Consider the following 60948-nt stretch of genomic DNA (forward strand, 5'->3'; position numbering starts at 1 on the left):
TCTCTTCCTTAGTCAAAGGTACCTGTGGGGATCCTGGCTAAAAAAAAAAAAAACCCACCTCCAATTGTCCACATCATGTCAAGGTTGGCCTCATTGTGTCTTCATCAATACAATTCTTTCAAATCTCCTCTTGCTGCCAGGCTTCATACACCCTGCACATATATTTTGAGTTAAAGTCGTGAAAATCCATTTTTTTAGGGTTGAGTTGCTTCCAAAATAGCAAAGCTAATAAATTACCAATATTATGACAATCTTGGACACTTACTATTCATATCCCATCATGCAACTGACTCTACTCTCAGCCACCAATTGCATGTATTTTTATCCAACCATGCAAACTGTTTAGTTAATCTAAAGTAGGGATAGTTTGAGTGGATATCCAACTGTCAGGAATATATACCTTTGAGCACATATATTTTGAGTTATCTTTATGGAAATCCAACATTTTTACCTATGAGTTACTTCCCAAATAGTAGGGCTGATAAATGACCAATATCATGCCAATCTTTGATGCTTATTAACTACCTATCCCATCATTCAAGTGACTATACTCTCAGCCACCAATTGCTTATATTTTGATTCAATCATGCAAATTATTTATTTAATCTAAAGTAAGGAGAGTTTGAGTGAATATCCAAATTCACCATAAATGAGCATATGATAGTGTTAAATGGGGGAAAAAAAGTGAATTAAGACTCAATCAGCAATATTAACCTCTAGAAGAGTGTGAAAATTGCATACCTAACTTAAGGTTTTCTGCACCAACATGGCAGCAAGTACTGCCATTGTTAACCTCTATAAGACTGACTGTTAAAAGAGACAAACTTCTAAACTGTCGCCATATCCATACAGGTGCACAGTTAAAATTACCAAAATATATTACTCCTTATCACACCTTACTTGTTTCTTCAACCAGAACTTTCCAAAAAGTAAAAGTTGGGCAACCAAAAAACCAAATACCCACGATGCCTAGGCATCCATGTGAGTCTCCTGATGAGACTTTTTTTGATTGCATTCCAGGTTAGTTACACGATTGTTCATTGATTTCTCATAGTCTTTAAATAGATTCTTGAAATCCAATAACTCAGCTCTTAGTAACTCTAACCCACTCTTGTACAAATTTGTTTCATTCTTGTTCCTCTTATTCTCTTCAACAATGTGAAGATAGTTCATATTTTTGCGCAATGCAATCGAAGGTTTAGGTATAATTGAGTGGCCAAGACCTATTGCATAGCCTGATCTATCTTCTAAAACCTCCTTAAAAGCTGCTTTGCACTTCTCATTGACCTTTATTATATTCACCTCAGTCTCATCCAATCGCTCAAGCATTAGTTTCTACATTCATGGAGTGTTGAACACCATTAATGCAAGCATGTGAAGGCTTTTAACAATTCAAAATACACTCAACATATACTAAGTTCGACTTACGTAGTTGTGTTTTGCTGTGTCAGTGATAAAGCAACCTTTCTTTCTTGACCAATGCACTTCTTTGTAATACTGTATCAAGTTCGGGGTCTTGTTCGTTTTGGACCATTGACACATTTATTAGTTAACAAGAATCACATTCATAAGAAAGTATATGTAGATGAATGGGAAAAACAAGGTAAACTAACTATTTCCTCCAAAATTCTAACGAATGGCTTTCTCCCTCCTGTATGGTTCACCTTTTGTTTCTGCCTATTTCTCTGGTTCTTCTTTGACATTTTCTGTGGATATTGACAAGCAAAGTTTAATTATATATATATAAGATCAAACTATACATTGAAAGCAGTAGCAAGCAAGAATCTACACAGATTTTAGTTTATATATAAAGCACATAGTATTTTACTTAGTTGACTTTATTCATGCAATTTTAATTAAGGATGGGTATAACTTATAACGCATTAATAATATGTCATGATTACACTACTGTCAACTACAATAGTAAGCAAAAATCTGAAACCTAATAGTTTGCTTCTACATGTCAAAAGTATTCAATTCCCAACAATTTACACTATTTTTAACACAAAAAAAAAAGGATAATTTGTACCACTTGCCATATTACACAAGATTAACCTATACACATACCAACAAGAAGTCAAAAATCCCTTCTGTCTGAGTGCAAGTTGCATGCCAAATGTATTACTATGTAGAACACACACTTTGTTTTTATTTTGTTTTAAGAGCTATGCAACTTGTAACACATTAATATTATAAGTGATTAAACTTCACACACCCACGCTCTAGGATGCAAAAATTTGGTATGACTGTGTTTTGTACCATGCCAACAGTATTAACTTATCACATGCTGTACTATTTTAACACAGTTGTATGCAACTTCAACACTTGTCATATCCAGTAAATCAAATTAAACACCAAATAATTGTACTAGCACCCAAAATCAAGTCATTTGATTTTGAATCATGCCAAAAGTATTTAACTTAGAATACTTTTCCATTTCTTTAATCATTCAAGGGGGTGTAAGTTATAACACATTATAGGATATACCTTGAAGCTTTCGCTTGACCTCATTGCACATAAGTGTTCCCATATGGGCTTCTCCACCCATGATGTCTCACCAGAAAGTGTTACTTCGTGCGACGCATACCCCAGGTATTGCTTTCGTAGTAAATAGTGAAATGCATTATATTTTTGGCAACTACGTTTGTCACACATTCACGATGGAAACTTTGTGACCAATCTAATATAAAGTCAGCTTACGATAACAAATTCTCAAAGCATTTAACTTAAACTCACATTGTGTTGACAAGACAGTTGATAGGATGAGAAAAAAAAAATTACAAAAAAAAGGGCTCAAACACAGTACTATACATTGTCTTATCTTAACACGATCAAAGAGCTTTTCTTTCTCCTCTTTTGGCACAACTTTCCAGCTTGCATGGCTCATGTTTGCATGAAATCTCAAAATCATGGTCACCCATCCAAAAAATATGTTGTAATTTTTGCACGATGGACCTCTTTGTCCATTCTTAATATTCAGGGGTATGAGACCAAATTTTCTAACTCTCTCAAACAATGTATCTTTTGCTAGCCCTTGACCGCATTTTCGGGGAGGTGCATCAGTAACTTTTATCCACCAATAATTTTATATCAATTATTAATTTGTATTATAAGTAAAACAAACACTACAAAGAAGTTTAGTGAAAATACTCAACTTACGTGCTTTGCTAACAATCTTTGAATCAGGATTTGCTTCATCCTTAGCCTCCTCTATACCCGCATTTGGAGGTTGAGTGGAATCATTTGATATTGTGTCCTGTTCCGTATCACGCAACCATAGTGGCCCATGATGTACCCTTCTTGGAACTAGAGCTGAGACATGCCCTTCGCGTCCATATCGTCTAGGGAGCCTTCCTTTTACCCATCTCACCATTGTCTTAGTTTTTGAAATGTCAATCCTACTAATACACCAAAATATAAGTGAGTTATCAAAATCATTTTCCTGTTTTCATGATTAAGTATAGAGTATAACCCTATACAAATTTCTTAACATGTCTGATATGCATTATAAAAGGATTGAAGTTGAATGCTGCATGAGCTGAACCTGTCAGATTCCCCCCTCACTACAAACTGCTAAAAAAACTGTGTATTCCAGTCTAGATATGTCAATATGAAAAATAATAATGGATACTCTTTAATACTAAGAATAGCCTGAGGCTACCCCATTGAATACATCTTAGTCCAATTATGTAAAAGAAAAATGTAGTACATTTGAGTTGTACCAACGGGGTAAGAGACAATAAATCCATGCATAACCCAGCATATACTTTAACTAAATCTAGGAATTATGTAACTTTGGGTAAAATAGAACACAAGAAAAAAAAATGAGCAACTATGATGCCTCAGCAATTGCCCAAATATTGTATCTCATTTTTGCATGCATTGGTGAATAGGACAACAAATCAAAATTGTCATGTAGCAACTTTTATACACCAACATACTCTCAACCCAATGACTTATGTGAGGAGAAATAGATAGTAACATAATGTTAATCTTTGTCATCAAGCTAGCTCTAAGTAACGCATCAGTTTAAGTGTAGTATGCCCAAAGTGAACAAAAATAATGGGGTGCTCGTCACTGAGATGCCTCAGCAATTGCATCACAGATTTTGAAGCTTGATATAGCCATGTGTTATAAAAATATGTCACAATGTGGAGAAATATCAACATATTCATATGGGAGCCAAACATCAAGCACAATAGATGGGTAAAGAAGTCTACTTTTAAATCCCAGTCATAAAGTAGTAGGTTAAATTATAACCCATGTTTGGAAGGGCACAAGAGTACAGTCCATGCCCAAATAATGCATCACAACTTTGCACGAATGTGTGAGTGTTAAAAAATATATTTTTAACACTACATGATTGAAATTCAACAACATTTATCAGATCAGTAACTTTATTGAAATAGTTGAAATAGAGAGCGACATAATGTGCTCCCTTGCACACAAGTTATCTCTAGGTAAGCCTAGACTTTAAGCAACCCTGCAAAAAAAAAAAAAAAAAACAAAATTGAGTTTAAAAGCTGTGATGCCCTAGCAATTGCATCACAACTTTGGCTGCATGGCTGAGTATTAAAAAAAAAAGACATTTTTAACCCATCTTGGGTTAAATACAGCAACATTTATCAGATCATTGACTTCATTAACGAGAAATAGAGAGTGACATAATGTTAAATCCTAGGTGAGCCAAGACTTGAAGTAACCCTGCAACAAAAAAAAAAAAAAAACAGAATATATGGAGTTCAAGAGATGCGATGCCTCAGCTCTTGCATCATAGCATTGCATGCATGCGTAAGTAGGAAAAAACAAATGAAAAAAAAAATAATCTTTGCTTGAGAGAAATGTGTTGACAATATTAACACTAGTATAACCCTAGAGTAAGAAGTATGCATTACTTACATTCAGAGCAATTAAGAAAAACTCAGAAATAGAAATGAGAGTGAGAATAGTACCCCTAGAACAACTATGTGAGAGAGAGAGAGAGAGAGAGAGAGAGAGAGAGAGAGAGCAAAAGGAGAGAAGGCAAACTGGGTACCCCAAGCTCTTCGTGGATGAAAGTAGAAGAATCTGCTTCTCTATCTGCTTTCTTTATCACAAGTATAGTGGAAACCAGCTTTATTTGTTAGTCGAATCTTAACTTTTCTGACTTGGCTGGCTTCACATTTGGCCTTTCTCCTGTCTCACAAACAGTTAGGTGCCCCCTCTCTCTGCTATGTGAGCAAAGTGATACAAAAGTTAGAACAACTTTTGTGATTTGAAGCAATTGGGTACGGGCTCCTAGGTGTTGGTAGGAGAAAGACAGATTTTGAGTAACCTGATTTTGAATACCTTTTACAAACCTACACTTTGCACCCCCCGCCTGTTTTTGGTCTCTTACCCCACTTTAATTATCATCCATTTTTTAATTCATCATCCCCTATTTGCTTTGGCATATATAACATGAAATATTTAGTTTTTTTTTTCCCATTTAGTGTATAAAAAATAAGTGTTAAGATTGGTCAATATTTGTTTATGTGAAAGTAAAATATTCTGAAACCTATTACCGCATAGAAATCCAATACAAGTGGCAGATTTTTTTTTTTTATAGAGCAATATAGGTGTCATCTTAAAAAGTAGACAGTTATATAATCAGCATTGCAAGAGTCACCATTATGTGAAGTGGGATTCGTTGCAAAGTAACTAAATGTAGTTTTCTTGATATATACTCAAAGCTGCACCATACATATAGAAGCAATAATAATGACAGTCTATTGAATTGCTTAATTTGTATTGATTTATCCGTCTAAACCCCCCTCGATAGGCATTGAAACATCACAAATGTTTTCTTAATTCATTTAGTCATGCGATATTTATGGCAAGATTTGTCTATCAATTTTTAGTCTAATATATGATCACATTTCTTCACTATACATTGTTAAGCTGAATAAGTGATATTAGTCCATATTGGTTTTGTATGGAAGTCAAGTATAGAACATTTATTATTTTTGTATCTGCATATAACTCATATATTCAATCAAATGGAGCCTTTTGTGTAATATAAGTTGTTCTCAAGCCTTCATATATTACGTCGCCCCCATCAATTCAGCCAATTAATTGGTCCACAATTTCAATTATCCCATTTACTTGGATTTGAGTTTATTGAATTGATAAGAAATACCTAATGGCAGTGCATTACTTCATACTTTTTGGAGGATTGACATGGATGTTTGACGGACTTTACGTATATTTTTTGGCAGTATGTTATATTCATTGAGTGTATACGAAGGCCCTGAAAAGTAAGTAACCTGATTGTTGTAAAATGAAGTAGCCGGATTAGTTGAATTTCTTGATACTTGTCAATCCATTTTTAACTTATGAGAATCACGTCAAAGAACAAGGAAGTGAATTTGAAGAGTGAAGATAAACCTGAATCAGCAGATCACGTATGCTAGGGCCCTACCAACAGGATCAACACAAGGTAGTGCCCTAGCTATCTAAACTTGACAAAGAAGCAAATAGGAGTCTTTAGTCTAGAATATTGACTACAAATTAGCCCAAACTACATACATTATTTGATCTTAACTATTGTATTTGATATGAAAACTTCACCATAACTCAATCACATAAGGATCAAATTCACGTGCAAAATTTTAACAAAATCAAACACACTTCAAGTTGGCTTTTTATTGATATGGGCTATCAAAATAGAGAAGTTCTAAGAAGTGAAATACCACTCCAACATATGACATATTGAAGAGCACCTTTATTGACTCTGTAATAGCTATCTTAGCTGTTGGAAGGAGTTCATGTGCAACTCGCAATTCCCAATAAAAATTTTAAAAGTTGGCTTGAATTTCTATTTTATGCTCTGTTTCTGGATATCATAGAGACTAAAGTAAATTTTATAATCAAGCAAGATCAACATATAGTGTAAAAGTATTTATGCTTTGTTTTCATAAAAAAGAAAATTCAAAGTGGCAGTGAATATGTGATCCCGAAGATGCTTTTAGTGATTATTTCCTCCTAGATAATCTTCTTAAATGCATCTCCTCCTCATTGTTGAGCTAGCAATTCACCTAGGAATATATACATTAACAGATTCCTAACATAAGTAAATTTGTAAATTGTGCATACTTGTATGGGGCAAAGCAAATGCAACATTTAACTGATACAATGACTAACAACATAACAAGCAGTCTCCAAAAGGAATCACATTTATCTTAGTTTCTTAATCAAAGAAAGAGGAGTACAATAATATAGCCTAAAGACGCACAAATATTGATACATAAAGATGCATAGATGAGAATTCTTACAGTCCATGAAGGAAAGGTCAAACCTTCGTTCTAATACTTCGATCAACACCCTTCATTTGAGCATAACGAATAAGATTTTCAACATGAGTAATAAGATCTTCACAACAGTAAGGAGGATATGAATACTGCTATCCGATGTCTATGCAAGTCAGACAATGGACATTGACTCAAGTTGGTAGTGGATGACGTTACACTAAAATATCATTATGCAAAAGCCCATTTACCATATTCAACACTCACAATCGTCACAATACATACATATTTATAGTGAAAATAAGTCAATCAATCCTACAATCATGAACTCTGTAAAAGTGATGTGAAAAAAAAAACTTGTATGTCCAAGATATAAATAATCAGGGTTTTGTTGCTTCGCTAACCAAAAGAAATATTATGCCTTATTTTTAGATCTTAAACATAGTGATACCATCATCATCGTGTTATTAATGTATGTACATTAATAAAGAAGTCAACATGTGATGTGAAAAAATCAAATAATAACATGATTAGTTAGGGCATACCATAATCTAAATTTGAAGTAACATCATTGGTGTAAAATGCAATACTGTCTTTCCCACTGGTGTTGTCGCTATTAGCATTTGCATTGTCAATTCTTAGCTCATTATCAATGCCATCATCCTCAAGGTAGGCCTCGTGGTCAGGTAGTTCAGATGTTTGTTGTTCTAATATGGTTGAAGGGTCAATCAGTAATGGTTCTTCATCTATCATGTTCAATAGATTCATCAAGTTTGGGTCACTGCATTGGGCACACGGCACGTTTTTGACAATGTTTTTATCTTCCTGGAAAGTGTTATCTTCAACCGACGACACTAAAAGAATGTTGTATACATTTCTATTCGTTATCTTATGGACCACATACCAACTACCTGCCACACTAATATCTTTTAAGTAAAATACCTGTTGAGCTTGGTAGGTAAGAGCAAAAGGCTCATCTTTATACCATGTTCTAGAAGTGTTTAGGCTAGTTAGATGGTCGCCAATGCGAATCCCTCTTCGCTTATCACCAACATCTTACTAATCAAATTGAAATAAATACACCTTACGCCAACCCATGTATCGTAATCCTATAATATCATTTAACACCCCATAGAAGTCAACGGGATTTGATTGATGTTCATCATGGACAACCACACCTCTATTTTGAGTTTGTCGGTGCCTCTCATGATCTTTTATTTGAAACCTAATTCCATTCATTATGCACCCAACGTACGATGCAACTCACTTATTGGGACCACATGCAAGTGCATATATTTCATCTTGAACACTGGTTGGATCCATCGCATGCTTCTCTCGAATCTATTGTCTAATCAAACAACAAAACCAATCAAATAACAAAAGAGCTAGAACATCTTGCTCTTTTATATATATATATATATTTAGATTTTTATTTTTATTTTTTAGTAAAGTTTCTCTTCTTTTATGTCAGATTCAAATGTCATGTACACCAATCAAAGTACATATTGAAAATATTGTATCAATCAAGAGAAATATGTACACTTTTCTTGAACCACCTAGAGAATTGAGCCTGGTGCCTGGACACAGTGTTGGTTATGACTTCCCTTGTAATCATGTTATAATACTCACTGCAAGACAAAGTCTTATTTTACACGGTGTAAAATGTATTAGATGAGTACTCCAGTAACTAAAAAGATTAACCACTGCTCAAGGTAATACTCAATCTCGCCACAATTATTGAACACATACCAGTGGACTCTTGCAAATAATTTTTTGGCTAACATGCGAATGTTGGCAACTTCGAGCGGACATACCTTTTGTGAGAATACAGATAAAAATTCTTCATTAGGCTGTTATGGAATGTTTGAGTTTCTTTCAACCTGTTGATATCTGGTCTCAATGTCAATGAGATACATGGAGCAAAACGTCAAACACTCTACATGAACATATGCTTTAGTAATTGAGCCTTCGGGGCAGGCTTTGTTCCAGATGTAATGCTTGAACTTCCCCAGGTACCTCTCAAAAGGATACACCCACCTGTACTGCATTGGTCTAGCAAGTAATGCCTCATCCAGTAAATGAATTGTGAGGTGCAGTATTATATCAAAAAATACAGGTAGAAATTTCATCTCAAGTTTACATAGGATGATAGAAATATCTACCTGAAGCCGAAGCAATGATTCATAAGTCAATGTTCGAGCGCACAATTCTTTAAAAAATGTGCTTAACTTGGTCAAAACTAGTCGGATGTCGGGCCGCAGATAACCACCAATCACGATCGAAAGCAACCATTGCAGGAAAATGTGGCAATCATGACTTTTTATTCCTTAAATTTTACCTTCACAAATATTCACACACAGAGCAATATTAGAGGCAAAGTCATCTAGAAATGTAACTTGTGACACTCACTCACAAAAGGATATTCTCTCATTATGGTTTATGGTGTAACATACAAGACTCATCCAGCAACAATCACCATTCGGACGTAAGTGTATTTCTTTCCTCAGTCCAAGATGTTCCAAATCCTTGTGCACACTTGCAGTGTCCTTACTCTTTCCATCAATACTCAACAAGGTACCCAAGGAAGCATGAAGACATCGATATTATTTCCTGGTGATTTAGGACTAGGTATCAAACATGTCAACATAAAGTATGGGTCTTTCATGCAAGACCAAGGTGGCAAGTTGTAAGGCAGAAGTATTACTGACCATTTACTATAGGGCTTGCTCATGTTATTGAATGGGCTGGGCCCGTCACTCGCAAGTCTAAGACAGACATTACAAGCATCTATGGCAAATTAATTATGTTTCCTGTCAAAATCTTTACAAACCTTAGAATCAGCTAGATGCCTCATATAACTCAAATAATTAATACGCCCCTCTTTATGCCATTGCATGGCTTGTGCTGTCTTCTTCGACAGATAAAGGCATTAAAACTTAGGTTTCAATGGAAAATAACGCATCACTTTCTGATGCACTCGGTGTTTACCTGTCATTGAGACCCACCTAGATGCCTTACATTTAGAGCACTTATATTTATCTTCATCATTTTTCCAAAATAAGATACATTCATTTGGGCATACATGGAGTTTAGTTTAACTAAATCCCAACCCATGCTCTAACCAACATGCATCATTATAGTCTTTAGGCAAGAGAGTATTTGGGAATGTAGATTTCAATAGCTTTAACACCATGTTAAATGACTTCACGTTCCAACCCCCCGATTGTGTTGATGTGAAGCAACTTCACCATAAATGATAGCTTTGAGTAGTTTGTACACAATGGATAGAGTGGATGTCATGCATCCTCCACGTATTGTTCAAATGTATGGTGTCTTGAAGTCCCAACGTTGAGTTGTGTATTATCATCTTCACTGCCATCAACATTTAAACTAGTTGTACTATCCACGAAAGATCGCACCTGGATGTCATCTAACATCTCATCAACGTCATCAATGTACTCTCCAAAATCATCTCCATCATCCTCATTGTCTAACCGGTTGGCATGAAAAGGATCATCTTCTCCGTAGAATATCCATTGAGTATAACTTTTATCAATCCCTCATAAGAACATATGGTCCCCCACAACAGTAACTAGTTGGAAAAGATTATTACGACATCTCCGACAAAGACACCTAATGGAGTCACTGGCAGGTGCATTGGATTGAGCCATGGATAAGAAATGATTAACTCATTCAGCATATTCATGGGACAAAAATCTACCTTCAATACGTATCCAAAATTTATCCATTTAATCCTTGGTAACACAAAAGTAGGCTGGAAAAACTTTCAGCCTATAAGTTAATATGAAGTGGACTCCATTCTGCTTTGATATATTTAAATGGATAGGACAGCTTTGAGCAATGTAGTTTGTTTTTCAAATTGCAGAAGAAGTTGCATGGGTGACGACGATCGAGAAGGTAGTTGAAATCAGGTAATTATATTACTGCAAGACACACACTAACCTATGATGCATGAGTAAAAATGGGGAGGTGGGATATGCTTGCGCAAATGATTTTAGCTATTGGCACAACATGATTTATAAAAAGTGTATGACTTATAACTGAAACCAATTAGGCAATCATATTACAACTTCATGCAATATGCATGACAATATGAGAGAGTAATCAGGATATAGGGAGCACAAGAACAATCCCTTACAACAAATTATCCAAACTCTTATTATTTTTTCAATTGCATCACTTAAACAACACGCGTTGAAATCTAGCATTTATTATTTGTATGATTCTTAACTATTGATAATCATTTACTTTGTATGCTATAGGCCCAGGACATAGATATAAAAAAATGGTCATGCCAGTCATCTACGTAGCATAATATCAAATGGGAAGGGCAATGAAAAACACGATAGGATTTAGCTCTATATGTTCTACATGGTCTTAGTAGAATAGGATCATTAGCCTCCTAAAGAGGGATACAGAGTTGCGAGGGAAGATATAGATTTAGCCCTTTGCTTATTTGCATCCAATCATGGACAGTTTGTAAAGCAGCATATGTAGAATGAATTTCCATAAATCCTATTTAGCTGGGGTATGCATATTTCTATGGAAAATTGATATTATTAGAAGCAAGGAAAAAAAAATACAAGTTAAAGTTGCTTGAGTGGCCAACAGAAGAATTCAAGTTGGGTATAAAGAATTCAGGAAAATGTGAGAGCAAGGATTTCTTGCACAAATTGTAAGTGCACTGTCATTGACTTATTTTTATTGGTTCTACATATGAGTATTCTTTATTGTGTAATTTAAAAATCTGCTCCAAAATACTAGAGGAAGGGCAACGACATTAAAGAATTCAGTCCAATCGACTAGTATATGCATGACCCTATAATATCATCTTAAGTTTGTCATGAAAATGATTGAATCATATCATTCATTACACAACTACAAACCCTACGAGATGCGTGGATTATGCAAGCTAGCAAGGAAAAATAGCAGGCAAACACAAAGCTTAAACCACAATAGTATGACATACATGTGCACATACACAAATGAGCATGCTCAAACCAATGGAATCATAAAGCAGCATAGAGATTCATTTGGAAGAGTCACTTAAAATGTCGACAATAAGTTTTAGGAAGAATTATTATTGCATATAATCTTTGTCAATCTTTTACTAGTCATCAGCTCAATGTTTCATATTCATTATTTAATCATTCAAGGGAGACGCTAGAAAGCATCCATATGCTGAGACTTTTCTTCCAAGCTTCACCATTAGTCCCCTTGTTGCTAGTGAGGATGAGAGGTTTATATAAGAATCGGCCTACTAATAGCAGGTAGGCAACTTTTTTTTTTTTTTTAAAGTTGGAGACTGGGAGTCACCTCCATGTTCCCATAATTTCTAATTACTAATCTCATTTTGGGTGTAGGTATTCGAGCTTGAGGAAATGGTTTTACTTAGAACACTAGCCGAATGGGAACATTAGATTAATTTAATACCGCAATAAGATTTGTCTATTCTGCCTTGTATAATTAATGCACCTATGAGAGACAACACTTTTGGTGTTCCAAATATTTCTCTAGTTTGTTATGTAGGTGGGAATGCCATCTTTTTGCACAAAAATGATTATTTACATGGCAAGTTGTGGGCAAGCAAAGATCCTTTCAGACAAGAATAAGAATGTACAAGTACATAGGCAAACCAAAAATAAAAGCTCCCAAAAGAAATTCATATAAAAAATTTCAAAATAAAATAAAACAAAAAACAAGCTAGAGACCAAACAAGACAAAACAAACCCAATGCCACCCAGGAAAAAAAATATAATCACTAAATTGAGATCGAAAAAACAGAAGAATAAAAACAAATAAAGCATCAGGTAAACACTCCATAAGGTAGGAAGACTTGGTTGACTTCATCAAAATATTTTTGATGTTAGAGTACGTTTAAAAAAGTGCTACTTCACTTTGAATTAGTAACAATTGGAACTTTAAACTTACCAAAAGGTTAGAAATTCTGGTCTTTACATAGGAGTGTGCATGATTTCTTATGCATAGACACATTCAACTTAATGGATCCTGCATGCGCACTCCTCACAGAAAATAGGAGAAATATTTCAGTCTAAGTTCATTAGGACAAATTGAAAGGAAGAAAAAAAAATGCAATGGAGCAAATGGGATCCACTCCCACTGATGGGGGTTCAAAATGTTTTAGAGTTCCCTCTCTATTGCATTACATATGTGAAATGTCATTGACCATTCAAAAAGGTGAGCAACTCAACAACAAAACTAATAAGGATTCAATCAATTTGAACACTGAGTCTTTTTAACAATAATAAAAAACAAACTATTTTGTCGAGGAAACTTGCTTGATAATAAGATCTTGAGATTATCATTGCATACATGTCAACAAAAAGAAGTCCAACCAAGAAACCTTTTTAGTGTGGTTATCAATTTGTTAGAAGACTTGCAAGCTATGAATCAAGTATTAGTTTCTACAAATTTTCTCAAAGATTTGATATAAAAGGTAAGAAGCATATCTAATGATAAAATAGTAAGCAAAGCCCACTTTTTGTTCTATATATGAACTGAGTCAAACAACTCAAATCCAATTGTCCAATATTGGATTACAAACATTATTTTCTCGAGAAAGCTTAGCATGAAACCTGACAAATTTGTCCATATCAAAAGTTACTACTTGCTTGTGATTGTTCCATAAATCAGGCTCAGATTTTAGTGATCATTACCTAGATTGAAATGAATCCCTTTGAAAGAAATGCAACCACAAGTAACAAATACAAGCAAAGATAAGTTAGTCGACTAACTTCAATGCTATTATGTTAGAACTTAATTGCATTGTAGTGCACAAAAGCAATCAAACAACATTGTTTGTTGTCATCCTTAAGCATTACGTATGTAAAAGGCTTCTGACACCTTTGTTTCATAATTTTTGCCACCATTTGATTGGCACGTTGAGTTTACACAGGTAGTAAACTTTGGAATGGATTTGACCATTTAACCAATAATAACATATTGATGCGTATGATTCATATCCATTAATGCAAACATAAGACATTTATTTTTATTCAAAAGAGTGAGCAATGTTTCCTTCCCTCATCATGTTATTAAAATCAAGATTTTGTAATTTGGTTTATAATTACAAGGTAAAGGCATGAAAGTCCTGCAGCGCACGATTCCTCGACAAGCTTAGACCGAAGCTATCTAGACCTTTGATCCCCCATAAACCTCAATAGCAAAAATTATATTCCTATAATCCTTGTTCCTATTCATGTCAATATAATCATTTAATTAGAAAAATATCAGTGTGAACCGTATAAACATAAACTGGCTGAGAATTTGTTGATTCATCACAAATTTGATCAGGAAAGTGATAAAAAAAACATGAAGCTGTTTATTTCGCCTAATAATGAGATTTCGTGATCCAAAGGGCCCCAAAGGTTGAAAGCTAAATAACAAAGTAGAGAGACTCAATTCAAGTCTCTCTATGAGGTGTGTATTAAAACATATTAATGGTAGTAATTTCTAGAAGTACTGATATTTCTTGAAAAAAAATTAATGCAAATGACTTGTCAAAAGTGATGTAGTTCAAAAAATATTGTAAGATGATCTGGATGCTTGCAGTAATGATATGAATTTGTTTATTTCAAAATTTATGTAAAATCTTAGAAAAATGCACATGCATGTTTTCTTAGATAGAAATTTCTAGTCAAAACCTAGTCTTAACCCCCCATTACACATCACAGCAAAACTGATAGAAACAGAGGACGATAGCAAAACAAGGGTGACAATGGAAAAGAATGTTGCAAATTTATACCATTTATATCAATTCCAAGTACTCCTCGCGGTGGATCACACACTACAACATTTTGGCCCTTTTCCTACCATTTTTTTTCCAACGAATAAAAACTCGTAACAAATGTACACCAAATATTAGCCTTTATCAGCATCAGTTGTGTTTCTAGAATTTGGCCGCATCTTTGTCAATAATACCCATTATTATCGGCAAAAATAATAAGTTGCATATAGTGTTGTCCTAACTAGTCAGTTGCGGCACAAATGACTTCTGTTATCACCATATATAATTGTCGTAAAATCATTCCACTTTATTTTCAATGGTAATTCTTTTGCTGCAGATGGTTTTTCGCCGTTATAACTGGGCTATATAAATACCCACTTTTTGCAATCTGTGGAACTTTTTCTTCTCTCTTTGGTCGGTTTCACTAGTTAGGGTTGTATCACTTTGGGCGAAACACACAGGGTGCATTTGTTTAAGTCCCTGTCATCTTCAAGCATCATTGCTTCCACTAACACTATTCAAATCAACAACCACAAAATTGTCGGGAACCTAGGGTTTTTGGTACTTTGTGGATTGGAGTTTCTGCATTTATGACATTTTGGGAGATCAAGCTATCCCTATCAATTGCTGCTCAGTCCTTTGATCATTTGGGATTTCCTAAAACGTCCCAAAAATCAAGTCAATTTTAGTTGCTTAAGCTAATTTATATATATGAATTGTAACTCTTTGAAACAAGTGATGATAATTTATCTTAATAATAGATTAGCGTTTCAAATATTAAATCAAAATTTAAACCCACAAATATGTAAGAGGAAATGGCTTCTTTAAAAAAAAAAAAACCGATGTATTAATTACTTAGTCATATACAAATCTCTTACTGTACCAACTTAGTCATATACAAATCTCTTACTGTACCAAATATCTATGAGTTAAAAAACTGAAAACAACTTTACCGGCGATTATTAAATCATTGGGAAAACTTTTACCAGCGATTTAATAATCGCCGCGATTGAGTTAAAAAACCAACAATACCTTTCCTAGCGATTTTATAATCGGTGGGAAAGCTTTTCCCAGCGATTTAATAATCGCTGCCATTGAGTTTACTAACCAAAAAAATTCAATAGCGGCAATTATTAAATCGTTAGGAAAGGTTTTTCGGTTTTATAACTCAATAGCGGCTATTAGAAAATCGCTGGGAAAACTAACCTTTTAGCGGCGATTTTTTACTTCCATCGCAGTATATCAGAAGTAGAAGACTAGTACTGGCGAAGTTGTAGCGAGTTTAAACTCCTTCCTTTAACATTAGTGGTTAAATAATTAAGTAAGCAAACGTGTTGCTATTCATCTCAGATTTTCTAAGCTCTATTTAAGGAGTTGATCATATAAAAATACAGTATTTAAGATATAGAATACTCTAACCACAAAGTAATTATACAAAATTAATTTTACAAATTGATATAGTTTGTCAGATTGTAAAATTATTTTTATTGTAAAACAGATTTGATGGATTACATAAAATCACGTCAATTTGTGGGAGTAATTTTGTATAATCTTTTTATGGTTGCAGCACTCGTCTTTAAGATATGGCATACCAATCAGTATGACTGAGGATTAAAAATTGATCTAAATGAAGAGTAACGACGTTCGTCACTATAAGAAAACTGCTTATTTGTAACCAGTTATTTTTTATGAAAATGATTATTTTTTACTAAAATGAATATATGTTCGTCACAAATACTAATTTTTTTTTTTGTAGTGCATCATTCTTATAATTAACAAAGCTATAGGATAAGGTATTTAATTCATTTGAATGATAATGGAAACAAGAATTATGACAGGGAGAGATAAAAGTGTCAAAGCCTTTTTTTTTTAAAGGTGGGAGAGGAGTAGACCAGAAAAGTAGATGAGAAGATAAGGTGATTGGCGTGGCATTGGCGTCTGCATGTCTCTGTTTGAATATTATCCCATGTGACTCTCTCGACGTTTTCTCTTTGTTGGCTATTCCCTTAATGCCAAAGTACAATCACGTCCAGCCTTCTTATATGTCTCTCTTTTTCCTCATGATCTCTCTTTTTCCTCATGATCACTCAGAAAAAGGCCACGCAAACATATTTAAAGATTCGTCCTCATGCACCTCATTATCTCAAGCTTAATTAGTAATTTCTAACCCCAATATTGTATATATATTTTTAGGCAATTTCGCCAAAAAGGCTATTGTATGAAAATGGACCATATCGGCCTCTACAAGCTGGTAAAATTGATCATGGGCAATGAGTTCATTAATGTCTGAAAAGTGATAAACTCGCATCACTTTTTACAATATTTTACATAATAATGTTATGAGAAGTGATAATTTTCACATACTATTATTTTTTTCTAGTAGAATAGTGGGGAGGGTTGGCCAGTGTAGTTTCTCCCTTTAGACGTGTGACTATAAGGGTCCTCATTCACTGCGGCATATTCGATTTGAGTCATAACTATTGATTCTGGGTGAAGCAACCCATGCCATCATTGCATCCCACCAAAGTGCCAGCATGAAAATTACTCAAAGATTTTAGTTCACAAGTTTTATTAAGACAGCCATTTCGAACCTATAACCTAAGATAAACGAGGAAAGAACGATCCCTTAACCTTTGCCAACTGGACTACCACCTTGTGGTCATAATACCATTACTTGCAAAACTGTAAATAAGTTTTGAAACATCTGGAGCACAAAGATTGTGCATGGTTGCTCTAGCCTAGTTTCATCAATATATACCCTCACCCACATCAAATGCCCCATTATTGTGGAAAGTTTTATACGCAAAGTTGAGAGAGAGAGAGAGAGAGAGAGTCAATACCATCAATTGACATTTCTTATTTTTCTTTTGAGCTAAGGATCGAGAGATACCCCTTCATGTCCATTGGCTTGTTCCTTTTGTGCTTACATGAATCAAGTTAATTTCATTTCCTCCATGCTAGTTTCATTCATAATTGGTTCTTTTTCACTATGTTGCCAAATATAGTGCCTAAATTGGCGTTTTCTTTTTCGCAGTTTTGTTTGTTTGATGCTCTCTTCCTAAATAATACATTATATATAATGTAGCCAATAATGCTTAATTTTTTCTTCGGTTAGCTAGACCCTTCTCACAACTTCGATCCATGCAAAATGGGGTACGGACCGTCTATTTCTGCTAGGCTTATCATGAATTTATTAATCTTTGTAACAGCAACCCTGGTTGCACATTTTTTATTCGCTTCTCTTGATTTTTTTTTACTCATCTCATAATTAAAGCATTTTGGGATCCTCATTGTTAATTAATATTGATTAAGGTTTAAATTTACAGCAACAAATAAATTTTGAAAAACTAAATCCATAAACTGATATAACTTCATAAATATAGTACATTAAATTTACTTTATAATAAAAATAATTTTATAATATAGTATATCGCATTAAACCACATCAGTTCGTAAGTTTATTTTTATTAAATTTCTTTATAGTTAAATCAATTTTATTAAATATTTTTCCATAAATAATATGTTGGATACAAAACAAACTGGGGTCATTCCATTGGAAGTCTATCACCATGAAGAGATAATGCAAATTAACTCCACTTAAAAGATGAAAGTAATATAAGGCAAGTTGACTCAACTACTTCAAAGAAGAGAAGAGACTTCTACGAAGGGAGGGAATCTTTACAGATTTTGTGGGTTTAGACTTCTATAGGCATCTGATCCCCAAGATTTTCTTTGTCTAATGAAGGAGTCTTATTCAATCCCTGAAAACTCTAATTTTTTTTATTATATTGAGAGATATGTAAAGCAATAAGAGAAGGTACAAATAATCAAATATGGTCAATTTCATCTCCAAATGATCCGTAAATATTGACTTATGTCAAATTACATAAATATCTATGTCTATATATTTATATTTTATATGCTTTATATATTGTTTATTTTCTTAGAATATGGTATTGACTTTCAAATCATCATCGTGAGCTGTTAAACCATATTGTCAGGCTGGAATAAACCAAAAAATACATCAACAAAATCCACATACATACATACATACATACATACATTCATACATATGTATATATTTATGATCGATATAAACCAAATAAAGATTAAAAAAAAGCTGGAAATAGATACCAAAGACTGATTGATAGGAAATTAGAAAAGCGTACGTACGAAATGAAAACACAAATCAAGCTCTTGATTTCATTGCCTCAACTAACAGCTAAAAACAGAGCTGAAACCGCAGGCAATTGCAGCCGTTGGATCTAGCAGCGCTGTCACCATCACTACCACCTGTCTTTCTCCCCGATGGGGCAAGATTCATGCAGTTGCATTAGAGCTTCGACCCCTCCCACTAGGCTACTTCTTGTCCTAGGCTCTGTCATTTTGGACCGCCCGTTTCTCACCCACCAAAACGCTCATATTTTATTTTTATTTTAAAAAAGGTTTTATTTACAAGTTTTTATATTACCTATCATTTAAATGATAAAAATTAATATATATAATAAAATCTTATTATTTTATTATATATAAAATTTATATAAAATAAAAAATATTTTTTTATTTAAATAATAAGATTTGATTTGTAAGATTTAAATTTTAAATCAAATTATATTATATAAATACTTTACTATCTGTGTTCTATACATCAATTTGAGAATATAATTTTTTATTTTAATATGTCTTTTGCTTAACTTTTAAATTTTATTATATAAGTATCTACAACTTTATGGGTGTGCAAACATCAATATTTTAGGACATAAATGATATGAGAGTGTAGTGTTAATATCTTGATAGTTTATACCTCAAATGACCATAATAGCCCTCATGAATTCCTTTGGTCATTTTTGTTCATTTTGAATTGAATATCTAAGTATGTTAATTAATGATTAAGGTTGATCATCAGCTCTTGCTTCAAGTTTTCACTTCAGCCTCACGGGAGAACGTTCTTAATACTAGATAATATTTTGGTCATTTTAGTGGAGTTGCCTTTCTATTTGAATTGAATAATTATATATACAAACTTCAAAGGTATAAATTTTGTGCATATTGTTTTTATAAAAAAGTCGATCTTATTATAATAAAAAAATATGAAAAATTCCTTTTTTTAGTAGACTCTATTTTTTATTAAAAAAAAAAACTTTCTACGAAATTTATAACTTGTCCTAATGTTAGTGGTCACTGGTTTCAATTAGATTACCAATCACTAAAACTTCATTATCATTCGATAATTTTTTTTAAGAAGAAGACGGTACCTTAATTTTATTGATAACTCTCATTTATGACGGAGAAAAATCTTGATTACAACAGGATACCTAAAGGTTACAAATAATAATAAAAAAGAATCCAAACCCATGTATGTATCAAAAAAATGCAAGACCCAAAACAAAACTACAAAATATTAAAGGCAAAATTCTAATAAATACAAAACCAAAATAACAAAACATACCTGCATTAAAAAGTCAAGATAAGGAAAAACCTAAAGCATACTTGTTATTGACCGTAAATTACGTGGAAACTGTTGATTCATGCAAATAGCTCTCAGAATGTCTTTAGAAAGATTATTTTTATTATTAAAGAAGAAATCCATACCTTTAGTGCCCATTTTAGCTAATTTGTCAACAACGTAATTTGTTTCCCTAAATGTATGATGAAAAAATCTTTACAACTTCCCAACACCCCAACATCCCACCTTTTTTTTAATTTTTATTATTTTATCTTTTATCAAATATTTAATATATAAATAATGAATAAAATAATTAAATTAATTTAAAAAGAATAAATTCAAAAAAGATATTAAAAAACTGAAAAAATGTGGAATGTTGGAGTGTTGGAAGATTGTGTAACCAAACCCATGTATGATATAGCCTCGACCCTCACCACCCTCGATCGAATTGTAAATCTTGCCTCATTCTAGTACCTCTTACTTAGTCAATGAACTTGTCCATTTTTCTTCTACCAATTAACCATAAGTTTCTAATCAAATTCAAGCTTTATATGGATTGAAAAAAATCTATTAATTATCTATTTTTTATCATATTTTTATCATTTTATAATATGATATTAGATAATAAATTTAAAAATAAAATATAATAAATAATCTCTAATTATTTAATATTACATCATAAAATAATGAGAGAATAATAAAAATTAAAATAGTGAGTAGAATTATTCATATGGTTATAATCATTTAAGTACATAATTTAAGATCGTCTGAAAGGGTTCTAATCTAGTCATACGATAATGAATAATGTTAAATATAAATTTTAAATAGATAAGTTATGTATAGACACTTTGTAAAAAGTGGTTCTTATTAAAAAAAAAAAATCCTATATATTTTCAAAGTGAGATTTATTTCGTTATAAAGTACAGATTTATCTATTAAAAACTTATACAATTCATTTTTACGTCATAATTCATCACGAAAAACCCGAGGTTGCTTCCGTAAGATTAATAAACAAACAACGACAAGCAAACAACCACGACAGTGACGACACAATCTCCCAAAAGGAAAAGAAAACATGATACCTCGTCAGTAATTAAACAGACACGTGTCGCCAAAGCAACGGGAGAGAGTCGGTGATGTTCACGAATTTTAACCAAGGTGCTAGCTGTCTGTATGAACATGTGGCAGTGGCACAAAGAGGGTGGCCATATGGATTCTAGGAGTCCGTGAAAATGGCCGCGCTGGACTCGATTTCTTTCCCCTCCTTGAACGCCCAAACCTTCCCCTCTCCTTTCACTGCTGACTCGGTTAGCTACTCGCCCACCATCCTCCACGACATCCCGTGATTCATCCATAGCCTGACATTTTTCGTTCAAAATAGAAACAGAATAATCACACATTATTTTTTTAATAAAATAATAAAAACTATTTTAACTATAAAATTATTACGTAAAAATGTAGTTCAGTAATATTTATATTATAAATTTTTTTATTATAAAATAAATTTAATGTATTATAAAAATTTTTTTATAAAATAAAAAATTCTAGTAATTTGTGCAGAGTATACCTAGAAGGTCAAAACAGTATTTATATGATATATTTTAATTTTAAAATATATAATAACTCTTTCATCAAATCTCTATGTATCGTACTACTTCTCAATCAAATAATAATATTTGTTACTTTAATACATTTGAGTTTCGACAATCATTGATAAGATTATTTTTATTTTTATTTTTTAAAGAAATGTTTATGAATTTTCTTAAATAAATGTAAGAAATTGTCAAATACGAAAATTTATCATTTTCCCTAAATTTTAACAGGACAAAGCCAAGTCCGATACTTTATAATCCGGCGGATACGGTATACCGTATATAAACAGTATACCCCGCGATATTTTTATTAGAACGGAGACTTTTGGCCTTGCATATAAAAGGACCCCCTCTCAATGGTTGAGAGGAAGCGTTAGTACTTCGCTTTGAGAGTTTCACCGGAAATCTTTGCCGGAGCTTTATCGGGAAAATCCATCCAAGCTTGTCAAAGCTTCGTAAGTAACGTTTGGGAAAATCTTTCCTTCTTGGGGGCCTCACTGTCATAGGTTTTCGTTTACGTGTGAGTTCGTCTTGGTTGGAGATTACCTGATATGATTTTCATGCGAAATTAGTGACCACCCATGGAAAACGAACCCTCTATTAGTTTATTATTATAGGGCAAAAAGATATTGTTTTTTCCAATTTATAATTTCGGTTTTCTTCGAGTTTTTCCGGGAAATTCTGGTGTTCTTGTGGGAAATTGATCTTAGAGTGGGATTTTTGGCGTGGAAATGGGGTAAAGGGTTTGAATTGTAAACTTATTCTGTTGGTTTCGTTGATTTTTCAGGTTAAGAGTGAGGTTGAAGGAAAAAAGGCGAAGAATTTCTTGGATCTGATTAAAAAAAGTTGGAAATTTCTGGTTGGAGGAAGAGAAATTTCTCTTCTCAAAACGAGGTCTTTTTGTCTGGGACTTCGACTCCTTTGAGATTTCTGAATCCCTTGCGACTTTGCTTTTTTTCTTTTTGCCTTTTGCTCTCCTTTGGAGAAATGGGAGCGAAGGTAGCTCCGACCTGTTTGCATTGGTCGCAGCCGATTGTTTCCCATCCTCCCTCCTCATCTCAAACGTTAGCCTCGGTGGTCTCATTTCCGTCAGGACGAAGAAGCCACCGTGGCGATGGCGGAACTCTCGTGTGCCACTACGTGCAGAGGCTGTACCGATCGGCTCTGTTCGGAGCTTCATCGACGGCGCTTTTCCGGTCCCTATCTTGCGAGCAGCCGAAGCCGAGAATTCGAATTCTCAAAAAAGTTTGCAGTGCCAGCTTAGATGAATTTTCGGACGAAGAATTCTCAAAGCAGATTCAGGAATTGGCACTCCAGTTCCAACTTTCGGGCGATGACGATGACAACACTTCCACCATCGCCATGGATGATTCGGAATCACAGATGGTTTACGATTCCAGAGACGTGAATAGCGCAGATAGTTGTAGCAGTTTCAACCGTAGCGTCAACTTTGTACAGACTCAGCACCAGATACCACAAGGTCCAAACCCATCTTCGGAGCTCGAGCCTCCGTGGCCAGAAATGCAGCAAGGGCCACCGGATTGGGTCAGAAGAGACGAGATAATCCCCGCGAGTATCGAGCGCAAGGCGAACAGCGTGGATCTTCCGCTTTCGCTTCGAATGATTAAGCGAAAGATGCAATGGCAGGAGGGGTACTTCAGAGAAGTAGGAGAATCGGCTTACTGCTCGGTAAAGAAGGCCTTCTCGTCAATGGTGTTCATAATCAGAGAACTCCAAAGCTACACGTTGCAGATGAGAGAGCTTTTGTTTTACGAAGATGTGCAGGGGATTCTCGCGCGGGTTCAGAGAGAGATGCACACTTCGTTCGTGTGGCTCTTTCAGCAGGTCTTTTCTCACACTCCAACCCTGATGGTGTACGTGATGATTCTCCTCGCGAATTTCTCCGTCTATTCCATGGGGCATAGCAACGCTGCTATGGCAGCTTCAGTGCGGCTCGAACCTTACGCAGCTACGACGGATATGGCCTCAGTGGTTGAAATCGATCAGGACCAGAAGCACGAGAGGTTTGATTCCTCGGCAATTAAGAAATTCTCGGTTTCGTCTTCGTGGGGGAAGACGACATCGATCGACGGAAACAATGGCGGAGGCGGCAAAGTCCGGCCAGTGGGTAGTGGAACCGAAGGTGAAGGAAAGTTTAATGGGCCGGATTACCACTACCGGAAAATTCTTCCCGATGGGGCTTCTTCCCAATTGTCCTCCTCTTACGACGCTACAAGAGAGGGGGAGACAGAGGAAGAAGAGGCGGCTCTATGGAACGCCATAGTCGAAGAAGCTTCGAATATACGGTCCGCAATCCTAGACGAAGCTCTCGATCAAGAAACCATGCAACGGTTCGTCTCGCCAGTGACGGCCAAGATCGAAGCGGACTACGATTACGGAGATTACTTGAGAACGGAGCTGCTGTACCTGACAGAGTTGGCCCAAGAGCACAGCAACCCTCTTGTCCTCGCCAACTTTGCTCAGTTCCTTTACCTGGTCGCCCGTGACTACGACAGGTACAATCTCTCTATTATTTTTCGTCAATTTTTCTTTTATAACATTAATTACTTCTCCTAGATGATTCAATCAATCTTCCAGTGTGTAATGTTGGAGTTCCACATTTGTTCATATCTGTCTTTCGTTTCTTCCTCTCCCTATCTTCCTCCATAAATGCCTTAGAAAAATCTTGCATTTTCAATCCTATCTTCTTTTTCTTTGCGATTGTGATTCCCACGTGTTTCAATAAAAAATATCTTCAATTTGGTATAAGTCATTGACTTTTCTCAAGAAATTTGATAGAAAAATGATACTATTCATTGTACCATATAGCAAACGTGGTTGAAAATGATAAAATATAAGGCAAATATAACTTCATTTCTCAATTTGATATGATGTATAATAGCCCACAAAAGATTTTCAGCTGTTTGACCATATATGCTTGTTCACGTCCCAAAACAGAGCGGAGGAGTACTTCAGGAAGGCAGTAGGGACTGAGCCACCAGATGCAGAGGCACATAGCAAATACGCGAACTTCTTGTGGAAAGTGAAGAAAGACTTGTGGGCTGCAGAGGAGAGATTCTTGGAGGCCATCTCGGCCGATCCCAGCAACCCTTACCATGCTGCTAACTATGCTAATTTTCTCTGGAACACTGGTGGAGAAGACACTTGTTTCCCTCTTGGCCCTTCCGACACCACCCAAGATGCCTAAATCTCCAAAATAATATTCCTAATCATTTCTTAGTTCCCATCATACCACAACCCTCTTTTTGTTTATTACATTCGGGATTTTGTTATTACATAATAAAACATGCAACCCCAAAAGAAAATAGCAAGAGAGAATATATATTCCTTGTGTTTTTTAGATACCACGTATTGGGATTGGCGAGAGATAATCTCAATGTGGAAGATTTTGATAAGAGAAATACTTTAGACATAAATTGATTACGGGAAAGTAAATATATAAATTGACTTGATTAGATTAAATATATTAAATTGTAAAATTATTTTTATTGTGAAGTAAATCTAATGAATCATATAAAGTGAAGTCAATTTATGAGTTTATTTTATGTTGGTAATACTTCTATTTTGATAGTTTAATTTGTGTAAAACATGCCATATTTCTCAGCAAATAAATAGATGTTATTCTGAATTCATGTCGGGTTGGTCGGAATGGGAGCATTGGGCTAGTCAAATTGGAGGGGATTGGGGATATATGCATGGCAAATTAGAAACAATGGCAGTGTCTTCAGCTCTCGAGATCTATGACTATGGGTGGAACTTGCACCAACGAAATGAATGCTTTTCTTGGGGTTTCCTATCATTTTGCACTGACTTTTATAACTTTTCGCTGACACTACAACAGGGAAAAATGTCATTACCTTCTTTTTTCTAAAGTTCCTCGTTCCATTTGAGTGTTGCCCTAGTGGGGTTCAAATGATGCCTACATGAATGCACATCTTATTATGGGGGAAGCCATCTCCTATGCACCATACAATTATAAAAAAAGAAAAACGAAAGACTTAGAATCCGTTCTATATTAAAAAATGGCTGAAATTCAGGTATGACTGCAAGCAAGCCGGCCGCCTCATCAAGCTATAGCTTAGAGCGTTCCGTTGGACTCGGCAAGGCATTGCTTGGCTATATTTTAGCCAATTCCCTTAAAAAAACAGTATTAAAAAATAGTCTACAACAAACTAGTTAAATGAACGATAAAATTAGCTAGAGCTATTTTTGGAGGTCAAATCTGTTGAGTCAATACGCTGACCATTCAGTTTTTTTTCTTATTTTAATTCTTTCGTGTCTTTCTAAGCTCTCTTTAGTATAACTAGAGCTCTCTAGATGCTATAAATTCTGTTGCTATTAGAGAAAACAAATCAATTGAAAAATTACCATATTACATTTAATTAGTATATGTCTGCGAAGTACTATGTTGAATTATCATATTACATTTACGTTTGTAAGTAATACTAAATACAAGTCTCACACATTGACAGTTATGTTAGTTAGCTATAGATAACAACTCCTATTGCCAATTCATGTCTCTCCCTGCATGGCCTTCCTCATCATCGTCCATCTGTCTCTTGAGATAGAGAGAGATGATAACCAGTTAATGCTGGTACGTAGTGTAATGATATTTATCTCCATTTAGATCTCATGATTTTGAGTCCATCTATCGTTGTTTAACAACATACGACGATTAGCCTTTGATGAATTATGTGCGTGTACGTAGGACTTCCGGGGGGAGAGTGGACGGAAGAAACTCTAGAAAGCAACATTTTACGTCCCGTAACTTTCATATAATATATTCCATTGATGTGGCGAACAGAGTCAATTAATTATTGCATAATATATCTATATGTGTGTATATATATATATATATATTGTAGCGGATATGATCAGAAGAATATATAGTAATATGTGTGATACCTGCCCACATATAGTATTCCCTAAGATCATCTGGAGCTGTATGGATAAGATCATCTGACTAACCAAAAGGCATTTTATTATTCCAATTTCATCTTTTAAGTTTTAAAAATATTCCCTAATATAAACAGTAAAAAGTGAAATAAACAATGTAAAAATACAAAAAACCTTAATTAAACAGTGCATACTGATAGAAACAGTAAGTGAATAGTGTAAAATAGTAAGTCCAAGGTTGCTATCCAAATAGTAGGATCCACCCATTTTTCAAATCTCAAAAAGTAAAAATCATCTCATCTCACTATTTAAATATATATTATTTTTACAAATCATTTCATCTCATCTCAACTCAAAATCTCGCTACTATTCAAAATATTTCATTTCATCTGAACTAAGTAACCAAACGAAATCTTAAGGTGTGTTTAGTTTTGAAGAATTTTGAGAATTCTTTTATTTTGTATTAAGATTTGTGAAAAGATAAAGATTTGTGAAAAGATAAGTGATATTTGCAGTCTTATGATATACAAGTTCAGTATATTTATTTAAAAAAAAAAACAGAAATAAATCTACTACCCTCAAGAAAAATGATTTTTTAATTGTAAACCTCACTTTAAAAAAAAAAAGAAAGTGCACGGGGCTTGTATCTAGTATTACATACTCTTGTGAAAATAAATAAATAGAATTGAAAATATGTTTGAATATTATAGTTTTTTAAGAACGGTTTCTGTTTTAGTATTTGTAAAAATTGTTTTGATGTTTTGAGTTTGAATAATTATTAAATAAAAAAAATTTAAAAGTTGAAATAGCCGGCTATTCTTTTCGGTTTTCATATTTGAACATGTTAACTAGTATGAGATATTTAAATTTATTAAAAATTTTTGAAAAAAGCGTTAGCGACCGAACAACCTCAATTGAATGTTACAAATAGCACGACTCCAATAAAATTAAAAGGGGCCAACTTTTTTTTAACACTTAATTATTTAGACAGTTCTGTTTGGATATTGAGTTAAGTTATTTATAAATAATAGTGAATTGAAATAGTGGAGTGAATTTTATGAGACCTATTTAAGATGTGTTTGGATATTAATACGAGTTTAGATGTATTTATAAAAAATTGAAAAAAATTGTGAATCTCATGTATAAAGAAGTGTTGAGTTGAAAAAGATTGTGAGTTCTCTATATAAAGAAATTTTGAGTTGAGATAAATTTAGTGATTTGAGAGTTGAGTGTTTGAGGGTTAGACTTAGCTTAAAATTAGATCAATTCAGTTCAGTCTAACTTCCAAACAGGGCGTAAACATTCTCGATCAAGGGAGAAGAAGTGGACCAAAAATATTTTGCAATGGTACGAGGTCGATTACAAATTTGATGGGTACGTAATTAATTAGTTGTCCAAAATTGAGCCCCTCAAGATCACCAGATTTAGTAGTTCTTCATGCTCCTTAATTCAGACCATGCAGTTCATCATCGCGAATCTAGTTATATAATGTGTACATAATTACACAATTAGTCAACAGATCATAGCATATGCCATATATTGTGTACGTATAAACAGAATAATATGGTATGCATCTTAATATTTTTTAAGTATGACATCTAATATGGACTTATATATATGGTATATTGCATTTTTTTGTTCCTACAAAAGTGTTTCATGAAGGGAAAAAAGAGGAAGAAAAGCCTTTCGTATACTACTTCATGATCATTTATTTATATATCATCCTAGACATGATTAATTAAGACTTTTCAGAGTTTTCCCCTAATAAGATTTGTTTTAGTCTTTGTTCCAAATTCTACACTACGAAGTGACAGAGATTGACTGATGAAGTTTGTGACGCAATGTTTATTGTTATATATACTATAAATTTTTCAGGCGAAATCAAATATTCAACAGATATTGTATGATTGAGTTTCTCTCTCTGATCGTTCTAGCAAAAATTCTAAAACTCATGCAAAAATTCTAGAATGAACTCAAAAATAGTGGTGGCAATTCATGTTCGCAGACCGTGTCTGTATCCTGCAAAGTTATGAATATTAATAGACTATATGGATCAACCCATGCAAATATGACCCATTAGACTCTAAAACTCTATTATGGCCATATAAAGTGACACGACATGATACGAATTGCATAATCCGGCCCATTTAATAATTAATTTTTATTGGGTTAATTTAGACGTGACCCGTTTAACTTGTTTTAATCCCTCATTTCATGTAAAATGGGTCGAGTCGACTCGTGCGTGTCTCGTTGCAATAAAGTATGAAAACTAATTGCAAACAATATTAGTGTCTCGTTGTGGCATTAGTTTTCTTGAAAGAGCTTAGGTTTTTAGGTGATTTGCAGTCTTGGACGTACCACTCTGGCCTAGTTCATTTTTGGTCACCAAATTAAAACACAGCTATTCCTCCAAAACAAAACAAAAAAAATTAGTTCAAGAGTCCCATTACTCTATCACTTGCCCACGACCGCTCTATCTTACCGCTAGTGTAAAATCATTCTATTATTTTATTTTAATTATTTTATTCATATTTTTTTATCATTCTAAAACATTTTTTAAAAATATAAAAAAAATACCATTATACTAATAATTACTTCCTTAATTATTAAGTAAAAAAGAAATTAATAAAAAAATCAAAATACATGAAGAGTCAACATGAGGTGTGAAAATAAGTGGGCATGCAAAATAGCATTTCTCTTAGTTCAAACATGACCTAGTATTGCTGCATGCATTTGGCAGTACATGATTAACAGGCTAATTTAAAAAATACAAATAAACCGTTATTGTTTTTAGCTGAATTGTCTCTTTCAATTCTAAAATGACCGGCCAGTCCACATGCAAATAATTAAGCTGTTTAATTCCTTGGTGTGAAATTAATAGGGAGATTTAAGCCAAAAAGATAAGAAGGAGGGACTAGGATTAATTAGCTTTAAAGACAAATTAATTAATTAATTAATGGCATTGGGTCATGGTATTACGTACGTACCCTCCACAATGATCAGCAGGCAATTAGCATATATGCAGTCATCCAAGCAATTAACAATTACGCAGTCGTCTATGTCTTAGAATTCTGATCCTAAATTTCCTCACCCTAATAAATCACTATAATTAGTTTTCTGATCAAATACTCTTACAATAATTAAGGCGAAAATAAAAATTGTCTGGCTGATCAGCCAGACAGTTTATATATATATATAGAGTAATCATCGACTCATCAGATATTTTAGGTCTCGTTTGTTTTTCACATGAGATGAGATTAGTTGAGATTAAAATTTTAATAAAATATTATTAGAATATATTTTTTAATATTATTTTTATTTTGAGATTTAAAAAAATTGAATTGTTTATTTTATAGAAAATGATAGGGATCCGCGGGTGGCATCTCGTTCATTTATCTCACTCCAATTATTTTATTTTATTTAGTTTTTTTTATGCATGTAGTGATTAAGAAAATATTGTTTAATAATATTGTATTTTTTTCATTTTTTAAAAATATTTAAAAGTGTTAAAAAATGATTTGAAAAATATATTTAAATGTGTTAAAAAATGATTTGAAAAAAATATTTAAAAGTGTTTTTTTTTTTGCTTTTTTCATATTAATTTTTTAACATTTTAAAATATTTAAAAAATGAATAAAATTCACAATATTATTAAATAATATTTTCTTAATCACTATGCAAAAAAAAAAAAAAAAAAAAACTATAACAAAAATGAACGGGATGCTTGAACGGGATCCCTAGCATTGCTCTTATGTTATTTTGTGTGGGAATTTAAAAAAATTGTAATAATTAAATTAAATGAATTAAGATGATTTGTGAAAACAAACCAGGATATCTTTCAACTTATGATGGTTGGGGTCACAGGATCTCGTATGATAAAAATTGTTTACATATATTTCAACTTGTGTGTATATAGAATGCTACTTAGCCCATTCAATATTACTGTTTAAAATTACTGCTTGAGTATTTTATTTTTTTTAATGTTTATACTGATTAAAAAAATGACTATTAATAAAGTTGTATATTTTTTTTAATATTTTCTTAATGATTAAGAATGTTAAAAAAATATTTAAAAAATGGAAAAAAAAAATAAAACAACAAATTTGAACTAGCGGTATGCCTAACAGTAAATGCTGGGCAGCCGCTAGCACCATCCTATATATATGTTTGTGTGTTTATATATATATATATATATATAGAGTGTAGGACTAGTATATATCTGATTTGAAACATGGCGCTACTTTCACCAACAATTGGGTTCCAACAATTTTTTCTTTTTATTTAGTGATTAAAGAAGTATTTTGATGTTGTGAATTTAATAAAAAAAAAATATTTAAGTGTATTAAAAAATGAATGAAAAAATTAAAAAGAAAAAAAAAAACTTTTTACACTTATCGGATCCATCTCGTGCTACACCTTAGGTGTGGGTGCACTGCTCATATGATTTTTATGTACAATGAAATTACCTAGTAATGAATAAATAATTGATCAAAAGAGCGGGTCATGTACGTACATCTTTTCAATACAATGGCACCAAATTATCAATAATTGTGAGAGCCCATTTTCCTATATGTAAGACTGATTGTGGTGAACTCCCGGTCTTCTATTCTTCACAAATGCTTGTTTTTCTTTTAATAATTCAAATAAAAATAATAATATTAATTATGATGGGTTTAATTATAACGAACCCACTAATCTCTCCCCCGTTTTTCATACTTTTGTCCGAGGGAGGAAGCTCAGGAGTTACACCCAACTCCAATTCTCAGCCGTTGGATTTGCCCCAGGATCAACGGTTTATTACGCCATGTGGCTCATTACAAGGCTTGGTTTAAGCTTTTTCTCCAGCTCTTGTTATGGGGTTGTCTAACAAGACAAGCGAAAAACCCACAAAACCTATCCATAAATCAAGCCTTTCTACACTTTTTTCCCTCTAGTTTCAATCTCCTTCAAGCTTCTCTAATGGAAGGTGGAGGAGAAGGTGGTAGTGGAGATTTTTGTGGGCATGGAAATTCCCAAAGTAATCATCCCATCTGTCGGTCCGGTCCACCATTCACTGCCATAGACAGGTTTTTGTACGGTCACAACCACCATTTCTCTCAGACACAGACCCAAAACCATGCAAAGAACAAGGAAGTACTTGTTTCGGATACCGTTTTGTGCAGTTTTCCTCGGTCTTGGGGTGCAATTGGTGCTGGGTTTTCCTGGCCGAGCATTCCGGAGGTCAACTTCTCTGACGAGTTTTTTGTGGATGGAGAGCCTCTGAATTGGATGCATGAGGGAAGCCCTAACATGGGATTGAAAGAAAAAGTGGAAGTTTCAGGGAAGAGTTCTAAAGGGGTGGGAAAGGCAGCTAAAAAATGCTCTTCTGAAGCTTTAATCAAGGGGCAATGGACTGATGAAGAAGACAGGTAATGATCAGAGAACACTTTGATATGTTTTCTTTTTCCCTTATTGTTTTAATGTTTGCTTCTAATGTTTACTTTAGACTGAAATATTTTAGGGTTTTTTTCATGGTTTGCAGGAAACTAATTAGGTTGGTGAAGCAATACGGAGTGAGAAAATGGGCTCAGATAGCTGAAAAGTTGGCTGGAAGAGCTGGCAAGCAGTGTCGCGAAAGATGGCATAATCATTTGCGCCCAGACATTAAGGTTCAATTGTGTTCTCTTTAATCAGTTAATTTTATCAGGCGGGTTTACACATTTTTCGCTTTGATCTTTTTATGATCATATCTTTTTCATATATGTACCATCATTTTTTTGGAACTCCGATCAGGTTTTTTTTATGGGATTAGATCAGTCTGAGGATCGATGATCTAAGCTGAATATATACTCTCAGATTTGATATACAATCACCCATTACTAGTTCGATCGACATGAAAAACCATAGATTTCATTATCTGGTTTGTGTTGTAATCTACACTACTATATATATTAAATCCTAGTCAATGTCGATATATATATATATATATATATATATGAGATCTGTATATTTGATTGGCTCTATATATACTTTTCTTTGGTTAATTTCCCTTTATCCATGGCAAGCAAAACTCCATTAAAAAAATAATGTAAAATACTAGGGTTTAAATTTAAGTAGGATTACCTTGACATGATTCAAATATTATATTATAGCTTAATTAATATTTTTAAGTCAATTGCAGCGAGCAGAAAATTGTTCATTTGAAACTATTTTTTCTTTTTGTAACGCTAATACTTTTGTTTTAATACAAGTAATTTCACATCACATGCAAAACCTATCTCTCCCAGCCCTCAGGCGCCTGCTTGCATTTTTCACGTTTCTTCTTCCATTTTAGTCTAGGGTTCAAATTCATGTGATTTTCATGTAGCTGTGCATGAGGAACGCAACATTGTTGCCGTTATAAATAAAAGTTAATCCCTTGACTGCATCTGAATTGACATTCGCTTATGATCTGTTCTATAACACAATGCTGACATGCTGTTGTCTTTCTTGGTGTCTAAATTATGTTGCAGAAGGATAGCTGGAGTGAAGAAGAGGAGAGGATATTAGTGGAAACTCATGCAAAGGTCGGGAACAGGTGGGCGGAGATCGCAAAGTTCATTCCAGGAAGAACTGAAAATGCTATAAAGAACCACTGGAATGCCACCAGAAGAAGGCAGAATTCAAGAAGAAAGAACAAACAGACTGAGAATCAAAAGGCCGGAAAGCCACATTCATCTGTTCTTCAAGACTATATCAGAAGTAAAAGTACTCTGATGATCAGTAAGAGTACTACAGCTACTACTTCCAGCAAAACTATGATCGAAAATCCATCGACCCAATTCAACAATTTCCTCCCGGAACTGTCACAGATTTCTCCAACCCATGATGAGGTTGACTCTCCCACCATGATTTCTCTGACATATGATGATGAGCTTCTCTTCATGCAAAACCTTTTTGCAAACCATTTCGATCAGCCCTATGTTGAGGACAACATTAATAAAGTGATCATGAGTACTACTGCTGATGATCCGACAGTACTGACCGAAACATTTCATGTTGATGATCAGTTTAAGGATTCTTCAACATCCATTAATTCTAACGAGTTACGTCAAAACAAAGGTGATCAACTGCTCACTGATGTTGTTGAATGCGGGTTTTCATCTTTTACTTCAAAATCAAGCTTGCAGTACATAAATAACGAGGTCCTCCAAGCAAAAGGGACATTAATCACTTCCACCAGTGCTAGTACTGCAACCACCTACTTGCATTCTGACCTCTACCTCTCTTACCTGCTGAATGGTGCTGCAAATTCGTTGTCTGCAAATGATTACAGCTACGACGACAACATCATGAACGTTGATTTGCTGACAGACCAATCCCATGATGACTTTTCGAATGGAAGGAAAGAAATCGACTTGTTTGAGTTTGTCTCTTCAAATTCCCAGTTCTCTCAGGGCAGTAACAGCAGCTTCTTTCTAGCTTAATTAGTAGGTTAAATAAGATTATCATGTTTGTGGTTAAAGACTTTGGAGAAGTATCCTAGTTCTCAATTTATTGATCGGTCTTCAGGAATATTGAATGAATGGGGTTTATTTGAATATTTCAGGAATATGAGCAGGTAGCTAGGGACATTTATTTACTGTTGGTAGTCGGACTAACGTCGTACATGAATATTACTGGAAAAGCATAGCCATTGGAGCATGTTCTAGTGTGCTGAGTTTTTCTGGGCTTTATAATTATATGGTTAAGTACTACTCATGGTAGTTTGTGAAAAAAAATTGCGCTTCCTTTCAGTTTTCTAGCTGGATCGTAGTTCTGCAGTAATTTTAATTCCAGGAAAGTTGTTTAATTACCTATGTCGTTTGATCTGTTATAATATTATACGTCCTGCATGTTTATACTTTTTTTTTCAAGGACTTTAGTTCTTGACATATTCATGTTGAGGAGAAACCTACGGGTAATTAACATGTTCTAGCTAGAGTGATGGAGCATAAAAGAAACTTAACGGCGAGAAGACAGCGGCACTAGCAATGAACAGAAACCCTCGTGTAGAACTGGCGAGAGAGAGAGAGAGAGAGAGAGAGAGAGAGAGAGAGAGAGAGAATGGGGTCCCGCGTGGAAAAATAAGACGTGGGAGGATTAAGGGTAGAAAACCTATTTAATAATACAAAAAAAGTCGCCGTAAAAAAAAAATTTAATAATAGTAAAAATTTTGTGATGACAATATAGAATTACACAACCAATCCTGCTACAGTCAGTCGGCAGATGCAAACGCGGGGTAAGCGTGCAGTCCACGTCAATTAAATTATAAATAAAAAATAAAAAAAGACAAAAAAAAGAAAGAAAGACATCAGGTGGTCATCTTTTTCGTCAGTCTCTCTTCTTCGCGTGGGTCTCTCGTCTTTATTTTCAAGTAGGTAGATGAAAAAGGTAAATCTTTGGATTGAGTCGTCTTCGTGTATAGATGAAAAAGGCAAATCATCCTCTGCTTTACAAGTTCATTGAAGAATTTGCACTGACTTTCGATGGGAACAAGTGGGGGCACAATGGCCCTTACCTAGTCTCAAGAGTTGTTTCCAAGCTGAGTGGAAGGCCTGGATTTAATTTCACTGTGTTGCTACAATCTGTATTTTATCCGGTTGATTGGAGTTGGATTCGAAGTATGTTTCGAGGGCCTAGAGACGAGCTGCATTCACCCAAAAAATACACTCAGGATCCACAATCCCTTTCCTTAGCGTGATTTGTGCAAAAGGGGCGACTGGGTCTTCAAAATCACAGATGCTTTTCTTCTTTCGTTGCATACATCACTGAAGCAAGGTCAGTGGGTTCAATGGAAGAGAAATGGTGTTTGAGCAGAGGGAGGAGAAGATGAGGGGAGACGAAGAAGACAAAGAAAGGAAGAAGATGAAGGAAGAAGATGGAGAAGATAACAGGGGAGACGAAAGGAGGAAGAAGATTTTGCACTAGACGCACCGTTTCATTAAGAACACGTAGGACCCCGACTGCTCGGCGACTTCCTCTCCCGCTTGCAATTAGCATTTTTCTTACACAATGGGTTATTTGCGGCCATATTTTTTCTGGCGACTGAAAACCGCCAGAAATAAATGATTTTTGCGGCTATTTTTATAATTGACACAAACATTTTACACAAAGTTTAAAAACATGCTTTTTGTGACCATAATTCGATCGTCGGAAATAAAAATAGCCGCAAATAATCTTTTTTTTTTTGTAGTGACACGCAGATCAAATTGATTCATTAGATCATCAACTGTATGTATTTTAATATTTGTAATCTTAGAGTGTGTACTTTTCATGCATTCATTGTGAAAGACTAAAGTCCACTATTAAGTAATAATTTTTTTTCTTTGGATTCTGAATTTATCAGCTAATTTTTTCAAATAAAATATGCAAAATTTGTACATTTTAAAACATGCATCTAGCATTACTCACAAATAAATCCTATCTGACCATTTGCTCAAGGCTTTGGATTTGTGGAAGGATATTATGATGATGTTGCACTATTTGATCTGCAGAAGCTAGGCAATGTTACATATAATATACAAGGGATCGAAATCAAATTATTAACCTTGTAATGACACTAAGGTGTAGTTTAGATAGTGAAATGAGATGAAATAATTTTAAATTAAATTTGAATAAAATTTATTATAGTATTATTTTTTAATATTATTTTTATTTTAAAATTTGAAAAAGTTGAATTATTTACTAAATTTTATGTAAAAATTTTAAAAAAATTATAATAATAATATAAGATAAGATAAAACTATTTCTGTATCTAAACAGGGCCTAAGATGATCATTACAAGGTGAAAGGAGATAATTAGAGAAGAATGAGTTTCAAGATCAAGAAGTCACCGCTGAAAGTGTCGTAGTGATCTTAAAATATGGTTCTTCATTTTTATTTTTTTATTTTTTACTTTATTGAATCGCGTTTATTTATTCCCATTGTCCTTTGTCAAGGTTTTTATTTATGTATGGCTCATATGCACAATTATGTTCCTAACAAATAATATATTTGTCTCATTAATTCTATTCCCTAGCTAGTAGCTTCATGTTGTGATCCCGAAAGAGATTTTATGGAATATATACATGGGTTATAATATATATGAGTACTAACATATATAGTTGTTAGGTATGCAAGTTTCGCACGTTCTGTTTAAAAGAAAGTTGATTCTGCTATTAAAAAAATAACTTTTTTATTAATATTCCAGATTTATTCACTTTTTGAAAAATAATGTGCGAGATTTGTATATTCTAAAATTACAAATTAATATTATTTCTCAAAATATTTTAGGAGCATGAGTAACATGACAAGTTTTTTTAATTTCTTTGAAAAAGGAAGAGCATAATGTAAGTGACTTGCATTCTTAATTTTTATTTTGTCAATTTCGATTATACCATGTCACACATAATTTTATAATATAGTGATAAGTGATATTTTATTTAAGTGATTGACATAAAAATCGTCCACTTAAAATACGTGATACTAGTTAATGCGACTAAAAATAATATGTACAAGATAAATAATCTATAGCAAATACAATCAGAATAACATGGGTGACATGACTTGCACCAAATTTTATTTTATTTGAAAATTTATATATTAGATCGGATTTTTGGAGTAAAAGATTTTCTTTTATACAAGGGCAGGGTAAGAGGTTCGAATTGCCTACTTCTTCTATTTGGACACCGGACCTTATGTCATCTGGTCTAAAGGACCTTGACAATTGAACTTAAAGATTTAGAACAAAATCATCATACGCTTTGTATATTTAAGCCATTAATCATGTATATGATCAAGTGCATAGTACTTTCATGGTAGCTACATCTATTTTATTAGAATAGATTTGGGTTACATTTGGGTGCTGAGGCAATCTCAGATGATTTATGAATAATAGTAAAAAAAAATAATTAATAATAATGAAAAAATAGTGAATAATAATAAACTATTTGTGAATAATAATGAGACTACTTTACTAACCAAACACAACCTAATGTACAAGATCTCATGTGAACATGTCAATAAGAAACTATATATTGTATCAGATAATCAGGCCATTTTGGCAAAAGCACTACTAATTTTGGGATCAAATATCAAGCTTTTTATTCAAAGTTGAGTACCTTAATAGATCAGATTGACATATCAATTAATGTAATCTATAATATTTATTGTTGTCCATGTAATTTCTAAACAGCATCAAATATTTAATTATAAATTCACTTTAAAATTTCTCTTTATGCTTAATTGAATTCAGACAAAAATTTGTAGAATTTTTTTTCTTGTCTTTCGAGGCATGAGTGGCTCTACGGCCACCGACTCGGGACCCAAACTTGGGTGTCGACAAGTGTAAATTTTTTTTTTCATAAATTTTCAAAATACTTTTAAATATCAAAAAAATAAAATAAAATCCACAACATCAAAAAAAAAAAAAAAAAAAAAAACTTACATAATCACTAAATAAAATAAAATAAAATACTTAAAAAAATTGTATCGGGAGAAATGTTAGGAATCCCAAGCTAGCATTTCTCTTGAGGCATATATATATATATATAGTTTATAATACATGCATTTATACTATATGTGAGAGTAGTACTACACTTGTAAAGAAAACAAAAAACGTTGACTACTGCATGACCATGCACGTAACAGCTAGAAAGACATATATTAATTCCTTTTCTTAAAAACTAGCGGTTTCAATATGATCGTAATTAATAGTTTTAAATGGAGTTTTTAATATATATTAATGTTATTGTGCTATATATATATAAATATAAATATATATCGTCAGTTACACATCTACTGAGAATTAGTAGGGTTGACTATTATGGAGCATTATAATTAGGAAATTAGTGCTTGGGTAATCAATGATATTCCACGTACATATGCTCAAAAATTAAAATTAACCAAAGGAAAAATTGCACTTTACCTTCAAAGTCCAAACTATCACTTTACCTTCAAAACTACCAAAATTATCATTTTCACTTCAAAATTATAATTTCTTTTATGCTAAGATTGTGTCATAAATACATCAAGATCCACTTTAGATGTGTATCACTCTAAAGTTTGGATTCTGAGATAATGAGTTAAGTTGTAAGTAGTAGTATTTTGTGGATTCTATTGAGATGAGTTTAACTATTTTAGGTTGAGAGATGTGTTTAGCTTTTTAAGTTGAAATGTATGAAATAGGTTGAGAGGAGTTGAACTTTTTTAAAAAAAGTTGAAAAAGTAATGAATCTTATCAATGATTGGTGCTCCTATATATTCTAGAGAATTCGAGTGAATCTTGACCCATTTTTCCTCTATCTTCTCATTAGATTTTGGTGAAGAGGTAATTAAATAGTAACCTATGTTTTTAATTGGAGGGCAAATCAACACTTTTGTTAGTTTGGTGATGACAATTCAAATTAAAGTTCCTTTTAATTGTGTATAATAAAAAAAAAATGCCAATGGCTTAAATATTAGGGCAGTTGTTCCTAAAAATTGCCTAGAAAAAATAATAAATATAAATATGCTAAGATTCTATAACATAACAATACCCATGAGTCAGTAATACTTACTATGTATGAAGTATTTTTCTTTTCAGAATCCAATAATCTCATTGGAAAAATGCTACTTGTACTTTTATTTTTTATTTACATAACAATACGTAGTGTCAACTATTGATATATTGAAGATTATGAAACTTGAATTTAACAAAAAAAAAAATGATAAATAAACCTTTTACGTAAAATTGTAAGTACACGTAGGACTACTTATCTCATTAAAGTTCTTTCCCGAAATTAATACATGCCAAATCAACTCGAAAATGATGTTAATATGACACTTTTATGTATGATAAATAAATTACAACAGACACAATCTTCAAAATAGATACAAATATTCATAAAATAGGAATCTCTTCGTCATTCAAATACTTGAAATCAGAGCAGCTGCACATGTCAAAACGGATGGTGTAACTTTTCCTCCCACCTTCCATGCTTTCAACTTATAATTTCAAGCGTTCAACAAATTCCTCATCAGGTAGAAGCCACTTGAACAGCTTACAATCTTTATATCATCGGGACAATTTGGCCCTGGCAAAGAATATTCCAGCAAATAGACCTGCAAAAGATGTTTGTCATTGGCATTTGGCCAAAACTAAGTAATACATTAGAGTGATGCTAAATGTATATACACTTTGATTGTGTTATTACCAAACAGTATACTGAAGCAATTTGGTAGACTAAGCGGAACCTTGAACAACACCAAACCAGCAACAGAGATGGGAATCTTGTTTAAGGAACCTACTAGACTGTAATAACAGAAGCACAATTTCAATGGTATATTAGTGTCAAAAAGAAGGTGTGAATGATCGCGTGCATGCATTAAAAGATGAGAAATGCTTTATCCACGAAGAGATCTTGCAAAAATAAATATGAGTAAATAAGATTATCTGAAAGCTAGAGAGCTTAAGCTTAAATGTCTACTTATTGTAGAAGGTAAGTTTGGAAGTACACCACAGAATGTTACCTGTAAGTGGTCGGGCTAGTTTGATTTAAGAACCACATTGAGGTGAAGCTAATGGCAAGTCCAAGCAATCCGCTAGCTGTGGCAACAACCCAAAACATTGGCAATTTAGTCACCTCCCTGGAAATCAAGACCAAAAGAAATGTGACAAGGTTAAACTGATGGTTGCATGAAAGTAAAGCTTAAAGGTTGTGACCAATTTAATACGTCAAGACACTTACACATTTATTACATATTCCCATTCACCAAGTAGTATGATCAAGAAGATAGCAAAAGGTAGAGATAGTAAATTATTCAGCAACACCATTGAAACTTCATTAAGCGATCCAGATTTTGTTGATTTTTTTGCTTCATCCATGACTCGCCTCAAGGTGAGCTGTCACAACGGGAAATTTTAGTGAATTAATTCAGAACTTTAAGAATGACCTCCACCAAGAATCATGGTCCTTGTAGAACCCAAATTGCCAGATCCCATAAGCTAACACATAAACTGGATGCATATTTTAAGGAACAGAAGGCAAGGATGAACAATTTGGGGCATCTAAAACTACATACTGAGTAGCTTGCTGTTAGAACACAATTCATAATCTGCCATGCATAACCCACTGCATCAAAGGAGAGATCTGTGATACCACCACTGACAGCAGAGATAATCTGGAGTGCACAAATATACGGAAAAATATGATTAGAAAGGGGGAAAAAAAGAAGAAGAAGAAAGAGTACATCCCACCATTCTTCTTCAAGGAAACTACATTACAATCAAAGAGATTCGAACTAAATTGCTTTTCTACTGTGGAATTTATATTCCAATCAAAGAGATTTGAAATAAATTGCTTTTCTGCTTTGAAAATAATCCTAGGCATAGTAATAAAAAAAAAGAAAAAAGTAATCCAGCATTAAATTTAAGTAGGCTGTCTGGCCATCTATGAGGTTAAAAGATTAGGTATATCCTTCACTGCAAACAGTTGCCATCATCAGAAAATAGAATGAAGAACGTGCTTGACAGGAATGTCATTTACCATTAAGAACATTGCAGTCCACACTTTTTGATTCTGATGTTTCCGAAATATATATAATTCTCCAATTGCTGTTAAAATATTTGTCATGTTCTTCAGAATTGTCACCATTGCAATATTTATGTACTTCAAACTGAAACAAAAAAAGTGCACCCCAAACATCGAACAAACATGAATGTTAGACAGAATATTTTGGTATTATGCCAAACCGAGGGTTGTATGAAGAGAAATCAACTTCTTTTCTAGTATATTTTCTCCATAGCTAGCAGCTTCTCAAATAAGAGTACTTGCAAACTATGGTTCATAGCGTACCTATACATGCCGGATACAAGCATTCCAGTGAATATTACATTGACAGGAAGCCAGACCCTAATCAGCTTCCAGTTCAACTTTTCCACTGAAACTGCTCGGCAAAGTCCCAATGCCACAACAACAACAGTACTGATTAAGTTCTGCAAAAAAAATAGGAAGTGCATGGAAAAATTAGATCTCATCATGCCCATATGGATTTATAACATTGAACAACTGACAGGGTACTGCAAATGTTGAATGTGCTTCAGTTATGGATTGATTGCAGAAAGCATGTAGTGTATAGAAAATGTTGGTTGTAACTTGTAAGATTCATTATAAAAGCAAAAAAGTCGCATACTTGATAAAACATTAGCGATATTCCAGCATTGAAATTATAGCTTGATAGAACAATCTTATTCAGCAATATCATGCTGCAAGAGGAAATGCAGTAAGCTGTCCCAGAAAAAAGAGGTCCAGATTGTCTTCCCGATCCATGTAGGCGCTTTTCATTACCATCAACCAGAAGATTGAAGCTATCATGATCCGGACTTCGTTTCCATCTAGAAAACCTGTGTAATTTAAGAAAGTAAACAGGTTTGACCATCAATCTGCCATCATAATGAAAATGTCCCAGACTGGAGTCTGGACATGCAGTTTAAATTTTCTAAATGCAATTTCCTCATATAACTCCATTCATGTAGTTTTATAACAATATGCAAAGCAATTCAGAGCAAAAAGATTGTTCTACACAAGAATTGGGTTTTGACTAGTAAGTGTCATTTAAAGAGTGGATGAAGCAAAAACTCTTAGAAGATGTTAAATTAGAATAAATATGTATAATATACCTTAAAATGAATCTGTGCATGCTGAAATCAAATCAATAAGAAAGAATTTATACAAAACAAGTTTCCAATCCCATGAATCATTTTTACGTACCAGAAATTTTAATTAAGGCTTAAAGCCCTATAATGTAAAAGAAAGGAAGCATCTTTATGGAGTAATATATGATAAATTGTAAGGTTTAAGTCCAATACCAAGTAACAGAGTGACAATGAAGGTAGAATCTGTACAGAGAAGATTTTTTTGTGCTACATACAGAATGAATGAAAAACCCAACACAAGCAAAAGAATTAGATCATCGCCTCATCCTACCTGTCAGTGAAAGTTCTACGTTCTGCATTTGTCACTGTATTGCTAATTGATCCATTTCCTTGTTTACGGGTATCATTAAGAACTGTATATGCTGCATTAACGCTTTCACCCGATGCCGCTTCTCCATTTAAACGGCTTAACTCAGATTCCTCACGCCCATGGCCATTGACCACATCTAACTGGGATTCAGATGTCATGTCACAAACCTGAAATGGAAATAAAAAGGAAATGGTATTAAATCAGGGAGAATCCTTTGAATTTTAAACTGTTGTTACCATTTTATAGTAACTAAAGCCTAATAAATTGCAGCAAACCATCTTTATCCAATCAACGCTTCTTTCCTTTCTCAATCAAACTATATAGATCGTGGACTACAAAGTTAAAAATTTGTAATTTGTTAGGACAAATCTCAGATTCTCCTCTAACAGGTGATATATATGCAATTTGTGGCAATTAGGAACAGTAAAACTCTGTAGAGAATTAAAGCACTCTCCCTGCAACTACGTAATACCCCGAGATTCAAAGTTGACACTATTAAACAAACACGGTTATGAACAAGGCATAATATTCCAACATATCCCCAAGTTGTGATTTTTCAGACTTTCCTAGTAAACACGTCCAAGAAAGCAAAAGTCTTTCAACAAATTCCGCATACCTAAAGATTTCAACTCAACTCCTAAGAGAAGAAATTCCAGAACAAACTGAAAAATCATAACAGCAAATCAGAAATGTATAAAACCACATAACCGTGAGTGATAAACCCGAGCTAGCTCATAAAAACTGGAAAAAAAAAAAATAGAAGGAAAAACCACCTTGAGATTAGTACCTTCCAATATCCTTTCAGCCTTGAAAATCACGAAGACTTACAACCACGAACACTTGCATTATAAGCACTGTTAATCTGGCATGGCCCAGAAAAAATAACTCAAACACCTGGGTACGGAGCGAATGAACCACGGCATGGAAGTAAAGCATAGGAAGCAGAAAGCCATTCCGAAAACGTAAATGCGGAATCCTTTTTGAAGATCACGCAAAGTGAAGGGAAAAGAGAGGAAAAGGCGTGTACAGGCATAAAGAAAAGGATCTGAGGGCGAGATTCCTGGCGATGGAGCAGGACCGTCCAGGAAGGAAACGTTTCCAAGGCTTCCTAAGTCAAATACTCTCTTCTTCAAGTGAGCCATCGTGCAGCTGTCGCTTCGAGATCAAGACAAAGGAGTGGAGAAAGAGAGGTGAGCAACGAGCTGCGTGAGTTTGTATGTTTCAGGAAACTCTCTTGGGATCCGAGTGGACTAAAATAACACTGTAATAAGCCTCACTTTTCAGCCTAAGAGTACTAGTAGTCTTAACAAACTTTAATTAAAATTAGTTTTATAAATTTTAACTAACCACTTTTTATAACACTAAATAATAGATTCAATAAATTTTTTACTATTTTATTAAAATATTAATTTTAAACTTTTTATTGAATTTTAATTCTAATTATAATTTGAATATGATTATATTAAATATTATGATTGTATTAAAGTTTATTGTTGTATTAAAATTTATGGTTATATTATTGTTATATTAAAGTTTATGGTTGTATTATTGTTATATTAAAGTTTATGGTTGTATTATTGATGTATTAAAATTTATAACGGCTATATTTTTCCAAGGTTATATTTTTTAACAGTTATATTTTATCAACGGTTATATTTTTTAACGGCTATAATTCTCTAACGGTTATAAACTTATATACTTTTACTATAAAATATAACATTTCTTCAACAATTTCATTCACTTCAACTCAAGTATCTTTGAAACTTACTTTGGAAGGAGAAGGATTAAACTCACGTGGTTCTTCTAAAAATGCACGTAGATTCATAAGGCATGATTGATTGCAAGCCCACCAAAATCTATTTCGCAACTATTTTGCTGATCCTCCAATCTATCCTCACAAATATTTTCAAATGAGGTTCTGGATGAGTCGTCCTCTATTTCTTCGTATCCAAGTTGCAGTAAAAGCCCAGGAACCTTATTTTGTCCAAAGACGAGATAATTCTGGAAGGCTTGGTTTTTCTTCCTTTCAAAAAATAACAGCTGCTCTAAGGATGCTTGCATATGGTGTCACGGCTGATTTTATGGATGAATATTTAAAGATTTGAGAGACTACTGCATTAAGAAGCCTAAAGATGTTTGTCAAAGCTGTTGTTTCAATTTTTTTCGAAGAGTACTTAAGAAAACTCAACAATGATGATTGTTAGATTACTAGCAGTTGGTGAGAAACGTGGATTTCCAGGTATGTTAGGGAGCATCGATTGTATGCATTGGAAGTGGAAGAACTGGCCAACTGCTTGGCATGGTATGTATTCTGGTCATATCCATGAACCAACAATTATTTTAGAAGCAGTGGCTTCTTACGATCTACGGATTTGGCATGACTTTTTTGGATACCGGGGTCTCATAATGATATGAATGTTCTTGATAGATCATTTATATTTTCTGACCTTGCTCAAAGGCGTACTCCGATTGTTAATTACACTATTAATGGTCATAACTATGCAATGGGGTACTATCTTGCTGATGGCATTTATCCGCAATGGGCAACATTTGTTAAAACTATCTCAACTCCACAAGGAAACAAGAAAAAATATTTTGCTACAGCCCAAGAGTCCGCAAGGAAGGATGTGGAGCGTGCTTTTGGTATGCTTCAAGCACGATTTGCTATAATTCGTGGACCTGCACGGCTTTTCCACATTGAAACACTCAATGAAATTATGATGGCATGTATAATTTTACATAATATGATCATTGAAAATGAACGGGATGACAATGGAGAAGAAGAATTCGAATATGAACAGTTGCCAGAAACATACAATGATCCAATGTCAACCGGCCCTACACCTGAATTTAGCGAGTTCATTCAACGTCATCATGCTCTTAGGGATAGAAGAATCCATTCTCAACTCCAAAGAGATCTCGTCGAGCACTTATGGCAATAATATAGTGCCGCATAAGACATGGTTGTATTGAATTTATGGTTGTATTAAATTTCTTGTTGTATTAAGTTTATGGTTGTATTAAATTACTCCATAATGATCAATATGAAGTGATTAATTTAACAAACATAAATATGAAATTACTCCATAATGATCAATGAAAAAAAATTATCGTCCAAACATAAATATAACATTACTCCATAATGGTCAAGCCAAAGTGATTAATCTAACAAACATAAACAAAAAATATAGCTAGTTTTTCTCAGCACGACTTGCAAGTATTTCCATTTGTCGTTGAAGATAATATTGTTGTAGCATTGGAGGCATGGCACTTGTATTTAATGTCATAATTCTTTCATCTTCTTTCTTTTCTTCAAGACGTGCTTTCACTTGTTGAAGTAGCACCTTCTCTTTTTGAATACGTAATTCGTCTTGCTTAAGACTCACTTCCTCTTGCCTAAGACACAATATTTTATTGTTATGATCACGTGCTTCTTGCATAAGCACAAGTTTACTCTTTTTAATTTCCGCCATCTCAGTTAGTACCACAAGAGAGTCAGAGTTTGTCATTTCTTTTCTCTTTCGTTTCTCTTTTTCTGCTTTACGACCTATTGGTCGTTCCAAATCTGAAGATGCAATATGAAAATCCTCATCTTCGCCTAGATTTATTGAATTTGGTGTCGAATCATGTGAACTTGGTTTCTTCTTCGGCTTCACCATGTCCATATGTTCCACCCACTTTGGATGGAATCTTAACACCCGCCAACAATAATCAAAGTTAAAAGACTTCTTCTCTAACTCCAAGAACATTACCTTTGCCTTGCCAATCTACATACATAAAGGACCATGGTTCTAAATAAATAAGATTTTTTTTAAAAAAAATAGCATGTTAAAAAATAAGCTTAAAAGGTGCAAAACATACATTGTCTTGCTCGTTAAACCCACTTGGATGCATTCCTTCAACTTGAGTCAAGTAACCACAAAACTTATTTGTAGCTTGTTGAATCATCGACCATCGATTCATTAGAGATGTGTAGTTGCGTAAAAAGTCAAATTTCTTATTTTCCTCAAAATACTTATGAATTCTTTTCCATAGCATCGTATGCTTTTGATCTTTTCCTTGTACTGCATCTAAGGAAGTTTCAAGCCATCCCTCCACAAGCAACAAATCTTCCTCATTACTAAAATTATTATCCTGTTGTATTTTTCGTCCACTCAGTTCAATTTCAATAACCTCAACTTGGGGTGGAGAGAGTTCTTGTTCATTTGTGGCACTCATAAAAAAAATCATTGGTATTTAAAAGATTTGTGAAGTATGCATCACGGTGAGTTGATGGATCCATTCCTAACAAGAGATATGAAATACATCACAAGAAAATAAAAAATATAAACTGATGGATGAAAAAAAAAATTTATCTAATTCAGTTTCATCACAATACATCACAAGAAAAATATAAACTGATGGATGAAAGAAATTCGACCACCCATTATCAGTAAATTGAATTCGGTTTCATCACAATACATCACAAGAAAATTCCAAATTCCACAGCAACAATATTTCTCGGAGTGAGTTTATCAGAATTTTATCAAATCAATACACCAAAATCAAAGAAGTTCAAACATCAAAGAAGAAAAATCCCATCCCGTCTGTTCGTTGATTCCAGAAAATGCATAAAAATAAAAAATAAAAAAAAATAAGCAAAACAAAGGAGCAGCACGATGGCTTGGGATTTACCGGTGCTCAAAGAATCCGGTGCTTGAATCTCGTCCGGTGCTGCCCTTCACCAAAGAATCGTCTGTTCGTAGATTCCAAATACCGGTTCTCCGTCCGGTGCTGCCCTTCACCAGAAATCACATAAAAAAAATGAAAAAATAGAGGAGATCCAACAATGGAGGCATGGGATTCGGTGGCTTACCGGCGGTGTGTCCGTTCGGTGCTGCAGTTGGGAGACGATGGAGTCCGTCCGGTGCTGCGGTTGCTCTCGTTCGGTGCTGCGGTTGCTCTTCCTTCGGTGCTGCAGACGCTGGAGCTAGGAGGGAGTTCCGGCCACTGAAAAGCTAAAATCTGGGAGGTTTTTCTCTTGTAATCGTGGGTTTTGGTGAAGGAGATGAAAGGAGGGAAGAGCAGAAATTTGGTTACACGGGATTGTTCGGTGCAGCGGGGGGGGGGGGGGGGGGAGAATATTTTACACTAAAAATATTATTTAGCTAGTGGTTTTGACTCAATAAATTTAGCTAGCCAAAAGATTGGTGACTAAATTTATTGTACACTTGTTGAGTCCATTGTAGATGTTTTTTTCACATTTTAGCTATTCTTTAGCTATAATTTAGTTTTGTTGAGCCCACTACCAATGCTCTAAAGCGGGAAAGTACCCCCAACTTGCAAGTTTTCATTTTTTATTTTTATTTTTTTAAAAAAATTACAAATTTTATTATAAAATAAGTGACTATTTAAGTATAGGATTACCCGTTCATCGTATTTTATCTTATTTAATTATTATAATTTTTTTAAATTTTTAAATAAAATATAATTAATAATTCAACTTTTTTAAATTATAAAATAAAAATTCTATTATGATAATATTTTATTTAATTTTTAATTTTTAATTTATTTTATTTCAACTCAACTCAATATCCTAACCTATTCTCAATTTATTCACACCCCTATAAAAAAACTAAATTAAGTTATATTCTATATATTAACTTCTATTCATAACTTATAAAAGGTTTATGCACTAATTTTACGTATTTGGTCCTTTGGATTAATAAACAAGAAATAATATGATAGTTTCAAATCCTCTCATGGACAAAGTTAAGACTAAGGTCATGTTTTGTTAATGGGATGGGACGTGAATTCCGTAAATAGTAATGAAATAGTTTGTGAATAATAGTGAAATAATTTAAATTAAAATATTTATTAGATTTTGGATAATAAGAGCGTAAAATATTATAAAATTAAAATATAATTTGAATATTATTTTTTAATATTATTTTTTTATTTTTATGCGAAGGTTTGGTGTAGTGATAGGAAACCCAAAGATGCAAAGGATCCGTCGACCATCACCTATCCAGTTGTCATGTGAAAAATTTAGATTACCACTTCTAATCTTCCACAGACTTTCAAGCTGTATGAAGGGCAAATAAACACATATAGACCTCCATATATCAGAATGTCATCGTCTAGATGAAATTAAATCTAAAGACACAACAATAAAGAGATACTTTTGCCTCATAGACAGCCCAAAGAGAGGCCGAATTCACCATATTCCAAGCAATGTCCATGCCACCCTCTTCAACAGGTCGACTTATCTTAGTCCAGGATACTCGATTTTTTTAATGCCCTTCACACTACCCCAAAAGAAAGATGCAAAAGCTGGCTAAATTAAATCTAGCACCTTTTTAGAGGGGCAAATTATAGAAATAGTATGCACTAGAATAGAAGATCATACAACCTTAATCAAAGTAAATTTCCCTCTGGTAGACAACAATCAACTTTTCCAAATAGCCATTTTTCTTTTGATTTTAGCAAGAATGGTATCGAACAAATATATAGTTAATCTACCACAAAAAAGAGGCTCTTGTGTAAGTAATAGGAAAATTACCTTCCTTGAAACCAATAGCTCTAGCCACAATCTACTTCCTGGCGTGAGATGCAGAATTGCGCATAAGGAATATACTTTTTGGTCCAAATGCTTGTAATTACTTGAAAATTAACTCCATTAATGAACCTAAACTCATTTTGGATTCATTAGAAAAGCTTTACAAATCATCAGCAAATAGAATATGAGATATGGCAGAACAATCCCTTGGCACCTTGTAAGGAATAACAAAAGATTCCTGAAGCAATTGTGACAACCCTCATCTTAAAGATTCTTCACTTACGATAAAAAGTAGAGGCGAAAGCAAATCCCTTGCCTTAACCCCTGTAGGAATGAAAAAAACCCTTCATGAGCTCTATTAAGAAGAGGAATGAGCTAACACCAAAAACCGCTATCTCAATTTGGATGAGAGGCAGCACCTAAATCGTTTCTTAGAGAAAAGAAAAGACTTTACTAAAATCTTTAAAAAATATTTTTTAAAAAAAATAATGTTAGATACAGTTTTAGGGAGCAAGTCTTATATACTCATTTTGAGAAAAGTAGGACCATCATTACAAAAATAATTTTTTCATATTAGTCATAGATTTACAAACTTTAAAAAATAAAAAAACAATATACAAGACTTACACAGCTTAAAATTGTAAATATTATTATTAAGTAACTATATATATTGCTACTACATTCATGAGTCTGATTAAGATCTGTTTAGTTATGCAGTTCAGATAAGATAAGATAGTTTATAAATATATATATATATATATATGTTTGGATAATGAGATTAGATGAAATATTTTTTACTTTTTGGGATTTGATAAAGGGATGGGTTCCAACAATAATTGAAAATTATTTAATAATTTTTGGGTAATAGTTATGGATATATTAATAAAAAGTAATATTTATTAGTTGTTGAACACAAGTTTTCAAGCTTTGTTTAATTATATATCTATACATGAATTTTGATGATAACAAATGAATTCAAAGAATAAAGAAGTCTCAAACTCAAGTTGTCTACACAATGGAGTCAAGCACATCAAGGAAACAAGCATGAGCAAGAAGGGAACAAGTTCACATTAAAATTATAGAGTAATGTTGTAAATCTCTTCAAAATTCGAAATTATGATTAATGCTCAAAATTAATATTTTATCATAAAGTATTAAAATACATTTTTCACATGTGCATGAATTTTTTTGAAAATTAAATTTAAAAATTTTGAAAGATGATTGATTGTCATCTTTTACATGTGCATGCCTTGATTAAAGGGTTGAACTTTGAAAATATTAAAAATGATTGATTGTCATCTTTCACATGTGCATGTTTTATTTGAATATTTTCAAAAGTGATTGATATTTTTTTAGACTTATACAAAAGGTAGATGATTTTGTTTGAAAAATTTAAAAAGTAAAGTGTGTTCCTTTTGTCATATATAAAAAGTAAAAGATTAGGTTTGAATTTTTTGAAAAGGAAAGTGTGCTCATTTTGTCATATGCAAAAAGTAAAAGATTAGGTTTAAATTTTTTGAAAATGAAAGTGTGCTCCTTTTGTCATATGCCAAAAGTAAAAGATTAGGTTTGATTTTTTTTTTGAAAAAGTGAATAATGTTGTCTTTGACATGTGAATCTTTTTAAATTTGAATATGAAGTCTCATATGCCTATAAATAGATCATTTGAGAGCTTCACATTTACAACATCCAGAGCATACAACATTCATTCAAAACTTTCATTCTCTCTTCTCTAAGCATTGAGCTTTAATCCTTGTTCATTTTGAGAGATATAGTTTGCGCTGTATTGTTCTTATTTCACTCATTGATGAGTGTTTTCTGATAACCTACCCATTATCAGCTCTTGTATCAAAAAAATTGTGTGTATAACCCTTGTGCATGTAGAAAGTGTTCTAAACGGGAAATAGTTGAATCACCACGTGTAAGGTGATTGCAAGTGTAGAGGGTGTTCTACACGGATCCTTTGTAGCGGTGTTGTTCAAATGTGTAATAGGTTTCTATTTCCACCTGAAGGAGGTTGAATAGTGAATTTGGAGATCCTTAAGGGGTAGCTTGAGGCGAGGACGTAGGCAGTGGGGCCGAACCTCGTTAACATACTGAGTTTGCTTTTCTCTTACCCTTACTGAGTTTGTTTCTCTCTTACCCTTACTCTTTATATTTATTACTGTTTCGCATTTTGTTTATATTTTATATTGTATATTTGATTTATAATTGTTATTTTTTTTAAATATAACTCAATTCACCCCCCTCTTGTGTTAGTCATCTGGGCAACAATTGGTATCAGAGCTAGTTGACATGTACTGTTCATACAGGCAGATCACCCATGGGAACTCTCGCTTGTGACTGTGTCACCGAAGCAAAACTCTCCAACTATGGGTGACGGTGCACCGGTAGAGACGGTGGCTGGCTAGTCTGGTAGGTAAAATTGTTAGGTGACATATGTGCAACCTATGATCAGTAACAATTGGTATCAGAGCTAAGAGCTCTATTATAAGATTAACTGTCTTTTGAGTTAAGATCGTATGGCTAACATTGCAGCTTCATTTGGTGAAGGTCAATCTAGCAGTCGGCCTCCACTCTTTTGTGGAGATAATTACTCATTTTGAAAAGTTAGAATGAGAATATTTCTTCATGCTCAAGGTAGAGAAATCTGGAAATATATTGTAAATGTACCTTATATTCCAACAAAAGTGGTTGATGGAGTAAAGGTCAAAAAGGAAGAAGAAGAGTCTGATCGTGAAAACGATAGACTTTATACTTTAAATTTAACTGCTATGAATTTATTATATAATGCTCTTAATGGAAATGAGTTTAATAGAATAATGAATTGTGCTACAGCAAAGGAAATTTGGGATAACTTGTAAGTAACTTATGAAGGAACTTCGCAAGTCAAGGAATCAAAAATTTATATTCTTATTCATGAATATGAAATGTTTAAGATGAATGATGATGAATCTATTTCTAGTATGTACACTCGTTTTACTAACATCATAAACAGCTTAACAGCTCTTGGCAAAATTTATTCCAATGTGGAGATAGTAAGAAAAATTCTCAACTCTTTACCAAAACGTTAGGAATCAAAAGTTACAGCGATTCTTAAAGCTAGAGACCTCAAGAAGCTTGAAGTCAATGAACTCATCGGGTCACTTATCACCCATGAGTACACATTGAAAAGAGGAGAAGAAGAAGAAAAGCCAAAGAAGAGCTTAGCACTTAAAGCTGTTCCTCATGAAAGTGAAAGAGATGAAGATGAGGAAAATGAAGATAAAGATGAAGAAGTTGCGATGATAACAAGAAGAATTCAGAAGTTCTTGAAAAAAAATAGAACTCCTCCGAGGAAATCTTTCAAAAAGTTTTCCAAGAAAGATTCAGGTAAAAATGACACTTTAATTTGTTATAAATGCAATAAGCTTGGTCATATCAAACCAGATTGTCCTCTGCTAAAGAAAGATCGAAACAAGGGCAAGAAAGCAATGAAAGCTACATGGGATGATGATTCAAGTAGTTCAGATAGTGAAGCAAGCAATGGAGAATCAGCAAATCTTTGTCTTATCGCTAAAGATGACATTGAGGTAACAAATCTTGATAATATTGAAGATCTTTCATATGAAGAATTGCAAAATATTTTAGAAGAGGTATATGAGGAATTTGAAAAATTGGGTTTCAAGTATACTGCTTTGAAAAAGAAAAATTCTTCTTTAACAAACGAAATTGAAATTTTAAAAAAAGAAAATATCATTTGAAAGATGAAAATCTTGAATTGAATAAGAAGAAAACCGATTTAGAAAATATTGTTGAAAACTTTACGAATGGAAAAAGAAATTTTGAAAAACTTCTTGGTAATTAAAGATGTGTTTTTGACAAGGAAGGTTTGGGATATATGCCAAAACAAAAATACAAACCTTATAAAAATTTCTTTGATAATCATTCTACATTAAAGACTAATATTCAAAATTCTTTTCATAAAAATAATTTTGTCAAAAAAGGATATTATTATAATCATTCAAGTTTTTTATATATGTCACATGCTATTTGCAATTTTTATAATAGAAATGATCATAATTATCATACTTGTCCTATTAGAAGAAATCATACAATGACTATTAGGGCCATATGGATACTTAAAAATCTTGTTTCTTCTAATACTAATAAATAAAATACCCAAAGAACTTGGGTACCCAAAAAAATCATTTTAATTGTTTTTATAGGTATGCATGAAGTCATTCACAAGCAAAAACAAGTGGTTTTTAGATAGTGGATGTTCAAGACACATGACGGGAGACAAGACTATGTTTTTTGATTTTAGATCTAAAGAAGAAGGACACGTGACATTTGGAGACAACTCGAAAGGGAAGATCGTGGGAATAGGTAAAATTGGTAATGAATCTTCTCTTATAATTGAAGATGTTCTACTTGTTGAAGGTTTAAAACATAATTTTTTGAGCATAAGTCAATTATGTGATAAAAGATTTACAGTTATTTTCAAAATGGATAAGTGCATTATTTTGAATGATCATGATTGTAATATTTGTTTTATTGCTTTTAGAAACAATAATGTTTATACAATCGATTTTGAAGAAATTATCTCACAAGATGTTATTTGCTTTTTAGCTCAAAATGAAACTAGTTGGCTATGGCATAGAAGATTAGGTCATGCCAACATGGAATTTATTTCCAAACTTTTAAAAAATGATCTTGTGAGAGGTTTACCAAAAACAAATTTTCATAAAGACAAAATTTGTGATACATGCCAATTTGGTAAACAAACAAAAACTTCTTTTAAAATTAAGAAACATATTTCCACTATTAGACCATTGCAACTGATACACATGGATCTTTTTGGACCAAATAGAGTTGCAAGTCTAGGAGAAAAATATTATGCATTTGTTATTGTTGATGATTTCTCTAGATATACTTGGGTTATCTTTCTTGCTCATAAAGATTAGGCACATAATGTTTTTACCAAGTTATGCAAGAGAATTCAAAATGAAAAGGGCTATACTATTTCAAGTGTCCGAAGTGATAGGGGAAAAGAGTTTGTTAATAAAAATATTGAAACATTTTGTGATGAAAATGGTTTTGTGCATAATTTTTCTACTCCTCGAACTCTTCAACAAAATGAGGTATTAGAGAGGAAAAATAAATCTCTTCAACAGATGGCAAGAATAATGCTCAATGAGAACAATTTAGCTAGTTATTTTTGGACCGAAGCGGTAAGTACTGCATGTTATGTTATAAATAGAGTTATGCTAAGGTCTAAATTAGATAAAACCCCCTATGAGCTTTGGAATGAGAAAAATCCCAACATTGGTTACTTTCATGTATTTGTATGCAAATGTTTTATTTTGAATAACAGAAATAATTTAGGCAAGTTTGATGCAAAATCTGATGAATGTATTTTTCTCGGGTATTCTACTAATAGTAAAGCTTATAGAGTATTCAGTAAAAAGATTTTAACTGTACAAGAATCTATGCATGTAGTATTTGATGAATCTAATTCTCCACTCTCCAAGAAATCTATTGATGAAGAAGCAGGAGGTATAAATAACACGGAAAGTCTCAATCTCAACAAAGAGAACACAATAGAAGAAGTTCAACATGGAACCATCAAGAAAGATCATCAAAATTTAATACAAGATGCAACCAAACAGTGAAAATTTGTGAAAGATCATCCAGTGGAACAAATTTTGGGAGAACCTTCACGAGGTGTAAGTACTCGATTATCTCTTAGAAATATTTGCAATCATACTTCTTTTCTATTTCAGATTAAACCCAAAAATATTGATGATGCACTTCTTGATGAATCTTGGATTCTAGCTATGCAAGAAAAGTTGAATCAATTTGAAAGAAATGATGTTTGGACACTTGTTCCTAAACCCAAAAATCATACTATTATTGGAACAAAATGGATTTTTAGAAACAAGAACGATGAGTCTGGAGTCATTATTAGAAATAAGGCTTGACTTGTAGCCCAAGGTTTTAATCAAGAAGAAGGAATCGATTATGATGAGACATATGCACCAGTCGCAAGATTAGAAGCTATTCGAATGCTACTTGCATATGCTTGTTATAAAGATTTCAAACTTTTTCAAATGGATGTTAAAAGTGATTTCTTAAATGGTTTTATAAATGAAGAGGTATATGTTGAGCAACCTCCAGGTTTTGAAAATCATATTTCCTCAAATCATGTTTTCAAACTCACAAAAGCACTATATGGACTTAAACAAGCTCCTAGAGCTTGGTACGAGAGATTCAGTGGTTTCTTGATTGAAAAAGGTTTTTCAAGAGAAAAAATCGACACAACTCTTTTCATTAAATATGAAAATGATGATATTCTTTTAATTCAGATTTATGTTGATGATATAATATTCGGTGCTACTAATGAAAATATATGTCAAGTTTTTGCTAAGACTATGCAGGAAGAATTTGAGATGAGCATGATGGGAGAACTTACATTCTTTCTCGGATTGCAAATTAAGCAAGCAAAAAGTGGGATATTCATCAATCAATCAAAATATATTAAAGAATTACTGAAGAAGTTTGGGATGGAAAATGCTAAGGAAATTGGAACACCAATGAGTCCATCAACTAAACTTGATAAAGATGAATCCAGTAAGCCAGTTGACTCGAAGATATATCGAGATATGATTCGTAGCTTATTATATTTAACAGCCAGTAGACCAGATATTATGTTTAGTGTGTGCTTATGTACACGCTTTCAATCATCTTTAAAAGAATCACATTTAATTGCAATTAAGCACATTCTTAGATATCTTAGTGGTACAATTAACATAGGGTTATGGTACTCTAACCACACATCTTTCGATCTAATCAGCTACACAGATGCAGATAATGCTGGCTGTAAAATAGATCAAAAAAGCACTAGTGGAGTATGTCATTTCTTAGGTCATGCACTAGTTTCCTGGTTTAGTAAAAAAATAAAATTCTGTTACACTATCTACTGCTGAGGCAAAATATGTTGCTGCTGGTAATTGTTGTGCTCAAGTTCTCTACATGAAGCAACAACTTGAAAATTTTAAACTCATGTATAATCACATTCCAATTAAATGTGATAATACAAGTGCTATAAATCTTTCAAAGAACCCAATACAATATTCTAGAACTAAGCATATTGAAATAAGATATCATTTTCTTCGAGATCATGTGCAGAAAGGCGATATAATACTAGAGTTCACAAACACATACGATCAGTTAGCAGATATTTTCACAAAACCTTTACCAGAAGATAGATTATGTATGATCAGAAGAGAAATAGGTATAATGCATGCTATGAATATCTCTTAAAAGATAGACCATAATCAATAAAAATAGAAATAAATTTTTTAAATACTTTTACATAAACTTGAGATTTTTAGCCTTATGTTTGAGACGCTCATTCTCTTCATACAATATCATATCATTCTTATTCATGGGAACCGGCAAGCGGAATGAAGAATCTAATAAAGATTTCAACTGTTTATTCTTCTGCCGAATGATTCCTTCCCTTGTGTGAGACTCTTGAACAATTCGTTGAAGTACAACAATTTGTTCTTTGAGCTTTTCAACTTCATGATTTTTGGCTTGTAGCGACTGGGAAAAAGCAACAATAGAGGAAGAGTAGCGAGTCCCAAGACTCACCAAGTCATAGATAGTATCAGAATCTGACTTATTAGTCAAATTATTATTTTCTTACTGCAACATGGCACCAATGACAACTACAGAAAGGACATTAAGATGCAGAATGCCTCATGGATGGATCTAGAGAAATGTTAGAAGAATGAGCCATTGAGAATAGAATAGAAGGCTTAAAACGAGAATGTTGAAAGAATGCAGATGAGTTATAGAGATGAGAAGAAAACTTGATGCGGATTGGATGAACTTTAAGACTGATTTTATAGAGATAGCATAAAGAACCAGACGAGCTATCATCCAAGTCAAAGAGTAATGTGATTTTTTTTCCCGATCGGTGAAAATGACATTTTTTAGAAACTCGGAGCCTTCAATCTCGTTTGTCAACAACATCAGGCGATTTTTTCAAATCTCCAGCCACACTTATCGGGTCACGGACGGATCAAATTTATTTATTTATTTTTTTTCAACTATCTACAGTGTCTACTAACGCACCGTTTTTTTTTCAGGTCCATTTACTTGTTACGGATCCTTTTTAATGATGCCAAAAGGGGGAGAAGTATTAGATTAGAACATTAACATTATTTGAATTGCTAAACTTATTATATATGCTTACAATTATATTTATACTTTTGTTTGAAAAACTAACGCACATTCTCAGGGGGAGCTTAAGTATCAATACAAGCTTCAGGATCTATCAAGTATTTGTCATCATCAAAAAGGGGGAGATTGTTGAACCCAAGATTTCAAGTTTTGTGTAATTATATATCTACACATGAATTTTGATGATAACAAATGAATTCAAAGAATAAAGAAGTCTCAAGCTCAAGTTGTCTACACAATGCAGTCAAGCACATCAAGGAAACAAGTATGAGCAAGAAGGGAACAAACTCACATTAAAATTATAGAGTAATGTTGTAAATTTATTCAAAATTCGAAATTAGGATTAATGCTCAAAATTAATATTTTATCATAAAGCATTAAAATACATTTTCCACATGTGCATGAATTTTTTTGAAAATTAAATTTAAAAATTTTGAAAGATGATTTATTGTCATCTTTTACATGTGCATGCCTTGATTAAAGGGTTGAATTTTGAAAATATTAAAGATGATTGATTGTCATCTTTCACATGTGCATATTTTATTTGAATATTTTCAAAAGTGATTGATGTTTTTTTAGATTTATACAAAAGGTAGATGATTTTGTTTGAAAAATTTGAAAAGTAAAGTGTGCTCCTTTTGTCATATACAAAAAGTAAAAGATTAGGTTTGAATTTTTTAAAAAGGAAAGTGTGCTCCTTTTGCCATATGCAAAAAGTGAAAGATTAGGTTTGAATTTTTTTGAAAAGGAAAGTGTGCTCCTTTTGTCATATGCCAAAAGTAAAAGATTAGGTTTGATTTTTTTTGAAAAAGTGAATGATGTTATCTTTGACATGTAAATCTTTTTAAATTTGAATATGAAGTCTCATATGCCTATAAATAGATCATTTGAGAGTTTCACATTTACAACATCCAGAGCATACAACATTCATTCAAAGCTTTCATTCTCTCTTCTCTAAGCATTGAGCTTTAATCCTTGTTCATTTTGAGAGATATAGTTTGCGCTGTATTGTTCTTATTTCACTCATTGAGGAGTGTTTTCTGATAACCTACCCACTATCAGCTCTTGTATCAGAAAAAGGGTGTGTATAACCCTTATGCGTGTAGAAAGTGTTTTACACGGGAAATAGTTGAATCACCACGTGTAAGGTGATTGCAAGTGTAGAAGGTGTTCTACACGGATCCTTTGTAGCGGTGTTGTTCAAAGGTGTAATAGGTTTCTATCTCCACCTGAAGGAGGTTGAATAGTAAATTTGGGGATCCTCAAGGGGTAGCTTGAGGCGAGGACGCAAGCAGTGGGGCCGAACCTCGTTAACATACTGAGTTTGCTTCTCTCTTACTCTTACTCTTTATATTTATTACTGTTTCACATTTTGTTTATATTTTATATTGTATATTTGATTTATAATTGTTATATTTTTTAAATATAACTCAATTCACCCCCCCTCTTGTGTTAGTCATCTAGGCAACAATAGTAATTAAAAAATCTATCATAAATAAATTTAAATCTGAAAATATATTTTGAAGTTGTTGGCCAAAATTACTCTATAATCCCAAAAAATAAAATTTCTTTGTTAAGGTATATTATTCTAATTATGACCTATTTATTTTTCTATATATAGAAAATTTGAAATCTTTTATTCTAATTATAAATTAGAATACTTTTTATTATTGCAATAGATAATTGTATGTATTAAAAGTGGTGTAGATATTTTTTTCCCCAATTTATTAGTTTTGAATCTATGTCATTAATAATTAGATTTAAAGTGCTGACATTTAATTCCACAAACAAAATTCAGTTTTCAAAAACCCTCACAAATCCTCAATAATAACATTTAAAGTAAGAGTAATTCTAACTCTCTCTCTTCATATGAGTGTTATTCCCTCTCGGAGTAGCTTTCCTTACCAATCCTTTTAGCCTAAACCAAAATCCTTGAAAAAATAGACCCTTACCCCACAACACCCAAAATTAACTCTCGCCCAACTTGCGAAAACACTTACCACAATACACCAAACCTTCAAACATGAAAGAAACGCCACATGACATCAACTGCCTTATCACACAAATTGAAGCCTTATCCTAGGATGATATTATCCTTGAACCTGCTACGAAGGCAGCTGAAATAATAACAAACCATGCTCTGGTCGGCAAACTTGTCTCCTAAAAACCTTTAAACAAATATACCTTCCACACCACCATAAAATACTATATGGAGTTTCATCACAAGACTCAGTATAGAAGACCTCGATCATAATACTTTTCTTTTCAGATTTCCCACATCTCAGGACAAAAATAGAATCTTCAACCAAAGACCTAAAACTTCAAAGGGTATCACATGATCCTCAAAGAATGACTACCAAGCCAAAGTTTACACGAAGTTGATCTCATATAATCGGCTTTTTGGATCCAAATACATGGTCTTCCCTTGGAAATGATGACACATGACAATGTAGAGAAGATTGGGAGAGCTATGGGCAATTTGCTGGAATTCGACAACTTTGTAGTCTTTGTTAGAAGGATTCTCAGAATTAGGATTGAAATTTGACACTTTAAAGCCCCTACCCCATGGTGTTTCTCTTCTAAGACTCAACAGAATTCCTGCAAAAATAACTTTCAAATATGGGAGACTTTCTGAGTTTTGTTATATATGTAGAAGACTAGTTCATGTTCACCAAACCTGCCCTCACGACCATGGAAGGAATTTTGAACCGCAATATGGACAATGGATGCGAGCTGAGGGACAAGAACAAACGAGATCCATAAGAGTTGAGGAGCCAGCAAAAGAAACACTCATTTCAGACCTTTAAACTCCCAAAAGACCACCACCACTACCTCCAATCAAGATTAACGGGCCCATGAACAATATCAATATCTCTGTAAACAACCAGCTTTTTCTTAAAAGATCTTAGAATCAGCTAGTGACAAAAGAAAAAGGCAAACAAATCCTTGAAAATAATGGAGAAGCAAGCAACAAAATCATAAAGATCCTTTAGAGTATGCACTTCAAAGGCAATAGCAATGCTTTCTCAGAATTTGGCATTGTTTTTATCCTACTGGGAACCAGCCATGCAACATTTCAAAGATCCCATGCAGATCAACTTAGACACGCGGCATGCTTCTAGACCAGCAGACAAACCATTCAAAAGGATTAAATGAAAGCTGCATAAATGAGGTACATTTTCAGACCCCCTCAGCTACCAATCAACC

General features: G+C 33.3%; 5 protein-coding genes across 7 annotated transcripts; 3 read left to right on the forward strand and 2 right to left on the reverse strand.

Annotated features, from left to right (window-relative positions):
• The first annotated feature begins 22372 nt into the window (after positions 1–22372).
• LOC122294486 lies at positions 22373–25432 on the forward strand. The gene is made up of 3 exons (XM_043103262.1): positions 22373–22526; positions 22859–24587; positions 25030–25432. Exons 2-3 carry the CDS (start codon positions 23059–23061, stop codon positions 25277–25279), a joined length of 1779 nt encoding a protein of 592 aa, XP_042959196.1. The 5' UTR covers positions 22373–22526; positions 22859–23058; the 3' UTR covers positions 25280–25432.
• A 6512-nt stretch (positions 25433–31944) lies between these two features.
• Positions 31945–34704, forward strand: LOC122295046 (transcription factor MYB119-like). The gene is made up of 3 exons (XM_043104066.1): positions 31945–32396; positions 32510–32636; positions 33480–34704. The coding sequence occupies exons 1-3, from the start codon at positions 31948–31950 to the stop codon at positions 34431–34433; spliced, it is 1530 nt and encodes a 509-aa protein (XP_042960000.1). The 5' UTR covers positions 31945–31947; the 3' UTR covers positions 34434–34704.
• Positions 34705–39685: 4981 nt separating this feature from the next.
• On the reverse strand, positions 39686–44194 carry LOC122293927 (GDP-mannose transporter GONST2-like). Of its 3 annotated transcripts, XM_043102391.1 has the most exons (11): positions 43759–44194; positions 43588–43633; positions 42933–43138; positions 42139–42349; positions 41802–41941; positions 41493–41622; positions 41029–41127; positions 40695–40849; positions 40477–40593; positions 40161–40258; positions 39686–40068 (listed from the first exon to the last, which is right to left on the reverse strand). In XM_043102391.1, the coding sequence occupies exons 3-11, from the start codon at positions 43127–43129 to the stop codon at positions 40022–40024; spliced, it is 1194 nt and encodes a 397-aa protein (XP_042958325.1). In that variant the 5' UTR covers positions 43130–43138; positions 43588–43633; positions 43759–44194; the 3' UTR covers positions 39686–40021. The 3 variants fall into 3 exon arrangements, with proteins under 3 accessions (XP_042958325.1, XP_042958323.1, XP_042958324.1); XM_043102389.1 differs by lacking the exon at positions 43588–43633; XM_043102390.1 differs by lacking the exon at positions 43588–43633 and having other exon boundaries at positions 43745–44194.
• Positions 44195–45382: 1188 nt separating this feature from the next.
• LOC122293541 lies at positions 45383–45913 on the forward strand. The gene has a single exon (XM_043102100.1). It carries the CDS (start codon positions 45383–45385, stop codon positions 45911–45913), a length of 531 nt encoding a protein of 176 aa, XP_042958034.1.
• Positions 45914–46162: 249 nt separating this feature from the next.
• LOC122293543 lies at positions 46163–46919 on the reverse strand. The gene is made up of 2 exons (XM_043102101.1): positions 46833–46919; positions 46163–46738 (listed from the first exon to the last, which is right to left on the reverse strand). Exons 1-2 carry the CDS (start codon positions 46917–46919, stop codon positions 46163–46165), a joined length of 663 nt encoding a protein of 220 aa, XP_042958035.1.
• Positions 46920–60948: the final 14029 nt, after the last annotated feature.

Source organism: Carya illinoinensis, chromosome 14 (genome assembly GCF_018687715.1).
Source record: "Carya illinoinensis cultivar Pawnee chromosome 14, C.illinoinensisPawnee_v1, whole genome shotgun sequence".
Taxonomy (NCBI): Eukaryota; Viridiplantae; Streptophyta; class Magnoliopsida; order Fagales; family Juglandaceae; genus Carya; species Carya illinoinensis.

What these genes read in the sequence shown, in the direction of transcription:
- LOC122295046 (XM_043104066.1), top strand. Translation starts at nt 31,948, where the DNA reads ATGGAAGGTGGAGGAGAAGGTGGTAGTGGAGATTTTTGTGGGCATGGA. An exon ending in TGGACTGATGAAGAAGACAG is followed by an intron (nt 32,397 to 32,509) that starts GTAATGATCAGA and finishes CATGGTTTGCAG; the next exon opens with GAAACTAATTAGGTTGGTGA. An exon ending in ATTTGCGCCCAGACATTAAG is followed by an intron (nt 32,637 to 33,479) that starts GTTCAATTGTGT and finishes ATTATGTTGCAG; the next exon opens with AAGGATAGCTGGAGTGAAGA.
- LOC122293543 (XM_043102101.1), bottom strand. Translation starts at nt 46,919, where the DNA reads ATGATTCAACAAGCTACAAATAAGTTTTGTGGTTACTTGACTCAAGTT. An exon ending in GGTTTAACGAGCAAGACAAT is followed by an intron (nt 46,739 to 46,832) that starts GTATGTTTTGCA and finishes TTATGTATGTAG; the next exon opens with ATTGGCAAGGCAAAGGTAAT.
- LOC122294486 (XM_043103262.1), top strand. Translation starts at nt 23,059, where the DNA reads ATGGGAGCGAAGGTAGCTCCGACCTGTTTGCATTGGTCGCAGCCGATT. An exon ending in GTCGCCCGTGACTACGACAG is followed by an intron (nt 24,588 to 25,029) that starts GTACAATCTCTC and finishes GTCCCAAAACAG; the next exon opens with AGCGGAGGAGTACTTCAGGA.
- LOC122293541 (XM_043102100.1), top strand. Translation starts at nt 45,383, where the DNA reads ATGAATGTTCTTGATAGATCATTTATATTTTCTGACCTTGCTCAAAGG.
- LOC122293927 (XM_043102389.1), bottom strand. Translation starts at nt 43,129, where the DNA reads ATGACATCTGAATCCCAGTTAGATGTGGTCAATGGCCATGGGCGTGAG. An exon ending in CTTGTATCCGGCATGTATAG is followed by an intron (nt 41,623 to 41,801) that starts GTACGCTATGAA and finishes TTTTTGTTTCAG; the next exon opens with TTTGAAGTACATAAATATTG. An exon ending in GGACTGCAATGTTCTTAATG is followed by an intron (nt 41,128 to 41,492) that starts GTAAATGACATT and finishes TGTGCACTCCAG; the next exon opens with ATTATCTCTGCTGTCAGTGG.